The 72,089-nt window shown below is 36.6% G+C and overlaps 1 long non-coding RNA gene across 1 annotated transcript; it reads left to right on the top strand.

Annotated features, from left to right (window-relative positions):
- The first annotated feature begins 41,273 nt into the window (after positions 1–41,273).
- LOC136301897 (uncharacterized) lies at positions 41,274–47,774 on the top strand. The gene is made up of 3 exons (XR_010723954.1): positions 41,274–41,484; positions 47,082–47,196; positions 47,358–47,774. It is a non-coding gene; the product is annotated as an uncharacterized lncRNA (long non-coding RNA).
- Positions 47,775–72,089: the final 24,315 nt, after the last annotated feature.

The raw sequence follows: 72,089 nt of genomic DNA on the forward strand, positions 1-72,089 counted from the left end.
ATTGCCAGAGTGAAGGAAAAAATTGTTGCTTGTGCTTTCTCAGGATTTTTTCCTAGACATTACTGCTTCTCTTGGGTGACTGGATGTGTGATATGGCCGAGAAAAGAGGAGCACAGCTCAGAAAATAAAAGCAAGGGATAATGAGTGCAATTTTTAATTTCAGATTTACTAAAAGATGTAAAGAAAGAGAAGTGTCAGTATCTGCTTTGTCCCCTACAGGTCTTTGGCCCTAAGACAATTCAGAGAAGAAAGTTTCTGGGAGTGTGGAAAACACTCAGGCTATGCACAGAAAATGGGTGAGCCTCAGAAAGTAACATGGATCCAAAATCAGGGTGATTTCTAGTTACTGAGGAGCTACATAACATGTCCCACTTTGCTTTCTAAAATTCTTTGTTGCTGCTTGCAAACATAAACTTAACTTATAAAAAGACTGGTTAACTCAAGTCACATTCTGAGTCAGAGAACAATTTTACTTTTTTTTTTTCCTGTTGTGTCATCTTAAGAGTTAATTGCTTTATGCTGGTTGAAGAGTGTTGCCCTTGGACCACTTTAGAAACACACTACTAACTGTACCTTGCTGCAAAATTCAAAACACTCACTGTAATATGGAAGTGGGCACAAGAAACTGAATGATAAATTCTGTAATGAGAATTACAGAGGCAGGTGATTTGGTTAAACAAAGAAATAATGTACCATGCTGGATTTTCATTTTTCTTGTTTGAGAACTGCATGATTATGTCAAAAATAATTTTTATTTTTAAATTAGATAAAGAAAACCCCATTCAATTCTGCTTTCAAAATAAGAGTGTTACCAGTTGTATTTATATTCATTGAATTCCAGGGCTACATTTCAGAAACAGTAGGGTACTCACTTTGATGCTGAGATTAGAAAAATGTCCACTCTTATTTTTTCCAGCACTGAATTGAACATAAAATGCTTTCTGAAGATTCAGTTGGGCTTTTTTAGCCAAATTTACTTAAGCATGCCTGTTCATTGTAAAGCTGAGGAAATGAGGAGAGGATGAAGACTGCTGAGGATTGTTTACTTCTGTGTCTGCAAAGCATTTTTTATCATTTTCCTTTGAAGTCTCTGAAAGTTATCTGGTGTTTGTATTAACTTTTTATATGAAAAGAGAAATTGATTTGTCTTTCTAGGGACCATTTTAAACATCAGAGAATGTGAAGAGCAGGAATGAAATCCAACTGAATAAACAAAGCCCAGCACAACAAATGCAGCCATTGGAAGGGTTTGTTTTAAATTCTGACTTCACTCTTGCAATAGTGCTATCCAAATTCACCTCCTAAATAAATGAACACTGCAGCTCCCACTCCGGTGAGAGAAATTTCTCTGTGTGTGCCTTGAGGTTCCTTCTGACTTATAACGGCTGGACTTCAGAGCAGCATCCATGGGGTAAAATAAAAAAAAAGTGCAGAAAATATCACTATGGCATCTTTCATGATTACTAGTTAGGAGTAGAAGGAATTTCACTACCTGTTAATGGGTTTTATGAAACTGCAGCAAGTTCTGTGTCTGTTTCTCTGGTTGATCCTATAAAGGAGCACAATGATCAAGTCAGTTTAGCTTTCAGTGAAAGTTAATCCCTCGCTTATTTCAGCCTTAACACAGGGCACCCCAACAAGTTTATTTTAGAATCTCTTAGATTTGTTTGGCCCTAAAAACAGGGGTACGATAATTGAATGAATGGGATTTAGTCTTTGTAACTCAAATGTCACAGAAAGTCATAAAAGTCCCGACCTTCTGTGCTTGATTTCCTGATGATATATGACACATATGTCTGCCTAATTTAGTGCTTATTAAATGAATAATGTTAATGGTTAGGGAGTATGAAGCCTTAATTAGATTTTGCAAGCAGCTAACTACTGTAGCAAAAAGAACTCTTTATTCTGTATTTACTGCAAACATACCAGAATGTCACCACTATAATCTGAAGACAAAAGCCAATACAGAAACTGCAACCTTAGTAAAAAACTTATGTGTTCTTATGTTATGTGTCATTTAAAAAAATTTTTTTGATGTTATTCACAGATGAATATTTACTTTTTATTGAGTCTTGGAAGTGAATAATTATGGGACACTTTAGATGTAAAAGAACCAACTAAGAAGGACCCTCAGCAGTTTATTTAGAAACACTTCCAATTTGAACTTCTCTACGTCTTTTAAAGAGTTTGTGTTAGTTTATGTATCTACTTCAGAGTTACAGTTGTTGGAATGATGTAAGAAATACATTTGCATTTCAGTCACAAATGACTGACCATAGATTTACTGCTACTTTGCCCTCATAACAAAAGATATTTACAAATATTTGTTGCCCAATATTCACAGTGTTCAAAACATCATCTGTGATTCTGTAATATTGTCCAAATTTGTACCTGGAATGCATTGTTCATTACTCACTATTCATTTGTTAGTCATAACTCATTATCTTTTGTAAAAGTTTCAGTCATGTAATCAAGAAGAAGAAAATATACTCTATGAGCAACAACATCCCACAAATAATGATTAAGCAAAATGAGCAGTTCCTGAACAGCAGAATGACTAAAAATCATTCAGCTAAATCAGTTATCAAAGCCATAAAATACTCATGTATTGGCACCAATCAAGAGGGGTTTGCAAATGAGTCATGAACCAAAAGCCAATTTAATTTGGGTTTCCTAATGGCAATAGTAAATGAGTGTTTTGACAAAAAACACTAAATTTAAGTGTCATAATTCCCTTTCTTTAAATATTATTTCTGCGTGCCTTATCAGAATGAAGTGGGCAATCTACAGTTGGTTGTAGAATTGCCAGTCTTTTGTGGGATAGGGATTAGCACCTCTGTGTGTTCTATGAAATTAGAAAGTTAATGCTTTCTTGGCTTGTTTTCTCTGTAAGAAGCTGTGATTTCTTGTTTCCATGTCTTGGGTGTCACCCACCATTTGGCATTTTCTTATACTATTTTAGCAAAAACTCAATTTTATTGATTGAATTATGACATTTCTGGGGCTGAGAATGTGACCCCATATCATAGTTCTAATTACACATTTAAACTGACCATTTTTGTATTAATTCAACCTAAGGAATATTTTTTTCCATCGCTTAAGTATATTTCAGCACTGTATGCATCATCATTTTGAAAGACCAGAATTCCCTGCATTAAGGTAGTTCCATTATACAGTGCATTAATATGTTCAAGGGATTATCTACTCCAAATCAGTCTCCAGTAAGTGATAGCCAAACTATATACTGCATCTAAAAAGAAAGTGGTTAAATTTAAAGATGTTCTGAAAAGACTGAGCAAAATATAAAGATACAGGATTTATCTTTGAGCTCTCCAAGGTCTCTGAATTACATGATTTTTAGAGCCCCAGTTTGAATTAAATGCAATTCCATTAAATGAAAATTACAATGGAGGATATGGTTTCAACCGGTTATGTTTAATTGTTTTCATGAAAGTTGTTTTCATGGTCATGATGCATTGTAGAGTTCCTTTTCTGGAACAGCTACATTGAGATGTTCTGAGATTCTTCTTCCAACTGATAAATCCAGAGATGACATTTTGCATGAGCCAGGAGGTCTAGTTAACTCAGAATTATTGGAATGAGAAATGCCAAGAGCTTTTAGCATTGCCTAAACAGATATTGCCATTATTTACCCAGAAAGAAAATTCTTAGTTTTTGGTCACATCTGGACATCTGTAGGTATGAGAGACCATAAACATAATCAAATTTAGGGCCAGAGGAGAACACTTGCTGTTCTCATTGTATGATTTCCTGGTGAAAAGCCTTTTGCTTCACATGTGAATATACAGCATTATTGCCATACATTATCTGAGCGCTCAATAATTTATTAAACATATTTTTCAGAAAAACAGTGATATTTTTAAGTAGATTTTTGAACATCAAAGAACAAACTATGAGCAGATTTTTTTTCACCTATAAACCACATATACTGATTGCTACATTGCATTTACAATGTAGTAAGTGTTTTTAAAGAAAAAATAGGGACAGTAATACTAAGTGAAGGTTTGTTAATGATAAACAATTCACCTGTTACCTAAAACTGAAGGAAAAAAAATCCTTAGCATGGATATACCCTTGTCAGACCCAGTGAGAATAATTGGTCTAATGAACAGCTCTTTTCAATAGGGCTGGAAAAGATGTTGGTTCTGCAGTGTAATTCTCCTCAATTTTCCCCCCTCTCTGAGCTCTACCGCCATCATACAGAGCTATTTGTTGGAGAAATTGCCAATTTTTCCCATTAAAGGAAAATGCTTATCGTTCTAGCTTTCCTAATTTCATGTAGCAGATGATACCATGCATTTAAGAGAGCTCAGAGTGACCTTTCATGCATGATTTTGATGCTTTTTATTGAGAAATGCTTCATGCACATACATCCTTTAAAGCAGAACAAATGTTCATATATATACAAGAAAAAACTCTTAGAAGCTACAATGTGTTGATGGTTTTCCTTCTTTAATTCATATGGCAATAAGTTTTGAAGATTATCTACAAATGTCCTACTTCTGATATTTTGCGTGTCTTTTGTTTTGCTAAGTGTTTTCATTCATGTTTTCACATGAAAATAGTGTAACAAGACTGGAAAAAACCCGTGAAATAGGATGAATTTTTTAACATAATATTAACGGCTTCTACTACTTAATTGTTTAACAATGGAGAGGTGAATACAAAGAGCAAGAGAGGAAATGGAAGTACACAGTTGGTGATGAGAAATCCATGACCATTGGCTTGCAGAAGAAATAAGTACCTAATCATCATACATGGGAACACTTTCTCATTATACGCTAAAACATAAATTGTAAGGATGTATTAAAACTCTCTTTCAATTGTCTAGCCTCATATTTATGCTCCAAGCAAAATTTGAAATGCTATGACTACATATGGCCTAACTATGCCTGAAGGGATAAACTCAGATGTTTAGAATAAGAATTTTCCCGATAAACAGTGGTACAATCTGGTGGTTTCAGAGCTTTTGCTGGCTAACTCCAGATAAAAGAGAAACTCCTTTTAATCCAGTGAAATGGTATTATTTATACACCATGTCACTGCAATCAGGCCACGGAAGTCTACAAAGTCCTATTAAATATAGCTAGGTCTATCTTGTCCTTAGTGCCGTTCTTACGATATTTATTTCTCTGCTTTCTATTCACAAGTGAAGAGACCTCAGCTACTGAAGAGATTCTTGTTGCTTTTGCAGTGGGTTTGTTCTTTCTCTGTTTTATCTTGTATGTTAGTGGCAATACTGGAGTTTACTGTACTGAAGCATGGATAGCTGTACATCCAGAGCAGCAGAGGGATGCCATAGGTGATCGTCTTCTTTGCTGTATAAACTGTAAATATTTATTTATGCCACCTGTGCCACATAGTATAAGGCAGTGCCTTCCGTACCTGGGCATGTTCCAAAAGGCCAAGGAAGTCTCCTGCTTGACCTGTTCTGCATTTTTCTATATTTCCCTGAAATGAAAAGTAAGGAAAATCACTCTGCATCTGAGATTTAAGGGTCTTAACAGGAGGACAAATGCAAATGAACTGCAAAAGCATGCCTGGAGTATGACAGCCTTTTCTCCATGAAAACACCAACAGCTTCCATTCACAAGTGAAGAAATCTCTCGTTTGTGCAGTAAAGGAAGACTGGCTTGAGGTCTGCTGTCAGTTCTAAAGTATACGTTAAAGATTTGTCACTGTGGGATCCAACTGTGATCTCCACAGAGATTTGCAGAAACTTGCATTGGTGTGACTGTGCAGAAGCCCCTGTGAATCTGAAGAAGTGTTAATAAAACAGAATGGAGCAAGGAATATGTTTTGGTGTTAAGATTTCCAAACATTGGTAATAAACGATAAGCCATCATTTATGGCTCAGAATTGGAGCCAGTGTCTTTTCCATTTGAATGTGACTATTCATTTGGAAGTGAGTTGCCTGCCAATATATGCACACACATATATAAAAGACTTTCAGTGATGTTGCCCTGTTGCAAGATTTGAGTTTTGGATAGAATTGAGTTCACAAAAACATATCAAGAAGCATATATACCTATAAATCATATGGATATTGACAGCAGTAGCAAAATTGTATTTTCTCAGTTTAGAAATTAGAACCAATATGACCAACATATATATATATATATATATATATATATATATATATATATATATACACACAGAAGTTTGCAATTATGTTTTAAAATATTTTTGATGCCATTTAAGAGAACAAGGTAACATGAGGACTGTAGCTATCCTGGTAGTATTAACATCTACTCATTAGCTGGATTAATTAATTTATTTGAAAAAAAAATTCATGCTTCTTAGCACTGATCAGAATTTTTTAATTTTCTAGGAAAACACATTGATGTTGACCTTACTATGCAGACAATTTGATTTTTCTGAACAACCAATGAGAGCCCATTTCAAAATCTTGGAGAATTTGAGCAATTTGAATATCAGTGGGAACTGATTGCAGGGAATTCTGGTATTACTGGATAAGAGTCATCTGAGGATTTACTGTATTATACAGGACAGCTTGAAATAGCAGTATATATAATTTCTGTTGTACATTGAGCACATAGGGTAGTTGCAGCTAAATGCAGGTGTACAAAGTTTATCTATTTCTGCTTTAGATCATTTAGAGTTCACTTATCAATCACTGTTAGGCCTGTGAAACTAAATCTGTGGATTTATCCACTTATGTGCCATGCAAGTGAATTTACCCAGTATAACGATGTTAAGGACTGTGGCTTTCACAATATGTGACATTTGCACATCTAACATGCTAGGTTATGGCTCATTAAAAGTCAAGGTCAGAAATGGAGTGTCTAAAACAAAGCAAAACAAAACAAAGTATCTGTACCCACTCTCATTAACTGGACATTGATATTTATTTTTCCTGGTCCTTCATATAATGAAACAGTTCATATACAGAGATGTGTATTTTTAGTAATATGATCCCAAATGACTGCTCTAATGAAAATATCTGGCGGTATTTTACCCTTCTATTGACACTTTGGGAGTTAAATATGGATTTCTAACCATATACAGAACTTAACATTGTTGTCAATGATAAATCAGACCTCTTAATATGCAGAGGTTTTAGAACTCAATTCAAATATGTTCTCCATTTTGAAGTTGTGATGGCTAAGTACACCTGCTTACTTAAAAATGATCTGTTATTTTGTCGTTTTCAATAGCTTAATCATCATTTGATTTTCTCAGTTTGTATTGCAGGCAGTTCACCCGCTCTTCATCTAAACTTGAATGTTTCCTGTTTACATATCAGAAAATACAGAAAGATGATAATATTTAGAAAACAAAGGAAAAATGAAAGCTGTGTTCAAACACATTATTTATATAATTATCCTATAATTAAAGTAATTACAGTTTGTGATGAAAAATAGTCTTTATTTTTTTGAAACATTTGCAGGTTTCTTGAAGGGTGTTTACTGATCATCACAGCAAAGTGACATGAAAAATACTTGGAGATGTTCTCATTTCTGCAAAACATTTAAGCTGTATAAGACATGTTCTTCGTGAAACAACTACTCGTCTTTACAGTCCATTAATTGACAGGCCTGTATGAAAGGGAGTTAGACTCATATTCAAAGACATTTGTGAGCTTTTATAATCTTGACTACAGCCACAGCTACTCTGCATATGAATTTTCTGAATAAGAGTGGATTTCCAACAAATAATATTGAAAGCTGTAAAAAATGGTGTAAAATGAAGGATTTCTCGCCTTATGGTATTTTTGAACTTCTGGATTCATTTTTTTTTTCTTTATAGCACCTGGAAAGCTAGAAGCTTACAAAGTGAAAGCTCTGTGTCCATGAAACTACCTGAACCTAGGATCCGTAGTTTTGAAAAAGACTCACTAACCATTCAAAAAAACTGATCTGAGACACAGAGTATGAGAGTGTTACTTAGGAAGCCAACCCAAACAGTGTTTCTACCTTTCATTGTTGGAAGTCTACCACAGGCATTAGAATGAGGGAAAGCAGGGCCCATCTGAGGGTATTTCCACCACTGAGGCATGCCTGCTCTGCAGCAGTGTTACTCAGCTGGCAGCACACAGCCCCTTTCTCACAAAGCATGCTCTACCCAGACATTTTGGACTGCTGAAGGATGACTGGGGGTCCTACTGCTGTATGGATGAGGATGGGGTTTTCCTATGGAGCTGTTCTGGATTTTTAATCCTGGATTCACTTTTTCGCCTCACAAACCATGTTTCACTCTTCACAGAACTACACAACAAAAATCGTTATGGTCAGATTAATCATAGAAGCAATTCACATACTTCAAATAACGCATATATGAGACATATTCAGTAAGAAATACTAGTCAGCTACTACATTTTCTGGATTACATTCATGTAAATATCAATATGTGCAAGATCAATATCTGCCCGGACTATGGAAAATTAGGAAAACTATAATTCTTATAGCATCTTTTTTTTATTGTACAACTAAAGGAAAGTGTATATTGACTTGATCTCCAGCAAAAAACATCTATTTATTATTTGAAATGAACCATATCAAAGACAAGATGGATTTTTCTACAATTATAATAGGCAAAGTCGAACTTGTTTGAAAATTTTTTCTTTCTTCTTTAAATACAGTCTTCAGCAAAATGTAATCTTTAATTTTTTCCTATCCAGCCTCATGAGCAGGGGCTAAACACAGTGAGCACATATGTGTGTTAAAATAAAGTTTATAAAAAACTTCATCCATCCAACAACCTCCAACACCCCACTGTCATTTTGAGAGTATAATGTGCTTTCAAAAGTTCCTTCCTGCTATCATCACAATAATCATACATGGGCACTTTCCCTGCCAGATGGAGATTCTCAGCTAAGCACAATTTTTGAGTGCACAAGAAAATTTCTCTTTCTCAGAGGGATATCTTGAAGCTCTTATTAAAAAAAAAAAAAACACCACCACCACCACCACAACAACAACAACAAAAACAACAAACAAAAAACCAAAAAAAACCCAAGTCTTCCATCTGTCTAAACTGTAAGACATCTACCTGAATAAATTTGTTCTTTGGAGACCTATGAATTCTAGACCTTGTTTTGGCCCTTTGGTCATGGCCCACAAGTAACTCCTGCTATATCTTCCAGTTTGCAAAAAGAGATCACTCTTTGTAAGCAGCCAGTGGCTCCCTACCCATCAGTCTGTAAGGCATAGAGTTTGCTTTTAAGTTATGATGCCAGCCTTGTTAGATTTAATACCCCAGAAAAAAATTACTTGGCAGTTCAGGTTTGCACAGGTAACCAGATCCATGTTATTTGAATGTACTTGTTTGTATGCAAACTATCAGGTATCAAGATCTCCACAATTTTTGGAGCAGCTTTCTGAGACTACCTGCTTAGGAAGAAATTAAATGAAATAAGAGGTCTGGCTCAGCTGATTTTCTCAAAAAGTATTGAGAAAAGTTAAGAGACTTGGACATACAGTTCTGAAAAGATCCTGGAGCTTAGATAGGGCTGAGTTTTTGAAAGACTCAATGTACCTGGCCTACTAGTCAACTGTTCATAATAGTACAAAGATCCGTTACCAAATAATTTTCAACTATTTCTCAATAATAGCAATAGCTGGGAGAATTCATAACAAGAAAGACTTCAGGGATTTTTATACTCAATACTTATACATTTGAGAAGACTAACTTTGCTAAGCCTGTCTCCTCCTAAAAGTGCAGCCACTTTGGGCAGTCAGTTCAATTTATAACTAAGCCTGCTCTTAAAATTTTTCCCTAGAATTTAAAATATATTTTCCTGTCAACATGGGCTTAACAAAAAAATCCATAAAATAAGTCAAAAAGTATTCTTCCAGCATTTCACAAAAAAAAGTACCTTTTTACCAGCCTATTGGCACTTAATAACACTTGAAAATATTTCTTATATTCTTCAGGGTCACAGATTAATTTTGGGGCACTATATATATATATATATATATATTCCATCTTTCTTATTCCTTTGAAGAGTTATTTTCATGATTAAAATAATTGTAACCAGAGGAGCTGAGACTGGCAGTTGTGTCGGACTAGCAATTTACACCTTCAGGAGAGGATTTGGGAAAACTACACTGTTTTGACATGTTTCTTTCACTTTGCCTTTTTTTATTTGCCTTTATGAATCCTCTCCTTTGTTTTGATTTTGATGTTCTGGAAGAGGTTTAAGTTGCTCTTTCTTAAAATATTGATTTTGTTATTGTCACTCGACAATACCAGAAAACACAGAAAGTCTGGTTACAGTCAAGGATCACTCTTTCACTTCTCCTGAGTTCACCACATATCTGGGATCAGATACCTGTGTGCCCTTCAGAAAGAGAGGACCTACCTTTGGAGCACAACTCTAAGTCAAAAATTTATGAGAAAAAGCCCTTTGAAAAATTCTTTTCTGTAGATAAGATGTAACAGGCCTGGTGTCATTACGGATGCCAATACACAAAGAAGCACTGCCCTTGTTTTGCTCTAATTATCACTCAAGTGGTAAAATGTTTTTAATCTCAACTCTTTCTTAAACAAATCATAGAGAACATTAACATCTCTGTATTTAGAATATGGCTAAAGAGGTGCTATTAAAACCTAGCTGAAATTTCAAGAGAAGCTAAGCCCTTTGGAGAGGCACAGAATTTTCAGACTAAAGATTAGGAAGCAGTTACAGCCAGAGTATCTGCTGGTTTGGGTTTTGTCCTGGTTAATAAAGTGGCAGTCACTTTCTGTTACAACAGTTCCTTATTGAGCTAATCTGCCATCTGCATAATAAAATCATCTGTCAACAATAATTGAGTCTGCTTTTTATTCAGCTTGCAGTGGTGTCTCCATGTTACTCCACGCTCCCAAACTTCCCAGCTCACACTGCTGTGGTGTGTCCTAAATCACACCAGGCACTGCACAGCTCCCAAAAGCAGCACTGCTTCGGTCATTGTGGAACAGCAGAGGTGTCCAAGTGAATCAGAATTATTCTCTCATACCAGTGAAAAGCTTCTCAATAATTTATTATTACACACTGAAGACCAGAATAATATAATCTAAGTTTAAAAAAGTAAATTTTAAGTCCCTCCTAAGTCTTTTGAAGGGTACATGCAAGAAACCACATTTTAAACAGTGGTTCAAATTATATCTCCTCTGGTGTTATGCAGTGGAATTTGGGTGGATGATTTGTTTCTACTTTTTGCAGTCAAATAATTATTCAAAGACCTTGCTTCTTCTTCAGAAAAATACTCTTTTTAAACCATTATTGTCCTTTAACTGAAGTTCAGAGGAGTTACTTGTGATCATCATAATTTGTGCCCAAAGAGGCAGAGTTCAACCTGAAACTTTGAGGTACTGATATCAAGGGGAACTCTGACAAGATATACTAGGGTGTCTAACCATGAAACAGCTTCTGGTAATTTGGCTGAGACCTCAGAACTGAACAGGACTGATCAGAAACCTTCTATAGTGTTTGAACCCATTTTCCCCAATTACTTTTCTTCAGCTCAGCCTTTGTAAGAGCTTAAATGAACTTATTTTTAAGTGGATATTCATAACAAAATATGTAATAACTTTTAAATTCCCCAAAAATCTCTGTGTTTTGGGTTTTTTTTGTTTCTTTTTAGGTAAACATCAGCAACATCTGCAATAACGTGTAATTCCAGAGTACCTAGTTGCCAGACAAATGGCAAATTGAATATTTTCTTTGTTCATTGTAATTAGAGGCCTAAGTTCAAAGAGTTACTTTAAGCTGCTTGCATCGTGCTTCCTCTTTTCTCATATTTTCACCACCATCTCAAAACCTGGACTAAACAAAAGTCACAAGAAGTTAAGCTACCTGCAAATATCCTTAAAGAATTGAGTAAAAATATGGAGAAAATTTTCACAGCAGTCTTACATCATTACTGTCCTAAGAAGATACTCAGGAAGAATACAACAACTCTTTCTCCTTTAACTTTTTTTTTTTTTTTTTTTTTTTTTTTTTTTTTGCTTAGGGAAGTTTGGTCAAGTCAGGATGAGGTAATGGTTTGAGGATCAGGAGATCTCAAGCGGTATTGACACTGATTTGCTGAATCATTTTGGGAACACTTTCTATGTGTCAGCACAATCATTTTGCTGATGGAAATAGTGACCTAATATTTAGCAACTTGAAAAATGGAGGGTTGTGACAACTACAGTGATTTAATCAGAAGTATTTTGCTGTTGGAAGCACAATGGTTGCAAGTTCTATGCATGATATTATCATTATACTTTCTTATAGTATTCACTAGGTTTTACTTCACAGTTCCTAGTAAAAATATTTTCTAAAGCATGAGCAAAACAGCTCTTACAAGAGTTACCTTTACAGTAAGTGAATATGGTGCACATGATTTTTTTTTCAGATACCTAATCTGAAAAAAGTTCCCTATTCGATTAAAACTAAATTAAATTAGAACAAACAAACTGCATTTTCCTCAAAAGAAGCAATTATAAATAAGCACAACTATGCAAATACTTAAAAAAAAGATGCGTTGCTCTGCAAAAATATAGTCAGAAATTTCTAAATGAGTAAACTAAACTGATTTCAACTTAAAGAACCTTGGTTCAGGGAAATTTTTAGGTCTTACTTGAAAATTTAAGTCCTTCATTGGGACTTATGAAGGAAGCTTGCCTACATATATTTCAAGGTATAACTGTCACTCATTTATTTTATTGTATGTTCCCAATATGTCTTTGCAATACATAATTTTAAAACAAATACATTGGATTTTTTCTCTAAAATATGAATTAATCAATGGCAACTATTTCATAGAATCAGTAGAATGGCCTGGGTTCAGAGAAACCTTAAAGATCATCTAGCTCCACCCCCCCTGCCTTAGGCAGAGACACTTTCTACTAGACCAGCATGCTCAGGGCCCCATCCAGGCTGGCCTTGTACACTCTAAGGGATGCGGTATCCACAACTTCTCTACACAACCTGTTGGACTACCTCACCACTCTCAAAGTAAAAAAATTCTTTCTGATATCTGTTCTAAACCTGCTCTCTTTCAGTTTAAACCCATTCCTCCTTGTCCTGTCACTAAAGGCTTTTGAAAAAAATCTCTCTGTATTTTTTTTGTGAACTCCCTTCAGGTACTGGAAGACCTCGATGAGGTCACCCTGAAGCCTTCTCTTCCCCAGGCTGAACAATCCCAATTCTCTCAACCTATCTTCATAGGAGGGGTATTTCATCCCTCTAATCACCTTTGTGGCCTCCCCTGGTCTCATTCCAACAGGTCAATGTCCTTCCTGTGCTGGAAACTCAATGTTTGATTTCATCAAGGTCTTACTGTGATGTGGTGTTTTTTCAAGAAATAAGAGATTTGATATTCCTGTGGCAAAGGGAATATCAAGAATTATAAGAAAGAGAAACAGAAAATGTTTCTGCATGACACTAAAGACATAGATGCTAATAGTTAATTGCCTCAGCCAATTTTCTGTAGCATCTGCAGGAGTCAAACAGGCAGGATTTAATACAGAATGAAAATACCTATGGTAAGGAACCAGATTAGTAAAGTGCATCAGGTCTATCATGACAGGAACTATTTTAAGGATTTGAAATGCTGTCTGTTCCTTTCTACACGTTTAGTCACGCTTCTCCATCCCACCTATTTGAATAGGACTACTTGTATTCTTGAGGGAAGCATGTATGTAAGCATATCCTGAGTTTCTTTTCCTAGGGAAATTAGAAGTGACTCAAGTTGATATGTCAGTGTCCCACTTTCTTTGAAGATGTTCATGGTAATGTGTGGAGGTATCTCATTTTCTTCTGGGAGAGGAATAAGAGAAGAAAATAGGAAAGGATTAAGAAACAGCACTAGATATCTGAAAGATCAATTCAGTAATTATGGGTTTAGCCCATCAAACACAGGTCGTTTGCCCAGTTGAGAAGGGTCTGTATTTACAAGACGTCATCTCTGGACAAACACAGATATTGAAAATCTCAAGGCTGGGTCTCTCAGTGCGGCAAACAGGAGGTGCAGAAAAATCCCATTAGCTACTAACAGGATTTGCACCCTTGTATCTCATGCACCACTTTGAAAATTCACTCTCAGTCGTCAGGAAATAAGGTAATATTACAGCACTCAGAATTGCGTCATTCTGATACAGAAAAAAAAGCCTAATTGGCTGTCATGTACAAAGAATCAGAAGCATAAAAAATTCTTTATGGTTAAATATTTTATTTAAACCCTGGGGTTTTCCACTGGACCTGTCTACATATGAGTATTTAATTAAAAAACAAACAAACAACTGGATCTTTAGTTATTTATAACTCAATTTTACAGTTAGTTGGAAATTGTTTCCAATCTCAAAAACACAAAGACATCTAAAGATCAAAGAATTCAAAAAAAATTTACTCACAAAATGGGACCAGTTCAGTTACATGAAAAGCCCCAGACCAAACAAAATACATATATGTATGTGCAAATTGTTCATTTACCCATCATGTTCCAAGAGTGTGTTATGTTCATGACAGTCCAGGTACGTATCCATATTTTGAATCTGTAGAATTTAATTCACATAATCAAATTTTTATTGTGATGGAAATTCTTTGCCTTTTTCTCAGAGGATTTTGGAATAATTCTTATTTTCTATCTCTCATCAAGAATTGAAACTGGAACACGCAGAGGGGTATGACTGGTGGAGATCATCATACCACACTCCTTCCATTAATTCATACCAATGATTCACTCAAGTCTAAATAATTCGTGCAAGGTCTTCTGCTAGCATAACCTCCTACCTCAAGGTTTTTTAGTCAAAAAAAATGTAAGTGGACACCCAGGAGTACTAGCTTAATTCTTCATTAACTGCATCAAATATGCTAAATATCTTCACTAAGAAACTTTGAAAGAAAATGATTTCCAGAAGATCCCTTAGAGCACTCTGTTTCCAGTGGCAAGCTCTTTCCCCCAGTAATAAAAAAAAAAGCCACATAGTTGGTAAGTACTCAAGAGAGAAGTAGATTCTAATCATGAAAAGATGTGTTTTAATTTCTAATCATAATCCTTCATATGACTGAGTATGAAGAGTTCACTGACATACATTTTAGCAAGATGAAATCATGTTTTATAGTAAATGTTATCATTTCAAATAAGATCACTATGTGCATGAAGAAGTGATGAGTAATACCTGAGGAAACCAAACCATATTTAAATGCAAGAAAGGATGTTTTCTTGTCAGGATGTTTAGCGAGGCTGTCCCAGGAGTCATTGCATATTCTGCCAAAATTCAGTTCATCATACTGGAAGCCCTTCTGACAGCATGGCACTGCCTTTCCTCCAAAACAACACCTGAAGCTGTGCTTAGCCTTTGGAAAATGAGCTGATGCCATTATAAAAACCTCTAATGAACTCAGAAAAAATTTTCTCTTGTGAAATATTGAAGCCCTGATATATTTGTAATTATGGCTTCCCCTTTTCAGCATAATTTTTCCCCCTCAATATTTTATCTCTGAAAATTACTGTCCATATTCACAGATCAACTCTAACCCTGACAGGCTATGTGTCTAGCTAAGCAGGACACTCCTTTTATAAGGAAGTCAGAAAGAAAAAGAAGAGGAAAATCCAATAGCCTTCCCATGGTTTAGGTAAGAAAAGAACAAGTTTTCCAGACGTTAGCTTTTTTGAATAGTAGAGTTCTTTACACTTTAAGTAAAACCAAAGTGTTACCTGAAACTTCTCTGTTTTTCTTAAAGCACCAAATGCATCAGTTTAGCCAGACAGTTCAGGTGTGCAGGACAGCACCAACCCTGGTGCTTGAATTAACCTCATGAAGTAAGTCCTAGTGAATTCATAGAAGTTGGGATTAAGCTTCTTCTTGGGGATGTGACTCTGGCTGCTAACTCAGATGATATATCAGTCTTTCTAGTCTTTGGATTCTTTCTTCCCAACAGGCATTTAAGGTCTCTAGGCGGTGCCCAGGAAGACATAGAGTATGAGAACAGAGCCCAAATCACTCATAAAGCCAAGCAGAGAAGATACAGTATCACATACGTGTACACACTGGGTAATGTGTGGTGCTCAGAGCCTGCCAGTTCAAAATTGTAAGCAAGAGGACATGTTTTCCCCTTATTCAGGACTGTAGAAAGGTATTTCCATCTACCCTCCTGAAGGTAGAGAGACACCAGTATTCAGTCCCAAAAATGACTTTTGCAATTGCAATGCAAGAGTGCAGAGGTAGGGCTGATTTTAGCACTTCTTTCACAGCCCAGCCTTACTGTTCATGCCCAAGTGAATGGAAGGCAGTCAGGCTTGATCCTCTTTGCCTGAAGAGTCATCAGCCAGCAGTGTTACCAGGCTAAATAGAGCTACTGCTGGGGTAATGCTGAAGGGAGGAGAAGTACTGCAGGGGAACACACTCTATCTTCTCTCTTCAGCCAAATCTGCTCCACAGAAAATAAGAGTCATAGGGTCAGGAAACATAGGGCCTGGGAACAGGAATCTAACCCAGGCTTCAAAGACAGTTCCTATCTATTATGTACCACACGTGTAAAAAATGCATTAGTAATCCTGAAAGCGGTTGTCAGACTCAAGTTTTGACCTGCTGGGTGCTCTTGCAACTATGATATAGAGTCATGCCCCATCTTTGCAGTGCATTTGAATATTCTTATCATAAGACTGAATATGGTGAGTCTTTTACATATCAAGGCCCTTTTACGGAGCCCTGGGTAGTGCAGTCTTGGTTAAATGAAAACTGCCCTTAGCTGTTAGCCTTTCCAAAAGTTTTGCAGACCACCTGAGGTATTTTAAGTGGGAATTATGTAGTCTGAATATTTCATATTACTAATTATCTCCCACAAATCCTTACTGTGTCCTCAGATAGTTAGGTCTGTTGTAATTGCTCCACTGCAATTTACAGAAGGTGAGAGAGTGAGTTCACCTTGTTTCAAAATCCTTTCCTATCACAAATTACTCTTTCATTCTGATGGCAATTTAGACCACTGATGGATAAGTTTTGTTCCTTAACAGTTTGAAATAACCCAGTCATTACAGGTCAGGAGCTTATGCTGAATATAACTATGCATGTATAATGATACAACTGGTGGACTCAAAACTAGCAAATAAATGTGCTTGTCATAGCATAACAAAATATATGGAGTTGAAAGGGACCCACAAAGAGTGGGTGCACTTCATGTACAGTACTACAGCTCCTTACCTTCCTTGTAGACAAAGAACTGGTTCCCCGGATAAGGAAACAGTTTTAGATTTTTGTTATAGAGACTTATCCAGCTTAAATTTTTGCCTCTGGAGAACATGGAATGTATAGTAAATGACCATGTTTCTACCCTCTCATCAGTGACTTCAATAATACAATAAAGAGGTTTGTGCTGTTTTAAGGAGTATGCAGAGAACATGGCACTCTTATTTGGATTCTAATTTGTGAACTGCTTGGCAGTCTTCTTTTCCCATGATGTATTAATCACAAGATATATTGGTTATGCAATAAAGCATTTTTTAATTGCTAGCTTTAGAAATATTTGAGTACCCAATTATTTCTATCTAAAAGACTATTATGGAAAAAAGGAAAAGTTAAAAATGGATATGGCCATGGCTAGACACAGATTATGAGTTGCACAGCAAGAGCACCGAGCCTTTGATGAAGTGTATAAATAATTAGTAACACACTTTAAGACATCTTTTTCTTGGTTCATAGTACCTGTGCTCATTTAATTCCAGCTGAAAATATGCCCATTCATTCACAGTGAAAGACAGATAAATTGGTGACCAAGTGAATGGGAAAAGTGATTCATATTGAAGCACCTAAGGCCAAATACTTTCTGCACATACGCAGATCAGACACTCACTGAGAGATTAGGCACAAACACAGATTTGTCCTGCCCTGGCAAAAGATCACAGGGCACATGAGATAAACATGTATGTGGCAGAGTAGTGCCCATAAATGAAAGCATGTATGTATGTGTAATAATTTAGCATCTAGTTTTTGTGTGAATGATTTTTAGTAACCAGAACAAGAGATTAATAACAAGAAATAACACTCTATAAATAGGCTGTCCCATTTTTGGTTTTTTTTCAAAGTTACATGAATACCCAAATATCCTTTTTTGGTTATTATTCCACAAACATTGATAGGATGAATTTGGTCAGCACAAATGGATATGAGCTTCAAAATCAGTTTGTATATTCACTGAACATCATAAAATTACACCTCAAAAACCTTCGCGTAAGTACTTTCACATTTAAAGAAGCACTTCGAAAACTAAAGATGCAAGCAGGGTGGCGAATGTATTCAGTACCTAATGACCACAGATAAATGTCTAAGTTCCATTAGGTTCTCAAATCACTGCAAAAATTCTGGTCTTCGTATACATATATATTATGCTTCTTGCAAAGAGGGACTGAGAAAAATCTCAGGAGCTGTACCCAGACAGCTGTTTACTCACCTCAAACAGGACTTTGGAGAGCTGTTCTGCACCAGTCCATGGATTTGCAGATTTCCCTAAAATATTAAACAAAAACAAATAAATATGAACCCAAGGAAGATTGCTTGCTAACTTTGCTTCTTTTCCTAGTGCTTTACAGACCACTTCTGCAAAGCTTGTCCTCTGAAAGTTCTTGACATGACTAATACAAAATCAATTCCTCTAATCAGTGTATCCCCAGTTCAGACTGTCACACAGAGATTTTTTTATATGTTATGTAAATCAGCATTGCTGTCAGCTCCATCTGTGATACTTTCCCCTTAAGTGAATTACTCCAGTTGTGATGAAGTGGCTCCACTAAGAGAAGTCTAAAAGATGTCAAAATTATTTCAATCCCAACAGCATTTTGTTTTATCGTAACAATTTTTCTGCATCAACACATATAATTAAAGGTACCGTACCATTCCTACCATTACACAGGCTTACACTGAGGACATTCCTCAAATTTCCGAGTTTATACTATACTCCTAGTGTTCATATGAATGTCATTAGAGGATCCTTTGTAATACTGTAGAAAATTTTTTTTGAGTTGTAAATACACCAGAGCAGGGAGATAGAAGGGCTGACTTCTTGATAAAAGGGCTATGGTAGAAATTTTTGAAGAAGATATGTATCAAATTGACTGTCATCAGCTATGTACTAGAGTTCTGCTTGTCAGTTGTGTTGTCACTTTTCCACACCAAGGGGGGAAAAAAATACCTGACCTGACTTTACTTTCCCTTTTAAATGTATGTAAAGAGGAAAAACACTGTACCATATTAATGCAGCTAGAATGGAAATACAGTGTTTTTCATAAGCGCCTATTTATGTCAGAGCAGCTATACTATTTGCTTTTCTTTTCTTTAGTTGTCTAAAATATAGTGAAGAAAATATAATGGGGTTTGAATAAAGAAACTTAGAAAGAAGGCTGATTTTTAAGAAAAATATTGTCATATCTAGCAACAACTATAAACCTAAAAGTGCTATTTAACTATCTATTTCATGTTTCAGATTTCAGAACTTTTTTTATTATTCATCGAAAAAACGAGATTATAAGTACAGAGAGCCTTTCTTATTTTATTTTTCATTCATTTGATTAATATTTTTATTTCATCCTGAAAAAAAAATAAAATAGAAAGAATCAGGAAAAAAAAAGGTTAAATTTTTAAGGATCCTAAACCATGCATAACTGTTACATTAATTTCTAAACATAATACTCATAATTTTAATTTTTATGATAGAGTACATATATAATTTTTAAAGTTTATTTTAAATTTATATTCAAATGTTATTTATTATAAATTTATATTTATGTAGTTATTTTAATTAAGGCTGTCAGCTGTCTTTAGTTTGCTTTGCTTTTATGGATAAGGAGGACAAATAAGTGTTTGAGGTAAACTAAATTAGGGCTCACCCAGCAACCCACACACTAAACGTGCTGGTCAAGCCAACAGGAACAAGGGTCCGTGTTCCCACAGACCACACATAACATTCCAAGCTGAGAGGTGATAATTTTGACTGCAGGGTCACTGTGCAGTGCCCACCAAACTCAGTAGATAAGCAGCATTTTGCACCTCACTGTCTGCAGTCTCCTCAATGGGAGAAATGCAATTGTAACCTCTTCTTGGTGGCACCTCTGCACACTACTGCTACACTTTATTCCCTCATAAGGCATGTTGTAATATGGATTTATAGTTGAATTTCTGTTTGTTTTATTTTGTTTTGGTGGTTTTTTTTGGATTTCAGTGGGCAGAAAAAAACTCACAACTGTTTAATTGATTTTCTTTTATGGAAGTTATATACTCTACATTTTTTTTCCATTTGCACATACACATCAGTGCTTTCTATCTGAGATTGCCAGAGATTTTGGCTACACCTAAGTTCTTAGGAGACCTCTGTAGCAGTCCTAATGCAGCCAGCGAAAGTATTGTGAAATTTTCTGTAGTTGGGCCTCTGTGGCCCAAAGCTGACTGATAACTTCCCAGAACTATCTTTGTAACCTGTCAGCTCTTTAATGGCTCCAAATTTCCCTGTGATTTATATATCACTAGAATGCAGTCTGAGAAACCAAGTATAAATGTAAAATAGATACAGTATGCAAAGAAGCTATGAATTCTAGGTGTGTTGGTCTGAAATTCCTACATCACTGGATACTACAGTGGATGAGGTATCTGTCTAAGGACCCGAGGCCTACTTCGTCCAGATCGGGGCAGCAAAGACCAACTCTAATGGTTCTTAACCTGGTGGAACAGTCTGAGGCCAAGATAATCAATGAAAGATGGGAAACCAGTATATCCTTGGGAGGGGAGGCAGATTCAGAAAGAGCCTGATGCTTGCTACTGTCCTTGAAAAGGCCCAAAGTCTGAGACATCTGGGAACAGAAAAGCTACCAGAATGTACTTTATTTAAATATAAGATTTATTAAGAAAGAAGTTCACCAGAAGTTTGAATAAGACATGATCACCAGTAGAAAGGTCTTGGAAATACAGGAGGACACCATCCATTTATGAAAAATATTCTAATATTCTAAGTTATGGTCTATCAGCTTATGTTTGGAGTTTCTGAGTTTTTCAGAAACATCTCAGTAGGTATTGGTCAGAGAAAGCTGCAGAGCCCAGAAAGATCTCTACAAGGATGCTGGACACTAAACCAAATGTAGGGAGTAGAGCTTTATTTCTGATCATTATTTCAAGGGACCTTCTGGCTGTGCAGTGGTAGATTAAAGTGAGGCTGGCTTTTTGCTCCTCCAGCCTGTCACTCTGAGAAATATACATCAAATGCCAACATCTAATTAAAAATCCTATTCCTATTTTTCTTGATCCAAGAAAATTTTCTGTTCTGAATTGTTGATTTAGGATTGTTTTTTGACAATGAGTTTTAGGACATATTTTTGTCAAACAATAGATTTTGTTCTTAACTAAAAAAAGTATATATTTTTACACATTAACCTGAAGACAACTCTTAAAGTCATCTAGTGCCCTGAACACATTGTTATGTTGACCTCATAGAAGATTTGAATTTTAAAGGGAAAATTGCTATGTATCCTCATTATTCATGAACCAAGAAGGTCAGACACAGATTTACCATATGTAGAAAACTTGAAGTATATAAGACTGTTGAGATCCAATAGATCCCAAGAGTAACAAATAAAGGCACCGCTGTAAAAGTATAGTGCCTCTTTCAATTTCTTGTATTTTTCTAAATTACCATTTGTGGGAATTTAACACTACAGAACAAAAAAAGTGAACTTTTCTAGCAGTTACCAAATAGCCACTTATTGTTTGTACAGTTCCAGATATAACTGGATTTGGGTTAAAGAAATTTAGGTCTTTTGCATTGTGTATTCATGCAGGGTACTTTTTAAAGTATTTGAAGGGAAAAATCATCACAATGTGTTTTACCAGTTCCGCACACTAAGGCTATCTGCAATCTCTGGAAAATTTAAAAAGGTAACTTCTGAAAGGCAAGTTATGGAAAAATTCCTTTTAAAACTTACCTTTAAAAAACGGTGACTTCATCGAATAAAAAAAGATAAAGGAACACTTTTTTCTTGAATACCATTTTTATTTTGCATTTTGCCTTCTATAATAAATAATTTTCTCATTTATATTTCAAGTGAAAGCAGTAGGCCTATCTAAGAAAAAAGTGCATTTCAGTTTGTAACTTAATGTAACATTTTTACTGATTTTTTCTTTGAAGATACATTTTTGTTGCATAAGGTAATATAAAAGTGGCATAAAATTTCCCCTTCATTTTATATTTAAAAAATTTACAGTATTCCATAAATACATCAGATACTATATAAGAGTTTAGTACTGAATGGATTGATTAAATAGCTAGCTGGATACATAATTAATATCTCAAGGTCCCTTTTTAAGCTTGAGGATAACAGCCAATGAGAAGTGATGCGGCTGCTTTGGGATGAGCAAAGCTTTTAAATGTTACCCTTCAACCCACACAGCAGTCTCCCTTTCTTCACAGAACTCTGTTCTCATCCATAATTTTAAGGGGCTTTGTAAATGGTGTAAGCAGCAGGACCTTTGGTTCGGCAGCAGTGATTTTTTACAGTTAAATGTGTAATTCTCCAAACGGAAGGACAGACGCTTTAGAGACATCATTATTCTTCACCTATCTGTCAGAAACTACAGAGGATCTAGCTGGTTTAGTTGCAGTCCTTTTATCTTCAGTCTGATTTCTGCAATTTTTCAAATAGATCTGCAATGCATTCATCACACCATGAGCAGGAATTTCAGCCTGAGCATCACCAGTTATATAAGTTCTGGGCTGAGTAAACTAATTTCCCCTGATTTCAGTCATGTGAAGCGGTGGGTGGAAAGGTCACCCTCATTAGTGGGGAGAGATGCTGCTGCCCTGGTGGCCAACTGGCTTTGCACCCTTTTAGTTATTGATCTGGGAGCATACCGGAGCAGGCAATGGCTGCAGGGCACAGCTCAGCTCTCTCTTCTTGAGGCTCTCCCAGGAAAGCTACCAAAGGTTTCCTTCTACATCCTGGATCTCTGCTGTGGGTAATTAAGGTTAGGCAAGTGAAATAGCTAAAAATGAAAGATTCAGATTACTAATTCCTCCTGAAAAAAAAAGGTTTCGAGACAAAAAAAATCCAGAGAAAATTTTCTGGGCATATCAGAATCCCACCAGTTAAAGTGACTCAACATTTAGTTTTCAGAAAACAAAATCTCTCTGCATCCAAAGCCAAGGATAATGTTTAATATCCATCATTTTCTTGCATACTCTCTGTTCCCGACCTTGAATGGCTGATCCTGAGCCAGTGTAGGATTGAGACCATAATGCCAATGAAACTTCAGAGACAGTCAACACCATTTCTTCTGGAGGGGTTATCTTATTCCTTGGGGTCTTGTCAGTGAAAATGATAGGGATAAATTAAAAAAATGAAATTGAGGAACATCTTCAGTTCATGACAGAAGGAAGAAGTAAAGTGTTAGCAGTTGTTTAAACAGAGGTGCACACTAATGGTGTAGGGGTTTTTCTAAGACACGATAAGTTTCAGAAATTGGTCTGAATTATCAAGCTGTTGAAAACATGACTGTTAATTAGAGAAAGAGAGAGGGAGAGAGAAAGTAAGCGATGCTGCTTTTTGGGGAACATTCAGGAAATTATTGAGTTGATTTTCTCAGATCACCTGGTCAGATAGGCTGAATACTACATTCTAGTGGACACTCAGATTCAACTGCTTTCTCCTCTTAAAGAAAGAGAATGATTCTTCCCCCCAGGAAGGAAAGGTATGAAGACAGCTGCTTGGGAAACTCTACCCTTCCTGAGTAGGTTTCTCACAGGCTGCCTGGGCCCCAGTCCTACTGACTGCCAGAGGTCACAGTACAACCCAGGGAGGAGAATCCGGGAGGAGAAAAGTGAAGATTCCCTTCAAAAGAGCACAGTATTCTGTATAACAAGCAGCCATGGACAGTCACCCTCCATGGCCAGTTTGGGGCAGGCACACTTGTTTTAAGGCAGTCTTGGAAAAAAATATCCTGCTCTCAATCCAGACTCTCAGGTTAGGCTCTTGCATGACAAAGCACAGTGTTAAATAGTCTGTGCCCATTGTGACAGCAAGAACCACTTAACATTAAAGTAAAACAATATGGAAAGCATCCTAAAACTTCATGATATTCTGTTGGATTCAAAACCACTCTAATTTGGGTAAAAGCACCGTCAGCAGGAATCTGGATACACACACAAGTAGAAGCAACAGCAGTGTGGAAACTAACCTGTGGCTCCTTGATCCCACAGGATGCTAGGCCATATTCACCACATTATTAGGTCAATGAGCTCATTCCTCTTTCTTGGCTGATGGAGGAATAGGAGCTTACAGCTTATCATGGGATGTATACAGGAACAAACTGAAGGCCAAACAGAAGGAAGCCATTGAAAGCAGAGTCTTAAAAAAAACTTTGGTTAGTCTCTGAAAGAAATTACTTGCATTTTTTCTAATATGAATACTTACTGCTTTCTGTTTTTCAAAGAATTCTTTATTATTTCATTACCCTTTTCTTCTGTTACTTTTCACTTAGTTTTCTTTTATTTTACACATTTTAACAATTGCAATAGGAAAGCTTGTGGAGGGTTAGTACAAAACGGATAAGTCAATTTTTTTGTTTAAACCTTTCCTTTCATTTATTAGCGAACCAAACAGTGACTTGCACAGGAGCTTTCCAATACAGGTGCCTTGACTTGATTAGCACTTTATTCTGCTTTCACCCATTGACAAGGTTGTGTATCATAAAGCAGAAAGTCCACTTGTTGGTTTCCTGTCTGGGTTTCACAACTAAAAAAAAAAAAAAAAAAAAAAAAAGAAAAAAAAAGGATTTTTTTTCCTGCACAGAAACTTTAGGATATATAAACATTTTGTTCCACTGAGAACTGATGTTTGCTTTTAAAAGTATTTCTTAAAGGGACTATTTTTTTTAAGGAGAAACCAGTGTCAGAATTCTGTGAATGAAAGAATAAGATCTCCAAAATCACTGATGGTGCTGTCTTGCTTCTCTTAATTGATATTTCTCTGAATTGGTATTTTGGTTCTGAAACCTTGGCCCACAGACCATCAGTGTCTTGCAGAAAACTTGCTAGTAGAGCCTTTAGAGAGGAGCTAGATACTGTGATGATAGTTTTTCTCTTTTATTACTGCTGTTAAATCATCTTAAATGCAGTTAAATATTCATGAAACCTTTCACTAATCAGACTTCTTCTAGGAAACCAATTCTAAGTGGGAAAATTCTTTTTGTTTCTGAAGATGGTCTCCTTTTAAATATATGTAAATAATAATTAATAACTTATTTATAAGGCCCTATTGACATGGCTGAGGTGCTTGGGGTACTATACAACACCATCAAAACAGAATCAAAACAAAATGAGCAAAAGTTCACCCTCATTAGAGTCAAGACAAACACAAGAAAAATGCCAGACAAGAAAACAGGATCTGCTTCTCTAATCAAGCGGTCTCAACATTTGTATTTTTGAAATGATGCTGGGGTTTGAAACATGTCAGCATAAGCCTCAAAGAATGTACAAATAAGGGTGAAGTCCCTTTGTTCTTCCATAAACTTATTTTCATTTCACATATCCTCATATGTTATCCTAGCTCACCTGTTCCAAACATGCATAAAGCACAACCTGTAAGGTACTCTGCATTGCCAAGGCTCTGCTTGCTGCCCCATACAACCTTCCCCAAATAAAGTGGTGGAAAAAAAGGTGCTCCAGGAGCTTTGCAGTAAATGTTTCAAAATGTGACCCTCTGTGGACTGGGGGAAGTTATAAAACAAGGCATTTGGCCTTTGGCACCCTTGCAAATGAGAACCGTGGGGCAAATTCACTACTTGCCAGCTCTGTGGACAGGGGAAAATCATAGTATAAAGACTACTTTTACAGAGAGCTACAAAAACATGCTTTTCAGTACCATCTGTCACAAACCTTGGAAAAAAGGCCTATAAATTAACACATGGACACATACACATGTAATCATTCAAATGCACTTAAAGACATAAATTTTAAAGTTCCATCTGATCCATAGTGCAGGGAAATATCAGATTCTTTTTCTGCCATATTATCAGGTACCATTTCCACAATACAGATTTTCAGGTATGTAGACAGGCTGTACAATACAAATGAATTTGTTCTTCTTCTCTCTTAGACACCAGCCAAACTGTCACTCTTTACAAATAGGTTAAATAGGTTATGGGGGATAAATAAAGGAGGAAAAAAACAAGAGAAAATATACAGTGAAATTTAGGCTGTCATTAGCAGCAGCTCTTTCTGATAAAGCTCAGGTCTTAAACTATAGAAATGGGGAAAACAGATTAAAGCTGTTGCTTTGATGCCTTAATACAGTATCTATTTCATCTGATATTACATAGTTCGTAAGGAATAAATTCCCAAATATATTTGTAAAATCCTTCAACAGCCTTCAAAAATGTCGCAGTGTAATTCACAGAATTCACTCTCTGGAGTCTGATTTTAGAAATATATCGATGCATAGATGATTTAAGAGAGCAAAAGCTGATTTTGGGTTTGTATCTCAAGGTGCAACATTTACTCTAAGCAATAAGTTTCAAGGAAGCTTAGCTGCAGCTGAGGACAAGTATTAATGGTGGAAGTTCAAAGCATGGGTGGGAGCAGCAAGGATGGATAGGCACAGGATTCACTAATGTACAGTGAGACTGAGGGATGCATGCCCCTGTCCATCTGTACTTTGAGAGCATCTATCCTAATATATCATCTGAGTAATTAATGTTTCGCTCAGAGGCCTCCACATTGGATCAGACTTCAACACAGAGGCCAGATCCAGTGCCCATTAAAATCTCATGAGCAGAAGAGTTTTTGGCTTTTACAGTATGACCATCACTGTTACAGGGCACATATCACACTCAGTCCCCGCTATGTACATGCCAGGACATACAGACCTGTGGCAGGAGAATGCTGTTTTCCTGATCCACCTTCCTGAATTTCATTTTCTTTTCCAAGAAAAGTGATGTTGAGCATTTTACTGCGTTCATCTTAAAAAAAAAAAAAAAATTCAAAAAACTGAAAGCCTTGTAAAAAGGAGCTTTTTCACTATGCTTTTTGGCTGGCATTTTTGATGCACAGTCTGACCTCTGATGCTTGGGAGTTCTGCAGTTCTGAAAGCATTTAATTGTATGGGAGGAAAATACAAACTCTTGAATTGTCTATTAGATTGCATAACTGCTCCTCAAAAGCAGTAGAAGCAAATGTAATGTCATCAGAATTCACATGTAAGTAGGAAAAAATTAGGTAGGAAAAATTATTCAACCACTGACTAAAACTTATGGTCAAATATTTATTTCTCCTAAAGTCAACTTTTGTCGTCATCATCTAGTGCATAGAATGTTCTCCATGAAAAAGAAAGAAGTAATTAAAAAAAGCAGTTGTTTACCTTGATGGTTGTTTTTAACTTTTCGGAACTTCTTGCCTGAGTTAAACTTGTTTGTCATTAAATGCTGACAACTTCAAAAATTGTCTTTGGATTGACACAAAAAAAATCAATTTTCTTTTCCAATCATCTAGCATGAGTTCAAATTTAGGAAGTCAAACTCTGTGATTTACATAGAGTATATTTAAACAAAGTTCTAAGAGATCCACGTGTACTGTACAATCTTCAACTCTTTCTTGTGTGAAATGAGTTTATGCAAGTCCAGTTCATTGAACAAGGCTATTCAGTTTTGTTAGTCCCTTGAATTAGTTTCTAGGTCATCAAAGCACTGAAAACATTAGAAAAACAAGCAAACAAAAAAAAAAAAACAATGACAAAAAAGAATCTAGACAAACAAAACCCCCCTGAAAACTCTAGACCCTAAAAGACTATATCCTTGTTATGCAAGGAGGTCTTCCTGCTCACACACTTTAAGTTAAAACACCTCCTTTGAAGAACAGAAATGGAATTGCTCAAAGTTAAGTACATGAAAAAGAGGAATCAAGGCTAATGGCTGTTTTGCCCAGTGGAAAACTCTCCAAGTTGTATTATTTCAGCTCCTATAAATATCCTAACAGGATTTTCATGCTGCATTGGAAAATTCCACAGCAGCAACTCAGTCTGTTTTATATGTAATTCATTCCCCTCTTTCTTTTATGCCTGGTCATTTTTTATGTACAAACATGATACACAGTTTACCAAATCATTTGGTAATTGTCTGAGTGAATCAAACAGTTGTAAAACCTGCATCATGAAAAGCTCAAGGCAATACTAATTTTTGCCCTGTTCATGATCATTTTTAATGCTCCCTGTAAATGTGTAAGTCACAGCCAGCCAGCACCATATAGCAGACAAACGTAAAGCCATTTTTTCTTTTCAGTGTATTATTGAAATCTGTGAAGCATAAGGAAAAGCAAAAGCAGTGAGAAAAGACAAGTCCTTCCTATTTCCAAAGCAGCATCAGGCTACAGTTGTATGTTTATTTTTGAAAACTAAAATAATTCTCTCCAGCTGCTTTTTTTATAAGTGCATTTCTTGTTTCTCCTAAGTTTAATACAATTTAGGAAAATCCAGAAAGATTATTTAGATGCCTTCCACCTGAAGAACCTTGGCCCTAAAAAAGTATCATAAAAAAGACAAGACCTGGGAGATGGTCTCCCTGTGGACAGTCTTAGCAGAGACACCTGCATCTTCATCTTCATCTTCATCCATAACCCCCCTATGCAACCAGACACCTACCATCAATGAACAGACAACAGCAGACACTGGGGTAAATGTGAAAGTCCTGCCTCCCATTCAAAGTCAAATCATTTGCTTCCTGTTGGGACACAGACCTTTCAATTCTTTGAGGCCCAACATCAAAGTAGGCAGAACAGGTCTTCTTAAAATATAATTTCCTGGGGCATAATGATACCTGTCATTTAGAGCTTTGGACAGGGCTAGGGTATTTTCTAAGGGAGAGGAGTTTCAAAGTGTGCAGCTCCCACTGCAGGATGAATCCATCCTAGTCAATACTTGGTATTGAATATCACAGTTACCTTGCAGTTAAAGTTTGCAAGTTGTTCCTAGCTGATACTGAACTGAAAGCTTTGACTGCTTCAAAAGGGTTGCCAGGCACCTGCCTGGATTCAGTTGCTTTCAGATATAATGTCTTTGTCTCCTAAGGCAGGGTCCTACAGAAAGGATTTATGAGATGTTGAGGATTAAAACTATGGAGGAGTCAAACAGATCAGTGCTAAAAGTGAACCCATTTTAGAAGGAGTCCTTACCTGTCCTACTTCCAGCGTGTAGGAAATTATAAAACTGGGATGTGTCCTTTAGCATCTCTGTGCCTTCGTTTCCCTGCGGAGGATGGCAGCCAAAATCTTCAGCCACTGTGGTACAGCACAGATTGTGCAGCCTCTCCTTGCCAGACTTCAGGGATACTTCTCAAGGTGACTGCCCTCATTCATACATCTGGGGTTTTCACAATCAGGATCCTGGAATGAAAGCCAGCATATTACTGTCAGTGCAATAGATTAAAATGCTGATGCTGCAGAAAGAAATAAGGGTAGAAGGTTCTGGATTCACGGACTCATTCAAAAGCAATATAAAATAAGTAGGGAAAATGACTATGTGGTACTGAAGCACAGTGGTGCCCATACTGAGAAAAGAGAGCAACCATTTCTTTCTGCTGATTTAGAGGGAGGCTGCCAAGGCACATCCAGTAAATAACTATTGTTCAGTCATCTGAACAAGGTTCTCTAAAAGCTGAGTTTGATATACAGGAGAAACACTCAACTGATTGTTATATAATAAGAATTGACTGCAGAGGAATGGACTTTATACAGAAGCTAGGACTGTATTTTGAGTTAGGGAAAGCTTTTTATTCCGTGCATTGAAGCCCTGGGCTTTATTCTATTGGAATTTACTTTTCCAGATGGCTCAGAATGCTGCCTGTCCTTGCAGCCCCTTCAGGGGCCAAGTAAAGGGCAGTGGTGCTGCAGAAACAGAAAACAACTCCCAAGTTTCCTGAGAAATATGACTAGGAGGAGGATGAGAAACAGAGTCTACTCCAGAGCAAAGTCTGCAAGTAGCTAAAAATGAATCTGAAGAGGGATGCTGTGCCTGTGAAAGTAAGGAGGGAGCATGTGCAAAGCAGTTGAAACAGTTACGGTTTTGTGCTTTGTAGTTAACTTGGTGTTAAAAAACACACAGCATTATTTTTAGCTCTTAGAAAACCCGAGCAAAATGCTCCAGGCAGCTGCTATCTCTTCTGTCTTGAGTAAACATTTGGTTTGTGTCAGTTTGATGCTCAATCATCAAAATGTGGAACTTCCTACTTTCCCTTTCCCTTTCCTCTTTCCTTGTCCTTGTCCTTGCCCTTGTCCTTGCCCTTGTCCTTGCCCTTGTCCTCATTTGTGTCCTTTCACAACTTTCTGGAGCCTGCGGTTTTTAGGAGGAGGAACTGCCCCAGAACCATTTCCCAATTCATAGGTGTCTGAGATGGTCAAATATCTGATGCACCTGATTATCTGTCTGAAAGCTAAGTTTGATTTGCCTTCTTCAGACAAATATTTCTCACAGAAGGAAAAAAAGAGACGGGGGAGGTCATGCATGGAGTTTTAATTCTGTTTGCCTCCTTCTCCCTGCACAGAGCTTCTCAGTCCTAATAGCTGCACTCTTTAGGTTGCAGTAATTTAATTGCCCCTTGATGACAAGGTGAAAAAAAAGAGGAAGTATGGCTGATTTGTATGTTGTTCACATTCATTCTCTGCTCCTTCCTGGCCTATTCTAAATAATATAAAATGACTCAGGCAATTTGGAGTAGAGCACAGATCACAAGATGTTGTTGAGGATGGTGTCACACATCTAGATTTCTGAGAAACAGTGTCATCCAAGGTCCATTCCGGATTGTTACCACAATCAAACACTGCCATGGGTTGACAATGAGGAAATTAAAGAAAGAATTTCCTTCATTGGAACTGATGAGTACTACTTACAAAACCTTCTGGAAGTAAAGGTGAGCAGAATGCAAATGTTACGTCCAATGCCTTCCTGGATGTCAGAAATGTGGACTGTATATCCTGATGGACTTCAGGATAATTGACATTCTAGCAAGCATGCCATCAGCTCAATAATTGAGGTACAGCTAGATTTTTCAGCCATTTATTTGCACTCAGGTTGGGTGCAGGACATGCCAGATATCTGATGCTTCTCACACCAGAGAGCTGGAAGCCTTGCTACCTCTCAGAGTGTCATATCCTGGGGGCATTCAGCATTTGGCTCAAAGTAAAAGGGGCTTTTGCAAGCAGTACTTTTCTTTCTGGGGTCAGGAATGGGGGGAAGGGGTAAGAGGAAATGATTGTGGTCTCGGTAAAATTTGCAGTCTTTCCTCCATTTTTTTTAGTCTTCTAGAGCCAGCCAGCAGTATGTGTCTGGAACAACGTGTCCAGAAAGAATTGCTGACCTCAGCAGCAAGGAGCAAGTTCATTAAGGCACACAAACCTCCTTTTTCTGGTACAATGTGCTATTGACTCGTGTGGGCCACACAGTCTAATCCCAAATTATTAAGAATGACCCAGAATCTGGCACACTGGCTTCTGCTGATTAATATCATACTCTGCAAGCAGTTTAGTCTAGCTTAAGTGGGGCTGCATCTGCATGTTAATTTTCAGTATAAGGATGAAAGAATCATGCCGTATAACTCTAACCATGGTTCCAACAGATCCAGATAGGAATTATAACATGCACCAGAAGGAATGAAAATAAATTTGCTCTGGGTTCAGAGTGGTCTGGTAAAAAAAAAAAAAAGAAGAGAATGAATTCACAACCCTTGCTTATATAAATAGCACCTGTTTTGACAAATTTTGTGTGCTTATGTTTTCTGAATTAACATGCTTCCAAAGTACCACTTTTTTTCAGAACATAAATGACAGCATTGGCAAAAAAATAACACAGGCTGTTACTATATATATGTGTTTGTAATCTTTAAGCTTTGCAAGGAAGAAATTGTTGAATTCATCCAGTAATTCTTAACCTTGCACACTTGCTTGGTCTTCAGCCATAGTACAACACACAAGTGTCTGCTTATTGGGTCTCAAAAGTCTGTGATCCACAGCACTAGTCAAGTAGTCCAGACGTGGATAATGGGTCCAGTGCTGGAAGATCTTCATTAATGACCCAGGCAGTGCCACAGAGTGAACCTTCAGCAAGTTTTCAGGCAGTACAAAACTAGCAGTAGTGGCTGATACACCAGATGTCATGCTGCCATCCAGAGGGACCTCAACAGCTGGAGAAGTGGGATGATGAGAATCTCATGTTGTTCAGTGAGGGGAAGTGCAAAGCCCTGCCCTGGGGAGGAGCAGCTCCAGCACCAGCACAGGCTGGGGGGCCACTCCTCTGGAAAGCAGCTCTGCAGAAAAGGCCCTGGGGGTCCTGATGGACACCAGGCAGGATGTGAAAAGAACTGTACCCTTGCCACTAAGGAGGTGAGAGGTATCCCGGTCTGCATTAGGGGGAGGAATGCCAGCTGGCAGAGGCATCTGGTTCTTCCTCTTTAGTCACTGCTGTCTACTGTTCAAAAGTGACACTGGAAATAGTGGAGAAGCATCCAGTGAAACAAACAGAACTTACTACGGGACTGCTGTATCTTACATACAATGAGAGAACGACAGAACTGTGACTGGCCAGCCTGGAGAAGAGATGGTGCAGGGAGTCTTACCAGCATACTTGATTAGAGGGAATGAAGAAGAGTCAGACTCTTCTCATGAGTGCTCACTCACAGGACAAAAGGTAATGAACACAATTTGAAATACAAAGAAATCCCCCTGATGGTCAAACACTGGCATAGGTTACCAAGAGAGGATGTGGGGTCTTCATACTTGGAGATGTTCAAAATCTAAGTGGACATAGAGCTGAGCAACCCGCTGTAGCTGACCTTGCATGTGACGAGGGGTTCCACTAAAGAATTTTAAGAGGTTCTTTCCAACTGCAACTCTTCTGTGATTGCACAATACTTTTCACACTACGCCAGAAATACTGCAGCAGTATTCTTTGAGCTCATTTGTATTTGCATTTCTGACATGTCTGCAAATAACAGACACAGTTTTTGCTCTTAGTGTTCGAGCTAATTGTTCCCTTGTGCTCTTTTGGATTTGGGTAGCTTTAACCATATTTAGACTTTAATGACCAAGAATCAAGATCCCACCTTCTGTGCAGGACAGCACTGAAAGGCTCACACTTAGAAATGCCCCAGCAGGGTGGATTTAAACAAGCTCCTTCCCTAGTAAGACCATCACAGCCACTCATGAAGTGATTTAACTCACAGGTGTCTGTCCAGGATTTTCAAAGAGGCTTACAAATTAGACATCACACTTGGTCTGCAATTTTTTACAAGACCCTAAGCAAACCCTGTAAAGTCCATAGGAACCACGGTAAGTATTCTCATTGCACACTCCTGAAAATGAATAGGGCTGAGAACCACACCTCTATAATGTTGAAGTGTGAGGCATAGGACATGGGAGACACAAGCCCATTTTTGGCACCTAGCTTGTTTTCCACACATCTAAAAACATTTTAATATAATCATAACCTACTTAGAAAAGTGAAGAGGCTGGGAAAAACAAGTACAAGAAAAATATTTATAAAATTAGGACAAAACATCCATAAATAAAATTTGCAAAAATTCTTTGTAAAGCTCCTTAACACTCATTTAAAGTTTTGCTCATCCACTGAAGTCAAGAACATTACAGATTACTGTTCTATTTAACCGAACCAGATGGGATTCACCCATTGCTACAATTCCAAAGTATATTTGTCTCTTCTCTCTAATCCCTCTTTCTCTGACATTAATGCAAGAGTCATTCTAATGGGTAGGCTTGTTATAAAGAACTCAATAGTAATAAAAAAAAATATTGAAATTGCTGTTCTTGTTGTTGAAGAATAAAATTATACTGTAAATTAAATCTGATTTTATGACATTTTGCATGCATATAGATCTTTGTGTGAACTCAGGGGAACATACTTTATTTGAGCTCTGTATTCCTTATACTTTTTAATTAATTTTTCTTTGTAATTCAGAATAAGTTTCTAATGGATTCTTGGAATAATATGGGGTCACTTGGGGGTGATTTTAATACCTGCAATTCCCATGGTTATTAATCAAAGACTTTTTAGCCTTTTAGATAAATTATCTGCCTTCTGTTTAGAAGATTGAGATTAAGAGTGTGAGAGAAATCATCCCTACTGACACAAAGAGAAAAAAGTCATGAAAATACAAAATGCAACATTTTGGATATCTCACAAAACTACAGAATGTGCTGCAGATTTTCAGTTTTCTTTCATCTAGCTTCATGAAAATAATTTGCTATGAAAATAGCAATGATTCTGAAAAGGGGTGATTTTTATTTACTGCCTATAAATCTCAGAAGCCGTCAGAACCAGTAAAACTTTTTTTTAGTTGAGGATTTACCATTTACAAGTTACAGGTTTTTAAAAAAAATCATTAGGCTTTTTAACCACCTAAGAAAGAAAGAAAGGTGTTCACTTAGCAAGTTTAGTTGGGAATCTAAATTTGCATACCCTTGAACAGTGGTTGTTACATTTTCATCCGCTGAATGCTGAATCATACAAACAGACACATTTATTTATGCAATTGATTTGATTCCTCTTGACTTCATGGTATCCAATAATTAGAAAAATCCTGGTTGATTTTCTGTTCACTAAAGAAACAAACCAGTTTGTTTTCCATATATTTTCACTTGATCTAGGAGCATATGACTGTAATGTCCTCAAGGGATACCAAAGATGAAATATACATCTGAATTGACACATTTATTGTGTGATTATATATGCAAAAATATATATAGCCCATTCTGCTCATCATTCAACAGTGATTAATCTGATATCAAGAATTCTCAAAAACCAAAGAATTTAAATTACCTGTGGACTTGACTTCAGCTTTTCACGTACAAGCATCCTCGTGTGTGAAAATTCAGTGTTTGTCTCTAGCTCACTTCTGTCTCTGTCAAAATGAAACTAATCACATTTCACAAAAGCATTTTAAGTATTTACAACAGCTCTGTATCATAATGTCCAAGTATTTCACGAATTTCCTTCACCTGAAGAAGGATGTGAGTTATCAGTTTGTTAACCTGAGACACAGCTGCCCCCAGAGGACAGTGGTTTTAGTTGTTCAGCTTAGGTGGGGGATGTGAAGCAGTTTAACTGCATCTGTGCATTGATCCAACTGGGTGGATTGACCTGGACCTATAACACATCCAGGTGACTCATCAGGTTCCATCACCTGCTTCCAGGGTACTGCTTACAAACTCCAACTGGCTCCTTCAGTCCATGCTGTGCAGCAAGGCGTTATATTCTTTCAGCTGCATGAAGTAAAGGGTAGGTTGTTTGTTTGAAGTCATGCAGAGGTCAGAGGACCTGGGCACTGCTTTCATAAATCTGAGGCTGTTGCTCATTCTGCATCTTGTCTTCTTTCTTAGCCACCACCCACACATAGCTGGGAAAATAGCAAGGCAAGGGAAAGACAAAGCAAAAGTCATCAAAAATTATCAGCAAGAAATATATAATCCTAAGTGGGTAAACAAACCCCCCCAAATATGCGGCCAAAACAGACCTAAGAAACATTTTTCACTTTCATCCCTCAGAAGCAATTTTCTGGAAAGAGAAAATGCCTTGATGAAAGCCACATAGAGAAGTCAGAGAACAGACATGAGATGAACAAAACAGCCCTTGAAGACAACTCTACATAGTGATGGACAATGTTCTCTGTAGCAAGTAATTCTTCCCCATGGAGAGCATTGCACATCTCTGCACAAGGCTGCATTTCACAATTTGGAAACCATCTTCAGAAAAATACATTTATACACATCATAGGGTATACAAGTATGCCTTGCTTCATCATTGTGATATCATGAATGCTACATGTCTTTTCTTCCTAGAAGAATACTTCAGAGGTCTCAGAATTTATTCTGACAACAAAGTAGAAAGATTAGCATAAGTACAAGTTTTCTCCATGTAGTGTAGAATATGCAGCGCACATTTTGCATGTCCACGGAAGGAAACAGTCAAAATACATATTATATATACATCTATTTATCTACACACTGAAAATGGAAGAAGACACACAGGCTTCAAGAATGTGCAAATATCAGCAGGTCTTTTTAAGGTATATGGGTTACTTGTATTGAAAACCCAGGCTTAGCATTTTGCAGAGCTGTCTCATTCTGAAAGTGAAGCAATTCTTCATTTGCCATGATGCTTCCATGGACTTGTGGGTAACTTTATGACATTAAACATGCAGGAGCATATTTGTTTAGTAATTAGAATACTAAAATGGTTATTAGGAACATCATCCAAATTTTCTATAATTCAACTCTCAGCTTTATTCAGGAGCACAAATGGCCAAATGGCTCAGCCTCACATGTGAAAGACAGAGAAGCAGTGTGACCAGATGGCGGCTGACCTTAAGGCAAGATAGAAATGGATGGGAAAGGCTTTTCTCAGCTGTGCTTATTCTAGGCACTGCTCCAGAAACTCACCTAGCCTGGGTAAGGGAAAAAGTTTTACTTTTTAAAATTCAAGTAGTTCTAGTTCAAAAATAATATCTTTGTTTCTAATAATGCAGACACCTTTTTAATGTCTTTTAAGATACATAAATTGGATGACAATAGGAAAAAAAGCAACTAAATTTACTTTTGTGAATCACAGCATTCCAGAGTTTGAGTGCTATGAGCGCATCATCTCTTCTAAAATCACATACTGCTAACAATTATTAACATTCTTCAGAGCTGACCATTGGAAAAACACTCATTGTTTCAGCTAAATGCATGCTTTCCTTTTGAAACAATTTGCAGTGTGAAGGTTCTCATTCTGTACTTTATGAAATGTTATGATAGGAAGTTTTCAAAAGCTGAAAGAAGACTCTGAAACAACCTGAAATTGTCATTATTATTTTCATTTTTCTTTGAGAGAATTAGGTATCTACTCTATTTATCTCAGTTAAAAGAAATCAGATTTCTAAATTTTGAAATCCTCTGTAAAATGTCAGTTGCTCTCTATCAAAACAAATGCAGTGTCTGATTCAAGGTTTGAGTCAAAGACTTTTTAAAACAGTGGAAGATGTTTAAATCTGTGTACTCTGGTTTTGATCCACAAAGGCTAAATTTATAGGGTATGAGATAAAGTTACATAAAGGAGTCACCTCTCTGTAGCTGTGTATGTTGACCCACTCTAGTGCTTTGCTCTTATAATGGTTTATCCATGACAGATAAAAAGAATGGAACATAATCAGAAAATCACAGCTAAGTTACAAAAATACAAAAGTAAACACCTCCTCATTTATTTTCACATACACAAAAAAAAAAAAAAAAAGGAAAGTGAAATTACTTCTTCTTGGGAATCCACTTGAAATCCACTTGAAGCATTAATTAAGCATGTTAACTTGAACGTGGTAAGAATGTCTGCAAAGTATTTTTGTCTTTTTTACCATTTTGTAGTTTTCTGTGGTTTATCTTACTTTTCAGCCATTCCTCTAATATTACCAAGACATTACTGTTCCTGAGAGTGTAATTACGTTATGTTGTATTCTTTTCAGTGGGTCAAATAACCTTTATAGTGCATTTTTAAAGAATCAATGATGCCTAAGGAGTCTACAATATATGCTGCTGACTGGGAAATTATATTTGTATTTAATTATGCAATACTGGGTGGAATTGAGAACATGTTGCAGAAAATGGCTTTGACTGACTGTTACATACTTTCTGCAGGTGTTATTATACACCAGGCTAACGTAGTTATCTCAGTGCTATATGGAAATGAAGGAGTTCAGCACAGGGGATGTTATATATTTAGTGTAGTTTGCTTTACTGGTCATGCAACACCTCTCATTCAGACAGACTGTACAAGCTTGCAAAAAATCATATACACCCTGCAGAATTTGATATTTGGTAATGAAAGACAGGTCTGTTAGCAGAGCTGAGGATGCTAGTGTTTCATATTTCCCCAAAATACACTTGACTTCATGGGAGCCCTACTGAATGGCAACAAATGAGAATCTGGCTTTGTGTGCACTGTCCCATGGGAATGTCATGGGTTTGTTACATGAAACTCATAAATCACTTTGATGATATCTGAACCTGTATTACCATAGGAACTCTACAGGCTGATAAAATATGCTTCTGAATCATGCAGAATGCACTTACTGCTCCTGGGCATTGAGTCAGATATTGAGACTACCCCTCACTGTGCCCTGAAACACATATTTTGTGCAGCACGGGTGCATATGTGTCCAGAAGGAGGCTGTTATTTGTACTTTGATTATTCTTTCATTATATCTTTGCACAGCTAAACTGGCAAGTCTTCCTGTTCCTGTTTAAAAACACAAACAACAGCTAGCGAGCACTTACCAGGTTTTCCCCCTTCAATATTTGAAGATTATATTGATTTGAGAAAATGAGAAAATAATGAGAAGTACTGAAGTCTGGTACAGGAAGACTGAGAACTTTTAAGTGTCAGGACTAATAGAGGGCAAACACAAGTTGTTGATGGTAAGAGCAAAATTGTAGGTTTTAAACAAAAAACAAAAAGAAAAAGTTATCTTCTAATTGGTAAGAAACTGAGGCATCCTGACACAAGAAGGATTTGTAAATTGCTGAAAAATAATATAATTTTAGCCCTGAATTCAAATTTCAGGCACAATGATGAGTTCAAACAAGATGTAGAGATGCATCCCCGGATAAACAGGTTACAAATCAAAGCTAACTGCACACAACTGCATAAGACAGTGCCAGATGCTGAGAGTATGGCATCATATCAGGCACAGTCTTCCAGGAAGAAGGATGAGGAATCTGAAGTCTGGGTATCCCACAATACACACAAATACTGGAGGAGCAAAATTAGACTGCAACTAGACAGAAAATAAAATTACCAGAGAAAAGAGTATCAACTAATTGCACTGAGAAAGAACAAAATTAGGAATCCTTAATCACACCATTAGGTACCAAGAAGGTTGAAAATAAAAGCCTTAGTAAGGAAAATTACTAAGTAATTCCTTAGTAAGGAAATTCCCTTCAGGAATTATTTTTCTTTAAAAACTCACTGTAGTGTGGAGCACTGCTGAACTTAAGTGGCTACTTGATTTTTTAAACAAAGGAGACATGGCAAGAGAAAAGGGTGGGACAAGACAAAGGGATGGAAAGCAAGAAATAACTATAATAATATTTTACCAGCTAAAGGCAGCAGCAGAAACTGGCCAGAGATGAACCAGACAGTGAGCATATGCAGAGCAAGAGACAGACTTTTTAGCCAAAGGCATACAATTTGAATCCTGCTGCAAATTTTTAAACAAGTGACTTTATGCACAAAGTGCACTGTGTTCTTATCAGGCTGAAAAGGTTCTGCTGAATGCTCACTGCTTTGTTAACTTAGCAAAGAGGCTCAGATTAAAAAGTTACACAGAACAGCAGATCTCCAGATGTGTCCATGCATCCGAATTTCAGTGTCTGGCTAGGGATATCTCATCTATTTCTGTGGGTCTGCCTGCTACTGAAAACATAATTTGCAGTGCTGATGCCTTATGGTGGATCTCTAGTTCTGGTCACTGATTTTGAAAATTGTTGTTCCTGGCCTTATTTATAAGATGAGTACGATGTTTTTTCACAGTGATCAGCCTCCTCATGCATACTTAATAAAAATTACTGCCATAAAAAATCCTATTTGACCCAGTGTAAGAGATGAATACAATGTTTAAACCCAGTTTCAAACAACAGGAGAAAGATCTTAAACCTTAGGAAAGCTCAGATGAAAATCGTTTGCTTAACTCTCGTTTTTCAGTAAAGAAGAACTCAAAACTTCATGTAATTGTGGGAGCCAAATACTTCAAATTCTCAATTCCAGATTAAAAAAAAATGTACCTTAGAACTTGTCTTGACAGAGGTCTAATTCAAAATCATGAAAGACAATAGAAGACTTTCAAAGTGCTTTGTAAACAGGCAGGGTTGATACCCTTTGGGTCCAGCAGTCAAGTTTTTCTCAAGTAATTTATGTCTTTCTGACCAATTAACAATTACATTGAAATCAGTTACATATTTCCATTTTTTTCTTTTTGAACTCTGTGTTTTCCAGCACATTCTGAATTAATGAATGAGAGGCCAACTAATTTCTACTAGACAGAATCAGTTTCTTGATACTTTAAAATATTTTTTTCTCCTTTGGTTACACCTTTTATCTTTTTCTCTATTTTTTTTTTAATGTTCTTAGCAGGATTGTGTTTCAGTGGAATCACACAAGATGTTAGTCAGATAACAGAACTGGCTTCCAATTCATGCTGTAAAACATTTCTAATTCTGGACTTCAATAATGACAATTATTCTTGTGCTCTGACTTTTCCTGTACTCATTACCACTTACCTCCTCCTCCTCCAGTCAAGTATTTTTCACTTTGTTAGACTTACCTCCTTTAGGCACAATTGTCATATATCAAAACTCTGTAAGACTTAAAAGTGCTACACAACAAATGTAAACTAATGTAACAGCTTCTGGAATATGACTGATCTTGTTAGCATGAACCTTTGATTTTTTGGTTTCTTTAACATAGAAAATCAAGCCTGCAAGGAGTCATTTTTCAGTGTGTATCCCATTAATTCAAATACTTCTATTCAGATAAAATGAATTTATTAAGTAGATTTTGTTAAATTCATTACCAATTTTCTTCTGTGGATTCCATCTCTTGTTTATTCAGTTTCATAAAGAAAAATAATAGTGCTTTGGTTTCCACAGAGTATAGATGATTTAGAAGTGGGTTCCTGAGAAATACTTAATTTTCAGTAACTCTTCATTACTACTATTAAAACAGCAGGTGTCAAAAATGTCAAAAAGGCTGCTCCTTTGTCTTTTCATTATATTCTGCTTTTATTTTTGTTCTGTATTTACAGAATCACAGAATGGGTCAGGTTGGAAGAGACCACAATGGGTCATTTGGTCCAACCTCCCTGCTCAGGCAGGGTCATTCCAGAGCACATGGCACAGGATTGCATCCAGATGGTTCTTGAATATCTGCAGAGAGGGAGACTTCACCACCTCTCTGGGCAATCTGTTCCAGTGCACAGTCAACCACATAATAAAGAAATTCTTCCTCGTGTTTAGGAAGAACTTTCCATGCGTTGGTTTCTCCCTCTGGTCCTATTGCTTGGCGCCACCAAGGAGAACCTGGCTCCATCCTCTCAGCACTCTCCCTTGAGATATTTATACACATTAATGAGGTCCCTTCTCAGCTGTCCCTTCTTGAAGCTGAACAAGCCCAACCCCTTCAGCTTTTCCTTAAGAGAGGTGCTCCAGACCCCGATCAACTTTGTATCCCTCTGCAAGGCCTGCTTCAGGAGCTCCAGGTCTTTGCTGTGTTGTGGAGCCCAGAACTGGACACAGATGAGGACTCACCAGGGCTGAGTAGAGGGACAAGGTAATCATTGACCCACTGGCAATGCTCTTCCCAATGCACCCCAGGATACCATTGATCCTCTTGGCCACAAGAACACACTGCTGGCTCATGGAATGATGCTGTCCACCAGGACCCCCAGGTCCTTCTCTGCAGAGCTGCTTTTCAGCAGGTCAGTTGCCAGCCTGTGCTGATGCATGCAATTGTTCCTCCCAGGTGCAGGACCCTGCATTTGCTTTTGTTGAATTTCAGAAGGTTCTTCTCTGCCCATCTCTCCAAGCTATTATTTTTAAAATGCTTAATTAATCACTGTTTTACTAGTTCTCTTAATTATTCTTAATTATTTTTATTTGCATGAGAACTACCAGCTGACTTACCTTTAAATTTGTACAGCGCCTACTCTTGGTTAACTCACAGTAAGAATTTTTCATACAATTGCCCATGGTGAAGAGAGTGGCAGGACAGACACCCCCATAGTGATAATGTGGCTAGTTCCAGTAAGAGTCTATTTGAGCTAAGCAGGAGGTTAAGCAGTGGAAATGACAGGAGAGCTGCTCTGCTTCTGCACGCATTCAGGATTGAACCTCTCTCATGTGGGATGTCTTCTCATTAGTGTCAGTTACAAAGGGCAAAAATTTGTCTGTGTTAAAATGTGTAATGAAAGTATGAGTGTACTTTGTGTGAGTTACTAAATAACCTTTGCTGGTGAGAAATTTCAGTTATTACTTAACTGGGACAAACTAACATAAACTAGCATTCAATATTTCATCCTAAGTCCTCAGGGCATGCATAATGTCTCTGCTTTCTTGTCCCCAAAAACCCACTTTCCAAGCAGTCTTTAAGTCCTCTAATAGTGTTCTGAAAAGGAGACATAATTAGGAAAAGATCTCTATTTCTCTGAAAAGAAAGGAGTCAAAAAGGAAAGAGGGTACACACGGCATGTACAATGGCTTGTGTCCTTTGCCTGGTATCTCCTTATCTTCTTATGAAGATAATTCATGAGTGAAAGCCACTTCCATTGGAATGTCAGTATCAATGTCAGTTTGTGGGATCCAACTTCAGCAGAATTTCCTTGTGGTGTTGCTGCAAATAGCTTGTGTTGATTTGGCTGCTTGTGTTTTGTGTTTTCTGTTGTCCGAGTTAATTGCATGTTGGAAGCATAGGACAATATAATGCATGTGAACTACTGAATTAGCTGGAGTTTTATTCTTCTTGAGCCACAAAGCCAGAATCTGTTTTTCTTTTCATACGGAAGGATCCTGTAGGGAATACTTACTGCACAGAAAACTGTGGCTCCAGCTTCGCAGGAAAAAAAGGAGGAGAGATGCCTTGACACTTTTAAACACAGAACTCACCTCTGTTGGATCATGGCAGAGGGCTTAAACTGTAGATGTAAATGCAATGTGCAAAGTGAGCCAGCAAATTTCAGAACATCCAGAAAGATAACTGTGGTTTTTATTCATGTTGGACAGCAGCTTCCTTGTATGATGGTAATGTTTGGCAAAGGTACTGTTTTGCTGCATATGAAAAGAAACTCTGTCACCATGTAAGCACACAGGAATTTTTGCATTGGCTTAGATGATACAAGTTGATGATCTGTATGAGTTGCTTCAGCTGAAAGATGAAATTTCCAACAATGACAAAAATGAATTTATAAGCTCATATTCTTGTTTAAAAACTGATCCTAAGTATAAAAAACTGTTTCTGCAAATGAAGACTTACAAATGAGATATAGTTACATTTTAATGAGAGTTAACATTCCATCAGTTAATTAAATTAAATCATATTTATCCCTAGTGTAATATCTTTGTGGCTTCTGTCTTATCCCTTTCTTGTTTGTTTGTTGTTTTGTTTCAGCTACCCAGAAAAAGCTTATTCCAGTATGCTTCTGAGAAAAGTTCTTTGTTTCTGAAACTCTGCTTCTAACACTTACACCTCTGCTGCAATAAAGTGTTCACCTCTTTAGAAGCCCCTTATCCCCATGCTCCTCACAGTTCTGGGAGGCAGCTTTTCTAAGACCACATCTCTGTGTTACCTCTGCAGCTGGGGCTTTTAGGTTGGGTCTTGGCTCTAAGCTCTCCCCTATGAATGCATCACTCTGCTCAACATGTATTGCCCACCATCCACAGGCCACACCATCTTTCTTCCTCTGTCTGTGCTACTATCTAATATAAAATATTCTAGACTTTATGTGGAGTATACCTTCCTTCTTTAAAAGTTACCTTCCTTATTTAAAAATAAAAGTAATGTAAACCTCTTTTTTATAAACTTTTGTAATTTTCTCTGCCTGAATTACTATTTGGTACAAATTTATTTTAAAGAACTCAATTTTTTTAGGTTCTGTCTTCTGCATTACTTACTGCCTTACTGCATTTTTTTGGGGAAGGATTTTGTTGGGTTTTTTTTTCTTGGGAGGGCAGGGGTGGGGGTGGCTAGTGTGTTAATTAAGAAAAACTTAAATTTGTTTGAAAGATAACATCTTTCCCTCACATAGATCTCCAGTGAAACTAATGGTAACCTCCAAACAATTTAGTGAGGACCTGTAACAGTTCTGGATTTATTTCCTTTTCTCTGAATTCTGCTTCAGATCCTGTTTTAATTTCTTCTGACCATTTTTATTCCTAAGGGCATCCTAATTATTTCTTCCATCATTACATGCCAGAGATATGATCTTACAGATTTCATCCTCGGTTTTATTCTTTCTGATATAATCGGCTAGCTCACATTCAAGAATCTGTAACTTTTTCATAGTCAAAGAAGAAACTGTTTATGAATGTAGATATTTCCTTTTTGGAATCCTTCTTTTTTTTCAACAAGGAATATTTTCCCAGTTCTCTGTCCCTGGATTTGGTAGGAATCAATAAAGAAGGTGCTTTTACTCCTCCAAATGTTTCCTAATCATTTTTCTGGCACTTTGTCTCTTTAGTTTTCACTCTTATGTCTTTCTTTTTTCCTTACACCATCTCTGTTCTTAATGTTGGAATGCTAACACAAATTTAGCAAGAAAATTCCATTAGTAGGGAGTGTATTTATTAATGAATAAAAGTTATTCAGCTGTAAAGAAAGAAATAATCCTTTTGTTTGATTTCATCAGGAAAGGTGCAGGCATATCTTGAAAAATATATTAAAAATTAAATTGTATTAAAATCTGATTTATACAGAATATATGTAAGGTGAAAGCATTTTGTTGGTGCTACAAATTCTTTTTGAACCATGTGTTGTTTTGGTTTTCTTCTTTCCTGCATGTAGTCATGAATAAAAATGAACCTATGAGCCAAACCTGAATTTACAATTGCATGCATTATCTTTATGTAGAACGGTCACATTTAAACTAACTTAACAATTTTAACTAAATATGTTGGCAAGTAGGATTTGAGCTTGACCATGGACTTGTATTGTTGTGGAAATAGATAATCAAAATTAAATCCAGCTCATATTCCAAAATAGGCTGTCTCTTTAGAAAAGAGAAATTTAATTCTTAAAGTCTATTTGTGCAGCAGTAGAAGGTTGAGAAAAAAATTCAATAATCATGGCTTTCTATTTAGCAAGAACACAATATTTCCATAAACTTAGTGTGAGCAAAAACCTCTATGTTAAATCCAGAATGAATAAACTAGCTGAACTTGAAAGGTTCTGAAGTAAGAGTTATTTCAATTTAATAGTTTTGTGCTGGTCTCTGAGTACTCAGGGACTTAATACTTTGAAATGGAATTGGCACAACAATCAGTGAAGTGAATGATGTCATTTCCCAAAAGGCCAATTCAGGTTCTCCTTTTCCAGACAGATATTGTATGCTCAAACTTTGTTCTTTATTAAACAGAGATATGTAAACCTCAAGAAGATATTAATTTCAAACTTTCAAATAGAGTTAATGCTTGAATTTCATAATTCTAAGGTTAAATCTTCTCTATCTGTCTGATCTGGTTGAGCAGGGAAGGTAAAAAGGACAATTAAAAAACCCCTATAACCTCCTGCCTACTCCAACGTTTTTCTTTGGCTTTATTAATCTCTTCCTCTCCCCTTTCATTTAAGTTTCTCTTTTGTTCTGTTTATGACCATTCCAGTTTTCAGATTCCTGGATCTTGCAGCTGTTCTTTTCCTGAAGTGATATGGAAAGGTAGCTGTGAAAAATTTTCTAGGTAAACTTCATTATTTTCTCCTTCTCTGAAATACTGTTGACAAAGATGAGATTAAAGGTTCTTCTTAGCTGAGGTACAAGAGCAGTGAAGATACTTCAGTTTGTGTTGTTCTGTATGTTGAATTAAAAAATTAATATAGAAGTATATAGTATATGTGTCCAAATCAAGTATACAAAGAAGCATTTAACTGTTTTAATTTTCTTTCAAAGACTCTCAGAACACTCCAGCCAAGATATACTCACACATACTAGGTTCAACAGTGTCTTTGCATGATCTATATAACATGCAAAATATGTGGTGAAAAGAAAAGAAATTAAATGAATAATTTTAAAGCTTCATCATTACCATAGTGCTTGGAATTGGTTTAATTTATTTAATTTATTTGGTGTTAATTTGATTTCCTTTATCTTATCGTCCTTGGCCTGCATCAATTCCACTTCACTTAGTCTGTGCATCCTAAGATTTGCTTCCAAGAGCAGTAAGATGAATCGTTCTTTGGAGGTAACAGCTTTTTCCTTTAGTTGTCGAGGTAGCCAAGACAACTCACTAAACCTAGGTAAAACTCCATTTGTTGTGTAAAAGGATCATTTCTCAGCTGTATAATGCTCACCTGCTGCTCAGGAAAACAAAAATTGTGTGCTGGGACTAGATCTCTTCCCAAGCTAAGCAATAATTTCTAGGAAAATTCCTTTCTAGGGTGAATGCATCAAAACATAAAAGTACCTCTACAATGTGTTCCCTGGACATGAGGTAACCACTACAGAGGCACACCTTCCCTGCCAAAAAAGTACAGTCTTTATTGAAATCTGGTAACGTTCTCAAAAAGACAGGAGCCTTAGCACTCCTCCATATTTTGCTTTGTATTTGAAGTAACCACAGAGAGCGGGTCACACACAAATTCACACTTGGCCATGGACACAGGAAGGGGTGGCAGCTTTGGGGATGCTTGCACTGAGTGTGCAAGTTGCCAACCACTACTCTGAGCAAAATATTCTGCAGCTGCTGTTGCTTTGATAGTTTGAGTTGTATGCATTCAAATAGAGAAATACAAGAACATGACCATTGTTAATGCTTGTAAGTATTACCTAGTGCTTGGCAACATCATGTGGTCTTAAAATAACCAGTGGTTGCAGGCCTCTCCTCTCTGTCTTTTTGCTAATTGCCATGTTAATGAATTGTTGACGTGTGATTTGAGGAAAGTGTCAGTGATTACACAGCAGAAAGGTGAAAATTGCAACAGTGAGCGTAAGTAATGCCAAGGTCTAGGTAGATGTCTTGATAGCCTCTTGTGGCACTCATTTAAATTTCAATTGTCTTTTTTTTATGCACAGCTAGGACTGGCATACTGAATTCATATAAACACTTAATATAAAATTCTAGCCATTCATTATAAGATTATTTATTTTAGTACCAGAGTTTTCCTTTAATAATTTATAAAGGGAGAAATAGCTACTTGTGAGATTGAGATCTTGGTTGTTGTTAAAGATAAAGTCTGGGAAGTAGCAGAAATTCAGAGGAATAATGCTGTACAAGAACTTAGCACTAGAGCAGGCTAGCTTTCAACTAGGCCATCTTAATTCTTCTATATTGAGCCTAATGTAAACTCCCTAACTATGTTGCTGATCCCCAGGTAAATTTTGGACCACAGAAAACAGGGACCCACATTTGGAATTCTGACAGTATGTGTTCAAGCTGCAGAGGGGTTCTTCCTCTAGATCTGATCCCATGTAACCTCTGATCTAAAGGTAAATATTCAGAGATACGATGGTCCCTTCTCACTGTTACTGGGAAAATGGGGGTCTGAAGCACTGGCTGAGCGGCAGCCTAACGTGAGGGCAAAGGACCAAGCTCTGTAAGAATATCAGTGCGTTCCATTTATGTGGCCGTGTTTTTGGAACGACACCAGGAAAACCCCAAGTGGCATTATTTGGTACCACCGTCGGAAGTGTACTACAAGACAAAGACCCAGCAGGAGGATGAACCAACGGGACCAATGCACCGTACGTTGCTTAGAAGGAGCTACAAATACACACAGCATTTTGCGAATGAGTTGGAAAACAAACTACTTTCCCAAGAAGCTTCCATTTGAGCTAGTGAACTCTTTATGGAAAAATAAGAAGAATAAGTTATGTACTAGGTATGTTCTTTATAAAATTCTGAGAATTTATTATCCGTAAGAGGATGGTAAGGTAAACTCAATTAACTTTTAAACAGGGAAGAGATTTTTGCCCCTACATTTTCAAAAGAAAAAGAAAGCAAGAGATTTATTTCATTTTTATTGAAAATAAAATTAATTTTTTTCTTGCTTTATATAACTATACAATAAAATAAAGACTAAAAACTTATTTTAAACCACACTTTAAGTTTTATTTTTGATGGTTGTTTTCTTCAAGAAATATTACTGAATAATAAAGCTCCAGATCTCAGCATACAATTGCAACTGATCTATAGTTATTATAGTGAAACAACTGTAATTATTCTTAGTTTATTAAAACTATAGTAAATCACTTCTAATAATAGCAGAACTATAGTAATCATATTGAAGAATAGCTGCAAGTTATTATCTCTATATTTACTCTACTATTATAATAATTACAGTTCAACTATATGGTTTTATTTAATGCAATGCCTAAATTTACCACGGCAATTTCATTCAAGTTTCTTCCTATACATATTTCCTAGAATACAATATGTGAAACTTCTGGTGAGAACTAGGAAAGCTTCATATATGTTTTTAAAAACTGTCATTAAAAAGATTGGTAATTAAATAATATAATTTAATACATTTGAGGCCTTCATCAACCAAAAAATATTTGTCTTTTGTCATGGTACAAGAAATTTTTGCAACATGATGAAACTAATTTTTGAGACTAAAAGAGAAAATAAGCTATATGTTTAAAAACATTTGACAGATTTGTTTTCTTTAAAATTCTCCAAATATTTTTTAAAGTGGTAGACAGGCAAAACAGTCTCTTTACTGTCTTGTCTTAGTAAAACAAAAGTTACAAACAGTGAAAATGGACAGAAATTTGATAGGTTCTGCACATAAGGGGGCAATTTCACTTATTTTGAGAGCAGGATTTGTCTCTGTGTTAGGCATTCCAGTTTCACACATTGAGTTTCATGACTCGCTGTAAGGCCATTTGCTTTTCACATATTTAGCTTGCATATTCTTACAGTTCTTACCAAAAGCCCACTGACACTATTTTTGTACATCAACATTTCCTTCTGTAATATTTCCTGCATGTCACCCATTAGAGGTTATAATCCAGAAAATTTTGAAACCGTACTGACCTGCTCTCTGGTCAGATCAAAAACCTACCTCCCAGTCTATGGGTATCCCCTGAGACTTTCAAGCTGGTAATTTAGGAAATGGTTATTTCACTGCCGCCTTCATACATAGGATTCACAAGAATGTCCACCCACAACCTGCCTCCCACAGGCCTGGTGGTTGAGCTTTCACGTCTGTACAGGTCTTCCCTATCTGAGCTCAGAGAGTTAAACTTATAAAAGCAAGAAAGCTTTTAAAACTCCTGGGCTAGAATAGGACTATGAGCTCTCCCTTCTGAAGGAGGATGGGATGAACCAGAAAATAAAGGAAGAAGTGCACGCCAATGCCTAAGCATGTGTCATTTCATCTCCTATGGGATGAAGGCCACAACCTTTCTTCAAGTAGGACACATCAGACTTAAGCCTATTTCACCCGAAGGTTTTAGTTAAATCAGGAAGAATAGAGTATTTGTTGATGTCTTCTCTCTCTTCCACATATAAAAATTACAGTGTCACTATACAGCCAGCATGATAACCTCTCTTAGTGTGAAGAGAGAACTCATGCTATAATGAAAGGGAAAATAGTGTAAGATTGCCCAACACAAGAAAAATAATTCTAAGGTTAGGCTGTCACTGTATTGATTAAAGATTTATTTTTCAAGCTAAAACAAGCAGTGAGGCAATATGGTCGGTCACATGCAATCACAATCGCAAGCACTTCCAGAGAACCTGAATCTGATAGGAACAAAAGTTCCTGAATTATCTCCAGTTTAGCAAAATGTAGTAGAAATAAGTTTCAGAACATCTCCCACAAACCTCTAATGTGAAATCCATGTGAAAATAACTTACTCTTGAAAAAGCCTTTTTCTATAATTCTAAGAAAAAGAAAATGCATAATTTGCTAGATATGAAAATTTTTGAAGCTTTAAGATTTGTGGATGTCTGCAACTACTTGTCAACATAGGCAAATAATAAATAAAATAATATGAAATTATAAATACAGTTAATAAAAAAAATGAAATATAATGTATTCGTATCCTGATTTGCCTGTCATTCAAGTTCTCTTCATTTAAATAATGAGTTGAACTCTTTTTTACTTAGCAGAGAAAAACCAATTTTTTGTATTTATCAAATTATGAAAATTTTAGTCAGTAGCTATACATGTGTAATAAACTTGTTAGAAATTCATGCACATGCAAAGGCAATCAATGTCAGCATGATGGGAAAGAAGAACAAGAAGTGGGGCTTGTAGGGAGTTCTGACTCACAAAGAACCAAGATGAAAATATGCTATGAACAGTCTGAGTGAGCCTGTGAAAAAGAGTTCACTCTGCCATGACAAAAGAAGTCACAGGGGAACATGATGCTTGCCAGCACAAAGAAATCTAGCAACAGGCAGGAGGTGAAAGTCAAGAACCAACGTGTACGAAGGGTCTAAAATAGATTTAATTCAGAAAGCGACAGAAAACTTCCCCCTAGAGGAGACCTTTGTTTTACGTTATCACAGAACAAGCAGAAACACAACTGAAGGGGTTATTGCTGTGTCTGCCAGCTGGAGGCCAGTCACTGGAGCAGACTTAATCATTAAACAGGATCCTCCACCCATTGGCAGGCTCTGATGGACCAAATTCTAAACAAAAAACTCCTTTGGATTGTGTGTTCAACCACGGCTGCAGCACTGCAAGATCAGCAAGCTGCATGGGATAGTATTATAATGAAGATGCTTTATTTATTATTGAGCTTCGGTAGCAGATATAACCCTCCACACAGACAAAAAGCCATTTCTGCACAGCTCTCCAGAAGCACACAGGGTCTCTGGGCAGGCCCTGAGGAGCACACAGGCTGTAAGAGGACAATAGTCATCATCAGCATGGGTAAGTTCATGGGACAGATACACAAGTACAGACTCAAAAAGCTTTGAAAAATAGGTTTGTTAAAGAATGGCACTATGAGCAGCTGCCCTCAGCTGTGGTAAAGGTGTAGGACTTTGTTGCTGCCTGCGTGCCAAATTTCCCTTCCACATCTTCACATGTGATCAGGGTTTGACACCTGATACTCCTGGAGCACTGGCAGAGTCTGTTGTTCTTTCAAGTGAGCCAAAAGCATCCAGCCCCTACCCAAATGAGCAGCATTAACTTGCCTGAGCCCCTTATTAAAATGGCAATGGATGAGGAATGCTGAAGGCTGCAATCTATATCTTTGAAGGCCCCAGTGGCAGGGAGTAGAGTGGCTCTGTCCTGGCATTGTCCTTCCCACAGAGTAAGAACAGGGCTTGAACAGCATTCCTACCTACCAGGGCTGCTGTGCCAAGGCACTCATGCTCCCTTCTGAATTTGGGAGGGTCTTGGACACAGATTGGTTAGTGAGCAGTAAGGCACTGTCCAGTTTATAAAATATTTATAAAAATATACACTACCTCTCTGAAAAATGGGTTGAACCAAATGTGCAATCCCTTATTTACTGAACATGTTGAAAGAAGAGCAGCAGTCATCATGGTATGAAGAATGCAAAGGAAATAGACTGGGGTAACTGGAAATACCCATGTTACTTCAACATTTCAGTTTCCAGAACATTTCCCCCAGCCAGTGACCATCCACATTGGCTGCTAGAGGCAGGAAAAAAATGATTTTCCAGCTTCAAAATGAAAGAATGTCTGCAATAAATCATGTTTCTTAAAAAAAAAAAAAAAAAAAAAAAAAAAAAAAAAAAAAAAAGATTTTACAGTGCATGTTGGGTATCATATTTTCTAGAGAGTTTTTGAAAATGTTTTATCTCATCAGTGTTAGCAGTCAGGTCTTTTTTTACATGAGAATGTAACAACGGCTGTTCTGGGTTAGATGAAGGGTTTATCTAACCCAGGTATCTTGTGTTTAACAGTGGCCAATAGAAAATGCCTAGGGAGAAATACAAGAGCAAGACACACAATGGTGCTCCCTGGGTATATGCTTTCAGCCACCAGAAATCCACAGCTCAGGGACATCCCGACCCAGAGGTGTTATCTCTAGGTTTAGCAGCCTTTGATAGATTTTCTTCCATGAATTTGTCTAATAGATTCCTGAACCCCTGTCAGGTTCTGGCATTTTAGTACCAGCAGAACAGTAAAGCAAAGGGGAAACCAGACGTGGAAACCATTTTGATAAAAGACACTTCTTTTTAGCAGAGACAAGAACCTGAAGACTAACAGAGAGGCAACCTCATGTTCAAAATAAGAGTTTTTAACTTAGTAGGTTGTGAGCTGCCCCAGAATCCTTGGTCACCACATGGGATTCCTGGGAACTGAAGTCCTCAGGGCTGAAGACAGGCAACATATAACCACCATTGTAACAGAGTCAGGAGCTAGATTAACAGTGAAAAAAAAAAAAAAAAAAAAAAAAAAAAAAAAAAAAAAAAACCCAACAAAACGCAGGAGGCCAAAGTAATTCATTTTGAAAGCTGAGGGATTTTTGAAAAAAAAAAACAACCCACCAACCAAACAAAAAAAAACCCCAGTTTTCCCTGAAATTTCATAGAGAACAGAGTGCATTTAAGGTAAATATACATTTATGTGGGCACCAGGTTCAATCCTAAAGTTATTATGTCTGATAACAGAGTATCTGGGTTCTTAATATTCAACAGCTGTATCACAAAAGATCTTCTCGCATTATGAAATGAACGTTTTTAAACAAAGTACTCATTAGGGCAAAACTTGTCTTATACAAAGGAACTACATCAAGACAAATTCATCCTTCAAATAAAATTTGAGCCTTCAAAGAAGACAATTAGGAAACATTTAAATACTGTTGAATGCTTCTGCAATTTCTGTGGTATACACAGAAATGCTCAGATGAGTCTCCTAACCCACAGGGCATGTTCTAACATCATCATCAGTGCTCTCTCTCAAATGTAATGTACCTGTAGGTCTCCATAAATAGCTTTTCCTTGGAGTGCTGGCATCTAAATATTTTTATAACCAATGCATGGCTACAAGCAGTTCTAAATGGCCCTGAAATGGCTAACTCAGAATTATAATTCCCTTTTTACTCATAAATCAAATAACCAAAAAAAATCAGCAACATTCTACGGGAAACTAAGACTACAATTCTTGTAATGCAGCGCAGTTATATATGAAGTCACTAGAAATTTGTTTGCTTTGGCAAGACAGAGTTAGAATTAGACCAGGAGCACCAGCAAACATATTTCTAAAATGTGAGTCAAGCAAAGAAAGAAACAGGTGAGCCAAGGGGAGCACAGGAAACCCGAATATCCCCATATCATATCCAAAAAATAAATAATTCAGTTGAGCCCCACCATGTCATTTTCTCAGTGGATTTAGTGATCTCCGATGCAATAATGTGCCACAATACATTTTGATCTGCATCAAAATTAACAGCCAGACACTATATGAAATATTATCTTTGTTAGCTTTACCACTAACAAAAATACACTTCCAATTCTTCACATCCACATAGCACATCTATTAAAGCAATCTGGGAAATTAGTTTGAGATAAACTGTACAGCAATTTTATTCATAGCCTCCCTGTGTATCACACTGTTAATCTGCATCACAGCTCACTAAATAGTGCCTAATGTTTATTGCATTTAACTGAATGTATACGATTCTGAGGGTACGCCAGGGACCGATTATCATAATTATACATGTTTCTATGGAAACCCACAAGTCTATCAGTTTTGATTCATTATATTGTTATACCTTCTAGCACTTTCTAATTATTAGGTGCCCATAAAAAAGTCTCAGTCTTGCTGTTACTATAGAAATGAGCTATAGACAGGCCTCAATTGTTAACCCTTACAGGGCAGGAATGCAGTAAAGGAAGAAGCACAGCACTGGATAGAGGGTACCGATCCTAATAGGATAAAATATAAACTATTTTAAGCTGCAATCCTAACTTTCTTTAATGGCTTCACTGAGCTTTCTCATTTGTTTCAAGAAAAAGTCCAGCTATGAAAACAGAGAAAACAGCTGTTTGCCACACAGTCCTGGATATGGGATGTTATAGTCGTGCTCTGCAAACGTCCCTCAGTGAGAAATAGGATTCTCTTGAAAGACATAAGTGTCATTAACAGACTATGGAAAACACTGTAATGTTTGGTCATTAGAAATCTATAAAAAGTCTGTTAAAATACATGAGAACATTTGTACTCCTTTCAGTGGCCATCAGTCTAAAACTGGCCTAACGTGCCACTGGGTGATTGAGTGCAGGCTTGGTTTCAGTGCTGGAATTACAACTATGTTCAGTGGGAAATCACAGGAAGCCAAGATTTCCTCAGGTGACTCCCATAAAGGAGGAGTAATCCAGGAGAAAATTAGTTATAATGAAAGTAATAAAAACACTCTATTTTGATACGGTTATTTTAGTCTAAGTTAATGTTATTGCTTACTTTGACATATAATATACCCATTTTCCTCCTCATCCTGTATCTTCTATCACAGCCCCATGAAACGTAAAAGGGACTGAGTGGTTTCACCGTTTCCCTAACCCTCCTTCTATTACAGTTTTCAATTAGAAGTGCCTTTTAGTTTAGATCAGCAAAGCTCTCCCAAAGTGACAGCTCACCCTTCACACTGCATATCTATTTATTTTGGAAATCAACACACCATTCAATAACCTGAGAACTGGCCTGATTGCTATGCTAATAGTATTCAAAAACATGTTGACTCCAATTGTAACAAGTAAACTAGGATTAATTCATAAAGTCAATAATAAAAGAGAAAGGGAAACATTCATACTTTTGCTTCTTTAGCTGAAATTTTACCTTGCAGGCTTCTCTCTTCACAGAGAAATGGCCACAACACAGCTCATATGAGATTTCAGCTAACAGTTCAGTTTTCCTATCTGGAGCTGGCTTTATGGGGTACAGCTGAAAAAAAATAAAAAGAAAGAAAGCAGTGAAAAAATATCACTGCATATTCATTTCATTGTGCAATGGTCATGGCATGGAATGTTTCAGCTCAAAGTTATGTACTTTTCATTCTGAGATAGGGGAAAAAGCTGCGAATTTAAAATATATTCCCATGTTTTAAAAGACTCACATTGTGTAATTAGCTATAATCTACATATTCAGTTCTAAATCAGACTTCCACAACTTCCAGTCAATTAGAGCTAAATCACATTACATACAACAATGAATGAGATGTACATTTGCATTTATATGTAAGAACTAGCATAAAAGAAAGTGAACAGAGTGTCATTTTATATAAAGGTCTCAGATTTATACTATATTTTCAAGGACCCTTCTGTTCAACTCTTATTTTACTATTGCCATGGAGAAACTAGATTTGCTGCAAAACAAGCTAAGCAGCTAAAGAAAAAATTTAATCAGATAATTTTAAAAATCCACTAATTGGTATATTAATACGTAATTTATAAGGTATAATATGTTTGGCTAGATTAAAATAAAAATCAGACAGCAGAGAATATGAATATTCACGCAATTTGGCATTTCCAAATAATATGACAATGCACAGGGCCAGATCCTCAGCTAAGTTCAATGGAGCTTTGCCAATTTACACAAGCTGAAGGCCTTGCATAATATCTACCTTTTCAACTCCGTTGCTCATGGCTATGCTGGATAATTGTCACACTCTCCAGGTGACAGCAGCGTGAGAATGTGTCCAGCAGTGTCCAGCAGTGTGCTGATGTGGGCAGTGAACATGGCTGACAGTTTGAGCCTCTCACACCCCCCAGCAGTCCCATATTTGTAAGCTGATTTGATAATTCCTTTCCCATCAGCTTTAAGATGAATAACAGTCCTTCAAAGAAATATACAGAATTTAAGGATCGCTTCCATCTTGCAGATGAAATTGGACCTCCCATGGTGTTCTTAGTGACATAGCCTTTGTGACAGTGGGGCTGCTCATTATTGCTCTGGACACACAGTCAAGTCCCACCGTCCTTCAGTTTCAGACATTTAGTGTACTGGAAATGAGTCCATTAAAATTTACTCAAATAAATTAATTAATAAATCAATCAATGAATGATATAATTAATTATTAGCTATTAGATAATCCATTGTTCAAGAAAATGTCATTCAGCATTTATCATACACACAGTCTAGTGCTACAGGATTATTTTTGCTACCTGATATATACCGTTTTTAACATATCTCTAAATGTTATTTCATAAACCACTGGAAAAAGCCTGTACCTAGCTATTTCTTTTTCATCTAAATATCAGATTCTTCTAAGAAATGTAAATGCTGGTCTCACATTTACATGAATGAAGAATACCTAATAGCCAGTACATCTCTGGCACCAAAGTGACAATGCATGTCATTGCTGCTTAAAGCAGCATTTTTGTGCCATCACAAATTAAAAGAAAATGTCTAGAATTTAAGTAACAACTTCTGTTGCATGAGACTTTCTAGATTTCAAAATATTTCCTACATAATTAAAGGGAAACACCTTAAAATTGGTACATACATGTGCATGAACAAAGTAAGGGGAAAAATCAAGGGTAGAAACAAGTTGGATAGATTTGTCATAAATGTTAGATAATCACAGCCACTGAGAATTACACAGAGCCTCTTCACAGCATATTTACTCTTTTTCAAAGGTGTTGAGTTTACAGGCACAAAGTTTGAAGTTGTTTTTAGAACATAGCTGAGGCTAGCTAAAGCTATTTATCTGAAATTGCTTTAGCAAAGATTTTTGCTTATGAATATGTATGCTGTTTAGTACAAAGTACTTTACCAACTGCAAGAATATTAGTATGAGCATACTCCCATCACTTCAAGTCTTTAGCTTCAGTAGGTGGTTGTACTGGTTTGTACAACAATTGGTTTTGTACTATCAATTCCTCAGGGCAGGAACCTTGTCTGCTGTGATGTGGTGTCTCAAAGACCATGGCATGACTTTCCCTCTCCTCCCTCATCAACTGTATTGAATAGAACTCTGAAGATGATACAGACCTGTGGGGGGTTGTTTGGGTTGTTATTCAAAATTTGATTTAGAGAAGCTAATGTTCAAAATTCAAACAATGATTTCTTCCTTAGCTACATGGATTCAGTTCAACTATTATTTTGCATCATTCATTATTTGAAAGGATTTCATAATCAAAGGAGGGGAAAGTTCAGCTAAAGAGTGAAGTCCTTTCCTACAAAAAAACATTCGGATATGAAATTAATGTTCAAATTTCACCTTCTCTAAATCTTCTGATATGTCTGATTAAATGATTGGTCATTTTTATTTTTCTATGGCCAGCTGTTGTCTGGAGTTTTGGAACAAAAAAGTTTTCCTACTATTGACCCTACAGCTTGGCTGAATACCTAACAGCAGCTTCAATGTCTTTGTCAAAAAATTGCTTAATTCTGTGAGGTTTTGGATAACTCTGAGTTCCTCTTCAAATTCATATTATGGCAATACAAAGCAAAAGAAATTCAACCATTAACTAAATGGACTGTAAGTGGGATTTTTAAACCCATGAACGCTAGGAAAACTTATATATATAAGTTTATATTAAGATTTTATATTAAGATTTTTTTATGAAAAGTACATGATTTTTTTACTTAGAGTTACCCAGTGCATTTGTCCTGGTGAAGTACAGCACTTGCACCAACATTGGTGTCTGGATAAAAGTGTGAAAATCAATGAATTGCTGAAGTTTTATAATGAGACTCAAGGAAAAGGGAACAAAATTAATTTCCAAGTTTTCACTGTTACTACAGTGACTAAATAAAGACAGGCAATTTATCCATGAGTCCTGCATCTCGCTGTAATTGGCAATTGACTCAAGTTGCAGTGGCAAGGGCCATAGTTCATTTTATGCCAGGTTTGTTTGTGTATGGGGACATCTCTGTGTGGGGTGATGTTTGCATGAGGCCAAAATCATCCTCCTTTTCTGTGTAGTACATTAAAAAAAGATGTGTACTTCTGACCAAATTCTCCTACTTCAGCTACAAGGAAGGAGCCATGGTCTGAGGACAGTGAAAGGGACAGGAAGGTTCTGGGTGCTCAAATGTCTCACCTGTCTATATGTGTGTAGAAGGGTGAGGTAGTCTGCTTATTCATCTGATGAATAAGATTTTCAGTTTTAGAATTGTTGGGTGTTATTGATCCATTGACAGTTGCCAGGTATAAAATGAGGGAGATATATTTGTCATACAACCCTTGCACTCCAGATTGGATTTCACCTCTGAGCCTTTAAAACAAAAAAAAAATATACAGTGAATTTGTATCATTGATAAGAATTATGATCATTCTCACTCTAAATTCATGTCAAACATCAAAATGAGATTCAAAATCCAGCCTTGAAGAAGAGACAACTACTGTGAACCTAAGACTAAGGGACAGGCACTTGAGAGGTAGATGAATAGTGGTCACCAAAAGTATCGACTTCTTCTAAGAGGAAGAAAGAAATTTTTGCACTCTGTTGCAAGACCAAAGACAGGAACTGCATAACCATAGTGGAAGCCCTTGGTAGCTCTAAACTGTGCCCATAGATTCATGCTGCCTCTCCAATACACATTGTCCTCTTTTGCAGTGATCACCTGCAGCTGCCCCGCTGCCCCAATGCCTTTACCACAAGCACATTTCCTTGTTTAAGGCTGCTTTTCCCTGGGCTCTTGGGACTCTTTGAGGGCCCAAGGATAACTGCTCCTTTCTAAGCCCTCTATTGTCTGCTACATACTAAACTCCTTCTCCTACAGGCCTACAGAACTCTTTCTGCCTTTGTCTCTATCTTGAAGTCTACTTATCACATTCTTCCAAGTCCCTCTCCCTTGCTCTCTCCTCTGCATCTCTCCCTCTCTCTCTCTCATGGCTTTCAGGCTGTTCTTTGCTTTAGGCCTCTTTCCTGCACAATGTGGTCTCTCTGCCTAATCAGCCGTGCAGCTCATTACATTCAGGAGCCCTTTGCTATCTGTTTGGGTTTTTATAAACTCTCCTATCACCATGGCATCTTACTGTACTCTCACAGCTGTGTCCACTTGCTATTTTTTGTATATTAATGCACATTATAATATTTGGTACAGACAAGCAAGAAGGTTTTGCTTGGGAAGTTTGCTCTTCTAGACCCTTCTCAGTTTCTTGTGGCTGTACAGATAAAGCTCTGCCATTCACGCATGCATTTTGAATCTTCATTAATGTCAGTTCTTCATTTCTATTCTCCTTGTCATCAACATTCATCTGTCCTCAGCCAGGAGTTAAGAGAGCATTTTAGAATGAAGGAGTTGTAAAACTATTATTATAGCAGCAGGCAGAATGGCAGCATAATTAATAAAGGGGCTCAAGCTAAATATTTTAAATAATTTTGGTTGGAAAATTTGGTCTTTGTTGTTTTGACAAAACACTCTACAGGAGTGCCACTTTGCTTGGATCATTATTGCGTCTTATGTGGATTCATTTTGTCTGTACCCATCCCCTTGCCTTCCCCCTTTTGATTCCTTCCTGTTTGCTCTGCAACCATGGCAGGTATTCACCCCTGCTGGAGGCTGGACCCCTGACCAGTGCCATTAGGTCTGCCCCACAGGGTCGGCAGTTAAAGTCAGGGAAAGGGGGAAGCTCACATCTGCGCAGCCTTCCCTTCTATGTGCATGTACATCTGCTTTACCAAATTCTGCCATCCCAGAAAGACCAAATGGGAAAAAGGTCTTTCTCACTTTTTTTACTTCCTTTCCTTCTCTTACTCCCTCCCCAGAACCCAGAGTATCTGGCTTGTGAAAATTCTTTAGGCTGCTTCAAAATTTAGTTGTGTAGCAAGTGCCAGTCAAAAAAGAATTACTTCATTGGCTTCTGTCATTTCCAGCAGGAGAGAAAAGATAATCATTAGCTTAAAAAGGGTCATGTTTCTGAAAGCATCAATACAACTTTTCACTAAAGGATCTTTAAATAATTTCTATGCAATTAACTAAGTCTCACAACACTGCCCCAGAACCCATGTTATTGTACAGAGGGAGAAACTAAAGGAGATTAAGTGACTTATACATTATTATGTAAATCTGTGACAGAGCCAGTCACAGAACCCAACAATTTTCTTTAAAATCATGTGACATTGTATTTACATTTGCAAATGTAGCATTCTTCTCCAGGAGTCCATTCATAAAGTTCGGTTTAAGGTTTTTTTACTGCTCTTCTTGCAGGTTTTGTTGAACAGGTTTTCCTGTTCAACATTGCTCTTAAGCATATAGTTGTTTTCAAGCATGAAAATTTGCCTGGTTAAGGGATTTTTGTTCTAGTTGTTCCACTAAAACATTTGGTTTAATGAAAACTTTCTACCTTTAAAAAAATTTCAAAATTTAGCATGGAATATTGATTATAATAGATTTATATTCTCAAAGTAAAAAGCAAATGCTTCTTTCAGAACTTTAAGCAGATATATTGATCTTTTTCTCAGGACAAGATAGTCCATCTACTTGACTCTATTTTTCTTACTTTGGCCTTATGAACCAATAAAGAGCAAAGAGCTCCATTCTGTGCTGGTAGCCAAAGGCCAAGAGACAGCACTGCATGGCCTTACTGTGTATGAAGTGAAAAAACCCCCACTTTTAGTATGCCAAATGCTAAGTCAGTAAAAACCGAGGGGATTGAACGTCTTTCAGGAAAATTGTTCAGCACCAAGCAGAATTAGAAATAAACCAGCATATGATGCTGGGCGTATTTGACACATTGTACACATTTATTACCTAAGGTGCTTTGAATTTCATATTTAGCAAATTCTTGGATGTACAGTAATGCAGCATGATGCTTCTGTGCATCTTTCTAAATATTTATTAAAAATGAATGCTCTTGCTCAGCTAATTAATTATTGACTATGTTTTTCACTTAACTCTCTTTATTTTGCCACTATATACACTCATACAGTATATGCTTTTTTCACTGTATCATGACACTGGTGACTCATACTCAGTTTGTGACCCATTATGTCTCTCAGCTTTTTGTCTACACATCTGAAACCTAGTCTATTGCTGCCTATTTCCTATTCAGTTCATCGTGTCTAAGAGCAGATTTATGTATTCCTGCTTACTGAATTGTGTTCATTTTTTTTCCGGCTGATTTCTTCAGATCAATTTAGGTTCTAATTCCATCTCTGGCATGCTTGCAGCCACTCCCACAGTAGTGTTCCTTTAAATTTAATAAGCAAACTGCTACATTTTGCATCTTCCAGATTAATAATGAAAATGTGGAGGAGTACCAAACTGGTAAGTACTCAAAATAAATTCGGATCAGTTTTGCACATATCTGGAGTCAAGGAGTTTAGTCTAACTTCCTTATGAGCTGCCTGTGTGAGACAGCATTTTTTTTAAGTCAAGAACAGTAACGTCTACTGTTTCTGTTATATCCAGTACACCACCCAGTACTGTATCACAGCTGAACTGGTGTGACATGGTTTTTCTTTGAACCATGCTGACTGCACACCTTTTTATATACTTTGAGGTGCCTATAAATAATTTGTTTTGTTATCTGAGACCATCTTTCACAGAGAAATGAAGCTGGTTAGTGCACAGTTTCTTGACTTTCTTTTTACCTTGTTATCATAGTCTTTACATATGCTCTTCTCAATTCTTCTGAAATATCTCTCAAAACATTTCAGCGTTGCTTTAGCTACATGCAGAGTAGGAATTTCATTAGACCCAGGCATTTGAAAATGTCTGTGTTACTTTTAAATTTTTCTAAATGGTTGTCTTAACCTAAAATTTCATTACTTTCCTTGGTGTTAGTACTACTAACTTCCTGACTGCTTAGAATTTATAGTGTAGACATAAACAGAAATTAACTATGCATATTAGTTTCAGTTTTTCAATCTCTATGAATAATGGTCTTAGTTTTCCTTGTCTTTCTCCTACTAAAACTGCTTCCTTTTCACCTTTCATGTATCATGTAGAAAGTTTCTTGGTTTGTCCCTTGGCACTTCTGAATTTGTCTCTAAACCGTCTGCTATTTTTTCATATTCATCCAAACTACTGACCCCATAAAGCAGTCATTTGAACTACTTCATACTTTCTAAATTCTTTATTTTAGATTTTTACTAAAGACCTGATGATTTTACAAGACAGGTCTCTTAGTACTCTTCCTCTGTATTGGAGTAATTAGTAAATTTTTTTACAGGAATTTATTTCCTTACAGAATTTATTTACTTTGTTATCTGTAGTCCTCATCATTCTCTGCAAGTGTTAAGGGCTCCCTGTTTGAAATGCACTACTTCTATATTACAGGGTCATGTGTCCCCTTTCCTTGAAGATCTTGAACTCTTTCATTGCTTTCCCACTGCCACTTTGCTTTCAGTCTCCACATTTGCAGCTAGTCCTCTTTGAATGATCAGAACCAAATCCAGAGCAGCCAATTCTCCAGATGCCTTTTTTCCCCATAATTTGCATAAAAAAAGGTATGTGGAGGACACTCAAGAATTACTGAACCACCAGAAGAGTGGCTGGGCTTTTAAGAATGGAACTTTTTACACATTTGAAGGCCCCAAATTAACTCTGTCAGCTTCTCCTAAGGGAAGTCCAACAGTCAGCTGCTACCATGGCATTGGTCCATCAAGAATCCTGCCACAACCTGAATTGTTGAGCTAATGAATGTTTGAGCATCTTCACTTGATGATGTAGACCATAATGAAGATGAAATCAATATTGGCATGTCCATGATCTATCATAGCCCCTTGAAATTTGCAAGAAATAAAGATCATATGAAGTTAGATATAAATTAATGAGGTTTGTGATGATAATATAGTAAATACCATACAGATTTTTCTACACTATTGAAGTAAAATAAAACAACCACTTTGCACTCCGGAAGATAGCTGTAGTTGTGGTATGCTTGGCATTCACTTTTACTTAGTGGCTATCATTTCTGTGTGCAGAGGTAGTGCGAAATCAAGGCTTGGATAGCTAAAGAGTAAACACCAGCAGGCTAATAAAGATCTGTGCCCCAGCCTCCTGTTTGGTACAGTTTGGTAGCAGCTCAGATACCCTCAAAGTCGTCTCTTTTGAGGCATTAAGTAAAGTTGATAATTTCATGGTCTCACATGTCTGCATATTTACCTCAGGCTATAAGTATCTGAGGTATTTTTCTTAAGGACAATGCATAACAAGTTCATTTTTCATGAATAATGACATCTGCACAGTCCCATTTTCATTAATTTTTCTTCCAACATTAGGGACCCAAAGTACCACTTACTAAATGAAACACCGTTTTCCTGTGTTTTCTGTGACACACTGAAGATAGAAAATTTTACTTGTATCTGCTCTTCTACAAGACAAAATAATTGAACTGTGCAGTCTTTATCAAACTTTTTGTCCTAGTAGAGTAGATTTTGGGGATTATTATAGTTTCAACTGAAGACTAGTACATTATTAGATTTACTTTTTATAATTGAAGAAACTATTAAAATACTATGGTTCTGTAAGCCACTCTTTTATTCTTCCCAGCCTTACCAATAGCCTGTTAGAACCTCAGTTTTGAAACCACAGCTTAGGCGGAAAGGGAAGACTTTCAAGGTAAAAGAAACTCTTAGCTTCTGCCTGATCAAGAGGCATCATGGAAAATCTCTTTTTAAACTAGCTAATTCTATAGCTGACTTTTCATAGTGGGGAGGATTAACCCTGGGAAGAAGATCTTGCTGATGCCACTATGAATAGTGGTAGTACAGAAAGAATGAGATGTCAGTGCAGAAAAATTAAAGAAAAAACTGATTCTGCATTTCATGGAAAGGCAGGGTACTATTCCAAGTTAAACTATAATTTATATTCCTCTCCAGAATGCCTTTTCCAGGGTCTGATTTCTGCTGTCTGTTAATTCTTGATAATTTTTTACCTTCCTGACAAGAAGTAGAATAGATCTCAAACTCCTATGTATTATGCATCTCAGCATTTTTATATTCAAATTCAGATACTGTGTTCTGATTTTCCATTTTTGCTGTATAATTGGGTCATCAGGCTTTCCATTAAAATGCTTAACAGAACATTACAATTAAACCCCAAATCTATTACCTTTTGCCTGAGCATGTTTATAAGGTTCTTCTTTAGTATCTTGGATGAAAACATTTCTTTAAATAAAAGATTAATTAAAAGAATAAGATACAGTTTCTATAGTAATTCACTGAAATAATTTTTAAAAACCATGAACACCATAAAATGAATTATATTCATCCTGCTACATTTTGAGAAATATACATTATTCCAAAATGGCTATATTTTTGCCACACTTTGAAATGGGTACCCATATATTATTCTTAGAGTATTCAAGTTTCTTAATCTAGTTTGGAGTTGACTGATCATTACGATTAATCAGCAGTTTGCTGTTTTAAGTTTAAAAACTGGTTAGAATGCAATTGCAGGGTTTACATTATAACTAGCAGATATTTCTGTTACCTTACAGAGATGATGTTACCTGCTGTTGGAAATGTTGGCTGTTAAACGCTATTATCCTTAGAAAGAAGGAATGCTTTATTCCTTAAATCCTTAACAGCTTTGAAATTCACTGACAAAGTCTGTCCTTTCCCACCAGAGGAATGTGTGGGCACCTCAGTAGGATCCTGTCCTGGCCCCCACTGAATGCCCCAGAGCTGTCCTCAGAAAGGTGCTGGAAAAGGCAGAAGCAGATGGCCAGGTACTCAATGATTTCAGCCTGGAATATAGCATATTAATCAGCCTACATGAGGAAGTCATTAAACCTGAACTGATTTGGAGACTGTGAAACAACTTGTGGGAAACCAGATTTCCATCAGTGTGGATTCCCATCTGAAAAAAAGGAGGGTTTACCAGCTGACAAATTTAAACAACAAATAATAGCAGATCACACACACCACTCAAAAAACTTCAACACTAAGTCAAAAACCATCCAGTTCAGAAAAGACATGTAACCATTCTGAGTCTCTGATGACTTTAGAAAAGCATACATGTCACATCATTTCTATGAGTTTCAGTTGCTTTATTCTTACCTATATAAATATTGCATAAGTAGAGATGTATGTACGTGCAAAGGTGTATACACATATATATGTATACTGTATGCATCTGTGTCCAGGCACATGTACACAGGTAGGTGGGAGAGAGAGGACTGAGTTATAAAAGAAAAACACAGAATTGCTCCTCACTTTGAATTGTTTGTTCTTGGTAAAATAACCATCGAAATAAATGAGAGGTCCCTAGTTTTAGCAAGATACAAAAATTGATTTTCAAATTTGTGGTAAAGAGCTGGGGCAATATTTTACAATCAGATTAAAAGACAGGACACTTCATTGGCCCCAGAAGATTCCAAGGGAAGATGGGCATTCATAGGCATTGCCTTAAAATGTGGATATTGAAACAACCCAGAAAAGGTAGAAGCACCAAGCAGGACCCTTTTTGCCTGCAGGTTTTTCACATTAGATATGCAGTTATTGTTTTGCATTATATGCTGAGATACTACAAAAACATTTTGCTGAAAAAAACCCCACTATTTTTATGCTTAAAACCAGAATTACAAAATGTGATGTAAATAATTATTCATTTTATTTGACTTAAAGTAATCATTTTCCTCCCTATCTTAAGCCCCTCTGAATAGTGTCCTATACAGCTACAGTTTTGAAGAACTTAATACTGGGGGAAAAAAGCACCTGGCATTAACTGACAGTGAATTAAGCTCATTGTCATTTAGAAGAAAATACTTTGGAAATTTAATCCCCTATGTTCTTGGTATCCCAGTTTCAAAGAGCATCTATGAAGTACACAAAATGGATTGACCTTGAAAACCGGAAGTAAAGATGGATGAATTTTACACAGCGGCATTTAATCCCTCTTGCTGTTGCAAGCCCAGTCATAATTGGAAAGCCATTCTGGCTCTTATAAACATTCAGTCAGAGAATTCTGATAAGCTTTCTTAATTCACTTAGATCAAACCTTTTTTAAAAAACTACAAACCTCAAGACAATGGTCTTGTGAAAATGCATGTTGCTCAGCGCAGTGTTCTTGCCAACTTACATGCTAATTTACTTTTTCATTAACATGTGAACGAAGAAGATAAAATAAAAAAAGGTTTGTCAAACCAGGGAGTTTGTTGAAGGAGACTGACTTTAATCGCCCAAAGCTATCAGAACCAATGTCAGAACTATAGAGAGCAGTTCTAGTCAGAATCAGAGCCATAGTCATCAAAAGACATTTTCAGGACCCCAGAAACTGAGGCAATGCAGCAAAAATAGAGCTCATCACACTTAAAATGTGACTCCTTTACAATACCTACTACCTGATGCCAAATCAAAATATAGGCTTAAATGTAGGGTGTTAATGGATAGATTAGTTTTCCAGCAGCATCATGCTATCACATAAACAAATGAACTACATTTTTAAAAATATAGTCAAAGCTGAGGTATATATCAATGGAAATAGAACCCTGAGTCTTCTCAAAGCCTTGTTGCTCTTAAAAGATGACTTGTCCAATCACAACCATCAAAATAGCAGCAATAGAAAATAGAGGTGTGACAGCAGAGTGCTTCCATGAAATTCCTTTTATTTGTGACAAAACCGTATCTTAACTTTCTCTTACTCCCCTCCACAATTTTTTACTTTACTGTTAACACTCATGAGGAGAAGGTTGACAATTCATTCCTGCATTCAGTGTTTGCAACTGTGCACTGCAGTGTTCACTCCACAAAACTACAACAGCATTTTCAAACTGTCCTTAGGCAGTAGCATTAACTACATATTTTGTTTGCTGCCTTTTATCTTAGATTCCCACTCTTTTGTGCTCTGCAGCAGTCTGGGGAAGCACCAGTTCAGCCATCATCATTATTATGTACTTTTATTTATTAATCATATTCATGATGTGTTTGAGCTACATTCCAATCAAAATTGTGAACTTGTCCAGAAGATGCAGCAGTCATGTCATTTTGTATCAGCAGCTTCTCTTTTATTCTAATACCTCTCTGACCTTCAGCAATAGTGTCATGTGCTTCTATAATGGTTCTCATTGCCTCCTTTCTCAAGCCCCACAGCTCCCTGGAGACTATCTGCATGGGAAGATAACTTTAGGGGCCTCTAGGGAATCTGCTTTCTGTTTGCTCCCATACTGGCTAAAAAACAGTAAAAATCGCATTTGTTCACATCCTTTTTTTTTTCTTTCTTTTTTTTTTTTTTTTTTTTTTTTTTTTTAATTTAAGAGCACAGGGCAAGACAGCCTCTGCTTTAAGTTTCTCAGCAAAGCTACTGCCTAATTACTGCCTGCTGAGTAGCACAGTTAAACACAATCAGTCAGAAAGCCTTAAAGATACAATATCCTTTTTCATGAGCTATCTGCTTGTCAATTTGAAGTCGCCCTCCTGCTTTAAATCAACCAACCACAGAGCTGTTGTGAACAGCAACTGATTTTCCATGCAGTGCTGCAAAACAAAATCACACCGTATCCTATTTTTAATGGCCACAGTTTTTCAACTGCATAACAAGAGGTAGCTGGCACTGCTGAGCTGAACCATATCAAAAATGGGTTCAAGTAGAAATAGCACAGAATCCTTGAAGAATACAAGTACAGACCCAATTACACGTGCATTGTGATGCTCAAAGCCAATTACAGGCAAATAACAGTGAAGCATTGATTCCACCTTCACAGCTGCATTGTAGACATTGGTTGTTTTTATTTTTTCTGTCTACAGGACACAATGAAATAATTTTTAAGGCTCAAATCCTAAACATTATTTTATTAATCCACTCTATATTTATGTACATAGGCTTTTAAAAACACCAGCCTTTATCAAATTCACATCAATGTGGGCAAAGTACAATAACTTTATATTTCTGTAGGTATTTTTCTATTTGAACTTCAGACATGCAGGTATTAGGAACACATGCATGAATATGCATAGTTACACAGCACATAAGCTTTTAAAGACTTGGCAGAGTGGGCATTTTCTAACACGCTTGGGACATTGGAGAGTTACCAATGCTTGCCAGTCTGACCTGTACTCATCCATGCAGTTAGGCTATAAACCTCTTGGTAACAATTTTAAATACAATGAGTGAAGAAAGTACAAAGAGTACCTAGATTAATGAACAACATGCAAAATCACATTTCCACGATGATTTCCATGCTTAAGTCAATACCCTCAGTATTACTATTATTTTCATATATGCTCTTGGTTTTCACTCCATTCTAGTGATGCCGTGTACCAATGAAATGTCACAGGCATAAAAAGAACCTTTTAACATTGGTCATCTTAATTTAAATTATCTGACCTACAACCTTTTTTTGTCTTTGTGAAATATATTTCTATAACCACATACTCTCACAACACTACCACAAGGCAGAGTAAAGAGATTGCCCCATATAATGGGCAACGTTTAGAACATTATCTCTACATCTGTAGTAGAGACTGGGGCTGAGATAGGAGGAAATGGAAAAGGGAAATGTGGAACAGACATTCCACCATCACAATAGACGGAATAAAATCTGATCCACTGTTTCCATCAGGAGCTACTGGAGGTCCTCTCTTGTATTTCACGTTACTTGTTCATAACCTCACAAAATCTGATTTTCTTCTAAGAAGAACCATATCCTTCAATTCATTAAATGTATAATGCCAGATTTAAAGATAGTAAATATTTTCCACTTTAAAATACTAATTTTTTTTTATTCTCATGTACTGCAATATCAAATTTTTTTTCTCAGTCTCAATCTCAAAATAAAAAATATCAAAATAATCAGCCTTGCCTACACATTAATAAAAATCTTTTTGTTGGCTGCTCCGTTTGTTCAAAACTTATTTCATATTTAATGTAACAACAAAGACTCACATAAAAATGTATACCCCCTATATTTCCAATAATTTGTACTAGCAATAATGCATTGATTACAGATTACAGTTATACAAGCATTAGGGAAGATCCATTAATATGAGATATAAAATCCTGTGAAATTAGGAGGAAGGGTTTCACCAAAAAAGCACACAATTTTGGTGTATATTAAAATATGTACATTAATTAATTATCAAAACTAAACTTCACAATGACATATATATAATGAATCATTTAGCTTCTGCAGAAGATCTTGACTGATATATTTCTGATCTACCACTAAATCTAGCTAAAAAGTAAAAACTATGGATACTATTGCTGTGAAATCTGTTGGAAAAGTTAATACTTATGTGAAATCATGGAACTAATATTAAAATGTAGATACAGAAGACTACTATTTTAGAGGAAAAGCTAGGAAAACCAATGGGATTCCTTACACACTAACAGCAGTCTAAAAATAGCAGCAGTACAGAGATTTGTATAAAGGACTCACAATAATCTGATTTTGTGGCTCTGAAATAAAATAACTTTGATTGAAATATCTACTACTTTTAGAAAAAATTTCAAATGACTGAAGGTAATGTTAATATTACACATCCTTCCAAGCAAGGATATGTTCCATATTTGTAAAAACTTTCCTCCCCAAAATATCTAACTTTGCAGAAGCTATAAAGAATGAAAGGAAAAAAAACAACTATCAAGTAAAAGTTTCCTAAAATTTTCTTAGGGTGGTATTGGACATTCAGAGAGCTACAATAAAGGAATGCAGCACAGCCAGAAGGTATTTCCCTACTACACTGAGCCAAAAAAAGGCATCAGACAGAATAAAGTGATAAAATGAATTGACTAATCTGTCTCAGTATGCAATCAGTCTATATCACAGATTCATGGAATGGTTTGGTTCAGAAGGAATCTTTAAAAATCATTCGGTCCAACCCTCAATGCAATGAGCACGACATCTTCACTAAATCAGATTGCTCAGAAGTCCATTCAACTTGACCATGAATGTTTCCAGGGATGGGGCAATATGACTTTAGGTGGTGTATTTCAGAGACCAGGACAATTATGGAAGAAGGAAAGAGCTCAACAATTTGAACCAACCTTTGTTTTCTGCATAGGATACCACTTCGAAGATTCTCTACCTCTTTGGCTAATTTGGATAGCCATGGGGTTCGCGCTAAAAGTTGAGAAATATTCTCTAGTCATATGTCTCAAGGGCCAATTTAACTACCAGGAAGAACTCTTGAGATGTCCTTTCAGATTCCTGCAAACCACAGTTGTGGCAACTAATAAAGTCACTGTACTCCAATTTGGAAGAAAAACTGTCCTGAATTTTCCATTTAGAAGTTACCTAAGGATGCCAGTAGCCTCTATGAGCATGACAGCTTGATAGAACAATCATTAATTCTCTTAACTGCAACCTCTGTTCCTTAAACAAGGCAATGAAAACATAGTTATTTCAATTTATATGAAAACTCAAGATTTTGCATTATTTTACTGTCACTTGGGGAAAAAAAACAATGAAAGGCTGGCACAAATGTAAAAATGTGCAAAATACCAAATTTACATGATAAAATAATTATCAGACTTACTTTTGAAGTTACACTATACTGTTTATCAAGGATGAGGGATGCAACTCAGGGCAATGAATCTCTTACATTTCTTGCAAAAACTGAAAGTGTCTTTTTCAAACTATGAGGGTATACAGAGGAACCATGTCATAGAAAGGTTTCAGCATAGCACAAAGTAATTTCTAGCAAAATATTAGTGATAGAATATGATAAAAGAAATAGGGCCAGAACATTTCCTGAAAAAAAAAAAGAAAGAAAAAAAGAAAGAAAGAAAAAAAGTAAGTAAATAAATAAATAAATAAAACTTCATACTTTGTACAAGAAACCAGTGACTCCCTAAAAAACCCTATTTTAAAGTTTAGAGAGAAAAGAAGATTACGAGGCTCTTTCCTTGCCTAAAATTCACTCTTCAGTCATGCAAGACACTGAGCAATTTTTTTTCTTATCCTTAAAAGCACTTAAGCCGGAGCTTAACCTGAATCATGTGAGAAATGCTACAGAAATCAATAAGAAATAACTGTTTAAGTGCTTGAAGGTAAGCAACTACTAATGTGAATTGCTAAATAGAGCCATGGTTCTCAGATTTTTTTGAAGAATAAAGTTTCTGTAATAACTGAAAAGGTCTTTCTAAGGCACTATCTTGCAGTTATAAAAACAATGGCTGCGGATCAAAATAAATAAATACTCATCTGTTAGCTGTCGGAGGGCTCTGCTCTCCCTTGGAAGTGCTGTCTGGTGGGCCCATGAACTGAATCCTGTTGTTAGGGAGACCTTGGATGGGTCCTGAGACCCTGAAATATGCTTGTGAAATAATTAACCTTCAATCACGCAATGATACATCTGTAATAGGAACAATGAGTCAGATTTTCTTTTGAAATTAGTAAAGACAATAAAAGTCTAATACCTGATTTCAAAAATTCAGAAGCATTATTTCTCCTGATCTTAATTTACAGCATCTTCTAGAAATGAGATTTGAAGGTAGCTGCTCATTTCCTCACTCATGCTACGATCATCCTGGAGCTTGATGGTTGTTTACAACACATTTACTCATCTACAAACCACGTAGGAAAAATATGTAATATGGTGGCAATAATTAGCTTTGACTGCAGGCAAACTCCTGAATAAAAGTCTGTATTCATGGTATTAAATAAATGAGGGGAGCTGTGACCTTTTTATAACTTACTGAGGAAATTTTAGCCTTCACAAACAGTTATAGCTATTAAAGAATTACTTCTCGTGCAATCACTTTTTTCTTCTTATTGCGGGTGTTAGTGCTACTATTTATTTTCATACAGAGCAGCATATTGCTAAGCACATCAAAGACGACAACACACACTCAGATGAGTATGATTAGTGCCATTATCTTGAAGACCTGCTTACAAGATTCAGAGAGTTAAAATCAAAGGAAAAATAAAAAAGTCAGCAATTGTGTGTTTGGGGTTGGTTTATTTTTTTTCATTAGTAAATGGGAATTTTGCTTGAAAACATTGAGAAATTAATTAATATATCTGCAGATAAATATTTATTTTACGTTGATATTTTTGAGATTTTAAAATTGGAACTTCCTAAAAAATCAGATGATTCTATTTTCTGCATCTGGGCCATTCTTAGTAGGAATTCCTACATTTCATTCAAACTTAAAGGACAAACATGGTAATATCTTGGACTACTTTTTTTAAACAAAGAGTTTACTTAGGTAGGTAAAAACATGAGACTTGCCATCCTGGGTCAGAATAAGTTCCACCTGTTACAGTATATGATTTGGAAACACTTAGTACTCCAGAGGGAGTTTTAAAAAATCCTGCAGCAGGCTCATAAAAGTTATCTGCCTCATACCCGAAGTCTCTTCCTAATTAATAACAGAATCAAGACCGCTTTTATCTCAAAGTGTAAAGTTTAACACTCATTATATCACATGCTTATAGCTAATTAGGCTGACACCGGACTGGACTGCTCTACTTACAAAGTTTGATTCCTTTCTTAATTTTCGTGAATTCTTCATCTTTGTAGCATCTAGTGGCAATGGATTTCACAGTATTCACATGGCAAAAAAATATTGTAACTTGAATTTTAACCTTATTGAATGTTCTCTTGTGTAT

Source organism: Chamaea fasciata, unplaced genomic scaffold, assembly GCF_029207755.1.
Source record: "Chamaea fasciata isolate MVZ Bird 193981 ecotype frontalis unplaced genomic scaffold, bChaFas1.0.hap1 SCAF_1, whole genome shotgun sequence".
Lineage (NCBI taxonomy): Eukaryota > Metazoa > Chordata > Aves > Passeriformes > Sylviidae > Chamaea > Chamaea fasciata.